A 72,089-nucleotide genomic window follows, 5' to 3' on the forward strand; every position below is an offset into this window, starting at 1 on the left:
TCAGATGACGCTGCAGGCAGGGAGAGACAGGAGACAGGCATCAGGACACTGTACAATTGACTCACACACATAACAGTTGTACAAGAGTGGCATTGTCATACTCCAGACCTGGCATCACAATCCCCAACACACTTGTCTCCTCAACGCACACACATGAGTCATTCAACAGCCATATTGCTACAGCCCGCTACATACATTCACATACAGCAGCATGAGCAGACAAAGGTGAGCCACACATCACATGATACACACGGACTCAAATACACATGCACACATGCAAAGCACACATCCAAGCATGTGTACCACTCCGCAAACTGTCAGTCATGAGATGAACATCCATGTCACATTTGCAATTCACTCTCCAACATGACAGTGTCACCTGCATCCATGTAGCAACACTGTTGCACCCTTCACAACTACACACACGCACACGCTGCAGACTAATGCACATGGAATCAACATCCATGTGTCACACCACAAGCATGCCAACTCACATGCACAGTCAAACACATGTGCCCACACACAAGCATTTGCACTGCAAGCACACACACACACACATGCACCATCCTTGTCTCACACATCACAGGCACACATGTGCTTGTCTCACAGCCCTGCACACACACATTTATACATGGCCACACAAAGACATGTGCAATATGCACACTCCTGGCACACCACCACACACACAGCTTACAATCAGTATGCATGTACACTCACCGCTCGACTCCAGACGGGTCTGCCTCCCAAGGACCTGGACATGGAGCGCTGGGGATATGCGTTCCAGGACCCAAAGTTCATCTTGCGACAAGTGGCCCCGCCGCCCCTTGGCATCCACTGCCTTCACGAGGCGCCGGGCCTTGTTCAGGGTCCTGGACCTGTAGTCCTCCCAGCGCTTCTTGACTTGATGGAATTCTCGGACTGCCACCCCCTCTGCGTTGATGGCAGTCACAATGTCCGTCCAGATCCTGGTCCGTCCTTCCTTGTCGAGGCGCATCCGTCCGTAGAGGGCATCATACTGCCCCAGGACTCGCTCCACCAGGACACCAACTTTGGTGGCACTGAAGCTGGTGCCCCTCTGCCTCCCTGGCCGGGGGTTGCCAGTCGTGCCAGATGTTGTGCTCCCTGACATGGCAACCCCAGAGGCAGGAGTAGGTGGCCAACTGGGTCCTGGGGCTGGGCTGTGGAGCGATGGTACGGCTGTCGGGAGTCTTTGGTTCCAGCAGGGGTGGTCACAGCAACTGCACCCCTGGCTGATGTGCAGGCAGCAAACAGCAGGGCACGTGGGCAGCAGGCAGTCAGGCAGCAGCAGATGGCAGGTGGGAGCGTGCTCGGGGCTCTGGGGGGCAGGATTCCGGCCTTAGGGGCAGGAGCGTGGTCTTCCGTGTGTGAACGCGTGGCCAGCTTGATACGGAGTGAATTGGCACGTGAAAATCATGCACGTCTGCGTGGAATCCGAGGAAAGGCCGCGTAAGCACGTCAGCACGCGTACGCGATTTCATTGGTCCAAAGGGCCAGGCGCGTAAGCGCGCCTATGACGCACGGCCGTTTCCCAACCCGCATGATTGGTCCAAAGGGCCAGGCGCGTAAGCGCGCCTATGACGCACGGGTGTTTCCCAACCCACGTGAAAAAAATAAACCTCCCGCGCGAGCGCGTCAGCACGCGTACCCGATCTCATTGGTCCAAAGGGCCAGGCGCGTAAGCGCGCCTATGACGCACGGGTGTTTCCCAACCCACGTGAAAAAAATACACGTGCCGCGCGAGCGCGTCAGCACGCGTACCCGATTTCATTGGTCCAAAGGGCCAGGCGCGTAAGCGCGCCTATGACGCACGGGTGTTTCCCAACCCACGTGAAAAAAATACACGTGCCGCGCGAGCGCGTCAGCACACGTACCCGATTTCATTGGTCCAAAGGGCCAGGCGCGTAAGCGCGCCTATGACGCACGGGTGTTTCCCAACCCACGTGAAAAAAATACACGTGCCGCGCGAGCGCGTCAGCACGCGTACCCGATTTCATTGGTCCAAAGGCACACAGCGAGTAATCGCATATTCAACTGCGCGCGTGAAAAACGCCCGGTTACCATTTACATCTGAATACAATTACAATATTAATAACGTACATTTAACCTGGTAAACCTCGAGCATGTAGTCACACACGCTCGGCCACGACACGTGCAAAATTACAACAGGCAATACGGAAAGACGTACGCCTGCAGGAAGCAGGCGTACGTGACCCGGCACGTCTAAATATTCACGTGAAAACATCCTACAAGCTCAGTGCAAAGATGAACATACCCTTCCTAGCAGCAGTGGCTGTGGGTTACCAAAGGAGGAGGAGGAGGAGAGTCAGGGCCAGAATTTTCTCACCCAGAACCAGCCTATTCGGGATGCCTGATGACCAGGTGTATGGGAGGTACAGGTTTCCAGCACACATCATACTGGACCTGGTCAGTGAGTGGGAGGATGACCTCACATCACCCACCCTGTGCTCCCAAGCACTCAGCCCCCTGCAGAAGGTCCTGAATGTACTGCACTTCTTGGGCACTGGATCTTTTCAGCGGACAAGTGCCATAGTGGGTGGTGTGTCACAGGCCACGCAGTCACGCTGTCTACACCAGGTCTTGAACATCATCACTGCACGGCCATCAGTCCGCAGGCACATATATCTCCCCAGGACTCCTGCAGAAAGGCGGGCGTGCATCCAGGAATTCTATGGTGTGGCGCAATTCCCCAAAGTGCTTGGTGCAATTGACTGCACCCATGTGGCTCTACGTCCCCCCAGGGCAACAGAGCACATCTATAGAAACCGCAAGCACTGTCATTCCATCAACGTGCAAGTTGTATGCAATGCCAAGGGAATCATCACATCAGTATATGCCAACTATCCCGGGTCCACCCACGACAGCTTCATCTACAGAATGTCTACCCTAAGCCGGGACCTAGAGGCTGGCCGGCATGGAGATACATGGCTGCTTGGTGAGCATGAATGCCACTGCACATGCATGCATGTCAGATACAGGGTCATGTCACAACACCACTAATGATACCCATCACCACCTCCGCAGGGGACAGTGCCTACCCTATCAGCCACCACATGATGACCCCAATCCGGAACCCCACCACGCCACCCGAGGTAAGGTACAACACAGCCCACATTGCAACACGGGGCATAGTGGAGCGCACATTCGGAGTGCTGAAGTCACGCTTTCGCTCCCTTGACCGTTCTGGCGGGCAGCTGTTATATGCTCCCCCACTAGTGTGCAGGATCATAGTGGCAGCATGTGTCCTGCACAACGTTGCAACACGCCGGGGCCTGCCCGTGGACATGGTGGTGCCCCCACATCCACAACCACATGCACGGCCGCTGCGCATGGGAGGGGAAAGGGCACGGGGGGAGGCAGCCCGTACGCAACTGGTGGCCAACTTCTTCACCTAGGAATCACAGTGCTGGCTAGTGCACACTGCTCTGGCACATACCATCTGACGATCAATGATGACACTACCTGACAATGTCACAAAATTTCTTGGCAATAAACTGTCAGAAACACATCAGCCTAAGATTGTTAACATGGAAGTGTCACTATGTGTGCACCCCTACCTACACATACACCAGCAATGCATAACTATGAAAAGACACAACTCCATTCATCAAAAATGCATTGGCACAGGCGAATTGCTACATTACAACATTGCCATGTCACCCAATCCCTTCACAGTCCCGCCACAGAGGACACCATGTCATGGTATGTGAGAGCAAACAAACTGACCCTCACAACATGACACCGGTGTCACAAATAGCAGTGCCCCAAATGGAACATAGCCGCACTTGAACAGCTAACCGTGATGGAGGCACTACTACACACCTGTGTAAGAGTCATTTCAATCAAATTACACACCAACCCACCCTGAAGCCCACCAAAACAAGACACAATGCAAGTAATCAATGGTAGTCTCAATACCTGATTGTGCTGGTATGTCCTCACCGTCCAGATGTACAGTGATGGCACCACGCAAAAGTGTCACTGCACATCTACCGACATGTAGTCTGACTCCAGAGAGTATGCCCGTGTGAAGAACTGTGTGAAATACCTGCAAAACATGAGTAACATATGTAAGTTGAGGCACATATCAAACCATCATGCATAGTTAGGTGCAACAACAATGTACACCATGAATGTCTACACAGTATTGACTATGGACTGCCCAACAGCTCATGGAAGTCCAATGTCACCGTGTAATTTGCTGTCACTTGGGCACACCCTTTGCAAGCCCATGGAAACGGAAGCAGGAGGGGTGTGGATGCCAGATACCCAAGCATCGAAACCAAACTCAGGACAAGCCTGCATGTGCCCAGCCACAATACAGTGTATGCCCGGGTACCCACACAAGGCAACACACTTGAAAAATAGAAATATGATAAGAAAAAATGGCCATGAAAGGGCCGGCGGGGAGGGGGGGGGCACCTATGAGGTCCGAGGACAGGATGCACGCCACAATCCACCTGTGTGGATCATGGGAAGTAAAAACACCCCATAGGCTCGTGGCCCACACGGCTACTCTGTTGTGGGAGATGAGTCGCTATCGCTCTGGCCAGACCCTGCAGCTGACTCAGGAGGTGGGGGAGCTGCCTCAGAAGATGGTGTGACAATGGGAGGCAGCCCACGCAAAGCCCGAGTTTGCTCCTCCATGGCTGCAAGCAGGCGGGTCTGGAAGGTCTGGTTCTGGATTATGATCATGCGGAGGTCCCCATGCAGTAACTTCCGGGATGACCTGACCTCCGCACGAGTTGCCTGCATCTCGGCCGAGAGCGTCCGTGTCAGACGCTCCAGCTGCTCCTCTGTCCTTCTATGGGATGAAGCCTCAAGCTCTGACAGGGTCGACCTGAGGTGATGGAATTCTTCCCTCAGGCCTTCCCTGTGGCGCTGGGACTCCATGGAAAGTGATTCCCGCAGAGTCGCCAGTCCTGCCCGCCTGTCCATGTTGGACGCCAACATGTCCTCCCTGTGTGCCTGGCAGATGGACTCTGTAGCCTGCTCCAGTCGCTCCATCAGCCTTTCTGGGGGGACAATGGAAGTGGCCACCCTATCCATGGCCTGTGCAATCATCTCGGATGATGCTGCCTGTTGGGTGGCCATACCGTAGATGGATTGCTCCCAAGCGGTATTGCCAGGTGGCATACGGCCACCACGTTGGCGGGCACCACACCTGCCTGGGGCAAGGCGGACTGCGCCTTGCTGTGCCGGCAAAGCCTCAGGCTGCAGGACTGCATTCCCTCTCTGATCTGCAGCCCCAGGAACAGGATCAGAGATTGTGTGGTGTGGCCCTGCATCCGTAACCACCGGAGGCTGAGCTGCCGACACTGACATCCCCGTTGAGGGCAATAACCCGGCTGCAGGTGGGTCGGACAGAGGAGATTCTCTCCCAAGAACACTCACCTGCGACTGCACATAGGTGTCATCCTCCGAGTCTACACCTGAATACTGCTCGGGGGAGGAACCCCCAGAGACACCCCTCGACAGCACGACCTGCAGCATTTGTGGATTTTCACCCACAAACACACCACGTCCCTCACTTGTGGAAGGTCGGCCCGGGTTGCCCTCCTGGGACGGCTCCACCACCACATCCCCAGCATCAACAAGTGCGTCGTCCCCTGCAAAGACATGAAAGAGAGAAATGGAAACAGGCATTAGCACCATGGCATACAACAAGGGCTGATGAACAACAGAGCCAGTAGTTCAATGACACATGTCCCACATGACTGGGAAACCTCCTATGCATTCACCATCACTGGGTCTGGAGGGGAGGCTCAGGGCACACAATGATGACACAGAGAATGGAGAGCAACGCCTGCTCCCCATGCTGCCTAGCACTGGCATCACACATTGGCCGGTGATTGCCATGTCAAATGCACATGCCATCACACACATGGCATGTGACATAGCCACCAAGTGAAGAGGGAGAGGAGGGCAACTATTTTGGATTTTGGCCACTCTGGTCCTGACATTGCTTCATCACATCAAGAAGTTAACATGTTGGACATGGATCTGCTAGTCCCAATTGGCCACGATGCACAGTGCCTTGTCAACATTAACAAAATGCAGTAAACAATGAGATTCCACCTCCCCATCACCTGTAATGGATTCATATAGCATTCGTGAAGCACCTGTACAGAAATGTATGAAGGAACAGCGGAGCACTGAGGGGTGGTGGGGCAGAAGGGGATGCCATTCAACAATCCTACTGGTGCTGGTGTCATTCATGTAACGCAAGTGCAGAGGTGGGTGGCACAATGAAGTGCAAGGGGAAGTTGCGGCTGGTAGTGCTGTACAAGGTAAGTAGGACTTAACGTCGAGGGCAGATGGTGGTAGGCGCAGACAAGTGCTGGGGGGGTGGCCTATAGTTGAGTTGAGTTGAGTTTATTATTCATATCGCGCGCCAGACCCGAGGGTAACCGGGCGCGTTGTTCAAGGATACTTTAAACTTTACAGGTTACATATGATTACAAATAGTGATTATACATAGTAGAAATTACATAATGCAGGCCATGGTATATACATGTAACATAATATAAGCAGGAAATATGCAGTAGGGAGAAAGAGGATATATATAGGGGTACAGAGACAGTCATGCAGTGCTGTGGGCTCGGAGGGGACAGGGGAGGTACACACTGCATCTGGCTTGGCAAGGTCCTTGCAGATTTCAATGTGTCCTGCAGAGTTGTCAGATGCCGCAGATATGTGCCCTTGGATTGGGGCTCTCATCTTGGTGAGAAGGGTGAGACGCTATTGCCTTTGGAGCAGGTGGCAGGCCAGTTTGCCAGAGGATGAGCATGATGCAGGCCATTTCCTCTCTGCCACCCGGCACCTGTGTTTTGGGTTCACAAGATGCGAGTCATGCCAGGAGTCAGCATTGGCATGGGGCTTCAGGCGGATTGTCATGACCGTGGCAAAGACATCCAGTGTACCTGACATAGAGTGGAGCATGGAGTGGGCCCTGTCAGGATGGGAGTGAGCCTAAGGGGGAGCTGGATGGGGGGGAGATTTTGGCAGCATAAGCCTCGACTGACACACACTTCATGGGTTGGAATACCAAGAAGGTGTGTGACAGTGGTGAGGGTGGCTTTGCCTGTGGGGTGGTGAGGGTGAGGTGGGAGGAGAGGAGAAAGTGATCACTCCAGGAGAGAGGAGTGCAGAGAGGGATGGAGAGGGGAAGGTCAGATGAGATCAGAGCATCAAGAGTGTGCCCTGCAGAATGAGTAGGGACAGACGGGAGTTTAGAGGGTGATAGGGAGTTGCTGAGGTCACGGAAAAGTCACGTGGGGGGACAACAAGCATGCAGGTGGATGCGTACATCACCAAGGAAGAGGATTTCAGTGTCTGGGGACATGAGTGAGGAGGAGAGGTGAGGCCACTCAGAAAGGAAGTAGTACATTTGACCATTTTTCCGATACACAGTACGCACAGTTTGTGAATGTCGAGGTGAGATGGAGAGAGACGTCACACAAGCCATTCCAGAGGGGAGTAGGTCTACGTAGGAGTGACAGTGGCAGGAATACCCTCAGGGAAGGCAAGGGCACACCCCCCCCCTGCACAGTAGTGCCGGGCCAAGGAGAGGATCTCCTGAACGTCAGGTAGGAGTGTGTCAAAGATGCAGACAGAGCTGGCCGTCAGACATGTTTCCATGAGACCAAGGATGTCAAGGTGCATTACCTCATGTAAGTGACATATATTGGAGGAATGCCTGATGCAGCGGCAGAGTAAGGAGTGTAAATGTGGAGGAGGTTGACAGCCTTGTAGGACTTATGGGGAGTGCTACAGATCAGAGGTGCAGCTTGTGTAGGAGTTGGAGTGGGAGGCGGAGAAGGATCATGGGAGGGTGCAGGGAGGCAGTGCAGGATAGATGAGGAGAGAGGAGGGGGGACAGCAGGAGAGGAAAGGAAGTTGATGAGATGTGGGTAGCATTTGTCAAGGAGAATAAGGTTGGCCTGAGGTCCTTGGACTGAGATGCTCCCATTACCATACTCATCAATTGTGGCCTCTGAGGATTGGAAGGAGGCCAAGAGTACACCCCAACGGGTCACACCATTGATGGTGGAAGAGGAGCAAGGAGAGAGGACTGGGACCATGTGAAGGGTCCATGGGACAGGCAAAGGCATGTATGAGCAGATGTCAGTGAGAGTTAACCTTGAGTAGGCTCAGATGTACTTGTCAGCAATAGGGTGGGTCGCATTGGAGGGCAGGGTGCCCTCATTTGACTGTTTGCAAGCAGGTGTCGTGAGTAGGGCACGATGGTCTGAACAGTAGAAGTCAGGGAAGATAGACCATGAAGAGCAGCATGGAGTGTGAGGAAATGGGGCTTGAAACCAGACGGAACAAGAGCACACAGGTAGGAGGTGGGTGTCAAGGCAAAATCCAGAGTATGACAGCATGTTGAGTGCCATGTATATACAGAGGACGCATTAGCATGTGGTATCATTGCATGTCAGGCATGTGACGATGGAACTTGAATGGCTGGGGGAAAGTGTAGGAATGGTATGTAAGACATAAGATGAATAGACAGGGGAGAATGAGCAACAATGTCGTGACAAAATGACAATTCAAGGGGAACTTCCATGGTGTAGGGCCATATGTGCACTGTTGGCAGTAGGGATAGTGGTGTGGGCACATGGTGTTGCACTGAACATACTGGATGAGGCACATGGGTGACACTATCAACTCTGCCACACACCCCCTTGACAGGCACCCAACATGAAGGCTTCGCACACACACCATGCACATTGATATAACACACATGCATGTGCACTCACCGGATGATGCCTCGTAATCAGGGAGATCTCCCACACCTTGGAGTTGTCCCTCGGTGACGTAGGATCCAGCTACGGACTCGTGTGGTGTGAGTTCTATTTCCTGTGCTGGGGACCCACCTCCAGTCACCAAGGTTGCGGCATGACTTGAGGCCAGCTTATCCTTTGCCCTGCGCTTAAGGTCATTCCAGCGCTTCTGGCAATCACTAGCTGTGCGCCTCACTACTCCAAGGGCACTTATTTTGTCAGCAATGGTCTGCCAGTGTGCCTGGCGTCTGGCATGTGTGGTCTTGGACCCTGCAACGATGACCATTTCCCTATCATGGTCTGACACATACTGAACAAGTGCATTCAGTTCGGCGTCTGTGAAGCTGGGCTTCCTTGATGGGCCGGACTGTGCAGCCGTGCCTGGGGCATCAGCCTGTGCCGGACGTGCACTCTTCCTCTTCCGCTTGGAAGGGGGTGGGGATCCAGAGTGTCCTACGCCGCTGTGGACACTAGGGGCAGGAGCCGTGGTGGACTCAGTACTGGGTGTGTGGGATTGCACACTCAGCATGGGAGTAGGTGCAGGCATTGGGGGTAGAGGGATAGGGTCAGGCCTGATCTGAGGTGCATGAACTAGGACCGACACAGTCTTGGCAGGGTGTATGAGAGGTGGGGTGGATGGAGCCACACCCTGGCCACGGGGGGCAGCAGATGACCTATCTGGCATAGATGCGCGTGTCCTGATGACACCAATGTGCACCGGTGCACGTGCAGTGGACCTGCTGACCTGGATGTCAGCGATGGAGTCACCCTCGGACAGGTCTGGTGCCACAATGGGCTGGTCCAACAAGGGCTGATCAGGGTTGGTATCAGCCACATGACCCTCAACCTGGGGGGGGGAGGGGGGGGCATGGGTGTCCCTGACTGGTCCTCCAGACTGGGGGGGACAGGGGCACCCTGCAAGTCACAACCACGTCCCCTAGTGGATCCTCCACGGCCACCACGTGTGGCTCGGCTACCTTTGCCACCCTTACGGCTTGCACGCCTCCCAACCATGGCACTGATGTTATTGTGCGTATGGGAGTGGGTGTGCACAATTGTCCTGGGCAATTGGGTGTCAAAGGGGTTGGGTACCAGATGGTATTCGTACCCTAGTGCAGTGGCAAGGCTATATGACACCCCTGGGGAAAGATGACGGGTCACGCAACGCACAGGCACCCCAAAAAAGTTAAGGAACGTGCACGATACCCCTCCTAGACCACGTGTGCGTATGATAAACCCTGCACTACGCTGTGGCATCCAGTAACACAGTAATGAACGTATGCGTGTCACACGCAGCCTAGATTGACCTCTGAAGAGGTACGTGACACACGGGGCAAGCACAGATGATAGATGCGTGCGCAACTCACCGTCTGCCAGGGAGAAATGCGTCAAAAAGACGAGCGTGTGCACGTTGGCAATATCCCCGCCTAAAAAAAGAATGGGACGCTGTCTGAGGAGACAGGACAACAGTAGAAGGGAACGCTGTGTGAGGAAACAGGCCCAGGAAAAAGAGCAAAAGAGAAAAAGCTGTCAGAGGTAACAGGGAGTACGACCTTTGAACGCCGTGAAGTAAATCGCGTGTCAACTGACAAGAAGTACAGAATACACCAACTCGCTCTCCACGAAAAGCACGTACAAGGAAATGGCGTTCTACATGTACCTTTTATGCAGGCCCACAGGTCCTGCGTCACTTCCACGTGTAGGCGCTGAAGGGCCAGCCTCCAATCACACGCATTGACACTGGCTTGTGTTTCTTTCACGCGTGTTGGGAAACGGCCGTGCGTTATAGACGCGCTTACGCGCCTGGCCCTTTGGACCAATCTCGCGCGGCACGTGTTTATTTTTCACGTGGGTTGGGAAACACCCGTGCGTCATAGGCGCGCTTACGCGCCTGGCCCTTTGGACCAATGAAATCGGGTACGCGTGCTGACGCGCTCGCGCGGCACGTGTTTATTTTTCACGTGGGTTGGGAAACACCCGTGCGTCATAGGCGCGCTTACGCGCCTGGCCCTTTGGACCAATGAAATCGCGTACGCGTGCTGACGTGCTTACGCGCTGAGGGCCTTTCCTCGGATTCCACGCAGACGTGCATGATTTTCACGTGCCAATTCACTCCGTATCAAGCTGGCCACGTGTTCACACACGGAAGACCACGCTCCTGCCCAGAAGGCCGAGTTACTGCCCCCCAGTGCCCCGAGCAGCCTCCCACGTGCCATCTGCTGCTGCCTGCCTGCCTGCCTGCTGCCACCGTGCCCTGCCATTTGGTCCCTGCACATCAGCCATCTGCAGGCGTACAGTTGCTGTGTCCACCCCTGCTGGAACTGAAGACTCCCGACTGGAAGAACACCACTCCACAGCCCAGCCCCAGGACCAAGTTGCCCACCCACTCCTGCCTCTGGGGTTGCCATGTCGGGCACTGAAACATCTGGCACCACTGGCAACCCCCAGCCAGAGAGGCAGAGGGGCCCCAGCTTCAGTGTCACCGAGGTTGGGGTCCTGGTGGAGCGAGTCCTGGGGCAGTATGATGCCCTCTTCGGAAGTAGCCGCGCCAACTATGAAGGACGGACTCGGATCTGGGACGACATCGTGACTGCCATCAACGCAGAGGGGGTGGCAGTCCGCGACAACCGACATGTCAGGAAGCGTTGGGAGGACTGCAGGTCCAGGACCCTCTCAAAGGCCCGGTGCCTCGTGGAGGGGGGCCGGGGCCACATGAGTTCGATCCAAATGAGGGTCCTGGCACGCATACACCCAGCGCTCCACTCCCAGGTCCTTGAGAGGGAGACCCGTCTGGAGTTGAGCGGTAAGTGTGCAGGCATTGCTGTGTGAGACAGTGCATGTTGCAGTGTGCTGGTTGTGTGATGCTGTATGTGTGGAATGGGCCTTGTAGACATGTATGTGTGCAGTGTTGTCATGGCGATGCATGTGCGACCAGTAATTTGTGGATCACATGGTTGTTGTATGTGTTGCTATGCAACCTGAGGAGGCCTATGCAGATTGGACACATGTGAGCATGCAAGTGTATGTTCGTGGACATGGGTGTGGGTGAGGGATGGATGCTGATGCCAGGTACATGTATGGTGTCGAGGTCGGTGTGCTTGACCTGCATGTCTGTGACTTTTGAATGGCATGGATGCATGACACATGTCTGTGACACTGTACAGATTCACTGATGCTGCCTAATCATCCTTGTATCCACTGTGTTTGTGATGTACGAGGCCACATGGATGTGACAGAGGTGAAGTGTGTGTGTGTGATTTGCATGACCAATGATGCATGTGTGTTCCATGACATCGTACTTTAGAAGAGTGCAGTGGACATGTATGTTGATGTGCATGCCATGGACCATGGGTGTTGCGTGTGTGTATTGCCTGACCCATGTGTTGTGGAGGGACATGATAGAAGTGTACTTTACCATTGCCAGTCATCTGATATTGCTTCCTGTGTAGGGGACCATTGTACAGTGCCCTGATGCTTGTGTTCTATGTCTCCCTCTATGCAGCGGCTAGTGATGGAGAGGGCGGAGACGGCGCTGTGGAGGTAGACGGCGGGGATGCCCCCACGGCTGCGGCGGAAGGGGTGGGTGAGCCCCCACAGGGGCCAGCTACAGCGGAAGAGGGCAAGGAGCCATCCAGGTTGGTGGTTTCTACAGAGGAGGAGGCGGCCGAGACTGAGGCACACCTGAGGCCTGGTGGGGGCATCCCTGCTGGTGCAAGTGGTGCAGTCCAGGGCCAGGGGCAGGAGGCAGCACAGGTCGCCGTGGAGGTGCCTGTGCATGTCGCTGTCCCTGACCCTGTGAGTGCACCACCATGCACCAGCATGGATGCCCCGTCCCAGGCCCGTCCGCAGGTGGAGGGGGTGTCTATGTCATCTGACTCCCCTCCACCTGCGGACGAGGGGACCCGTGGGCGCATGGAAAAGGTCCTGATTGGGGTCGCGTTGCGCACGGGGGTCATTCGTGATGACGTGCATGCTTCCCGGGAGGAGCACGCACATCATCACGAAGAGCACCGTGCCGACGTGGCCCAGTTGGGATCTGCCATTGGCGCGGGTTTTCTGCAGGTGATGGCCAATGTGTCGGGCATCTCCTCCTCTGTGGAAAGTATGCGCCGGTCGTTCTCCTTGCCGTCTTCCGGCCCAGTTGACACCAGGGCCCCCTGTGGACCTGCCCCGACCAATGCAGCCGGCTCAGTGGGGATCCCATCCCTGCCACAGTCGGGAGTCGGTGGTCCAGCTGGTGTGGACACCATGGCAACTGGACCCCTGCAGGTGGAGGATGTGCCGGCATCATCAGGCAGGGCACGTGCACGACGGCGTCGGTGGATACCATCAGCCTGGATGCCGTCGTGCTGGCAGAGGCAGTGGCTGCAGAGGCAGCGGCAGCGACGTGGGAGGCGTCATGGCTCGGGGCCATCAACATCGGAGGGGCAGCCATCGGCTGGAGGGCAGGAGGACCCTGGACAGAATGTGTCTTCCGTGTGGCAGCGGTTAGGCCACGCAATAGATGCGGAGAGGCGGCGGGCAGAAGAGGGGCGGCTCGCTATGGTCAGGGCAGTGGACTCCATGCAGAGGGCCCTGAGGCGTGCCGAGTGCCTCGAGGAGATCCGCAGGGGCTTGGAGGTGGACACTGCATCAGCCCTGCGGGCCCTCGGGGCCATTGAGGAGGAACGCCTCGGGGAGATAGAAAGGGAGTTCGATGATGCTCTGGCCCATAACATCTCTCAGTGAGCCGCAGGACTGGCCCGCCGCCTTTGTATATAGTTATGTAGATAGTAGGTTTCCTTTATTTTTATTTATTATTTGGGTTGATTGGACAATGGCCCACGTTTTTTGTATATAGTTCGCATTAGTTAGGTTTTGGGTAGGTTTCATTTTATGGTTTTTAGGGATATTGGACCCGGACAATCATCTTTGTACATAGTTTGTGGATGTTTTCGATTTTATTATTTGGACCATGGGGCAATGTGTTTGTTTTTGATTTCCATTTTGATTGACTTTGCACCCGTTCTTTTGGATTTCACCTTTCATTAGAATTTTTTTTTTTTTTCCTGTTACTTTGTGTATTCATTTAGGTGTTTCTTTTTTTTTCCTTCTTACATTTTAATACATTGTTCTTTTGATTCTATTGTGTGGACTTCTCTCATTGGTTTGTTGACTGTCACAATCTGGGTTTTCACAGTCATGTGTTGCCATTGTGTGAGTCTGACGGACTTGGACTCATGCGCATACTGCTCATTGGTTATGTATCATGTAATGGGTATTTGATTTTTGAATGGATGTGTACCTTGGATGTGTGTATGGACTGGGGTGACATGGGGTGGGATGTGGTTGCCCATGGGATCCTGGGATCTGTATTGTGATTTCCTATTTGTAGGGGAACATCTGTGTGGGCCTGGTGGAGGGTGCCCCACAGTGCTGGGGGGTGGGTGTGGTGGGAGGCATGAGTGGGACATAAGTGGGGGCCTGCTGGCAGGTGCCCCACAGTGCTGGGGGGTGGGGGTGGTGGGAGGCATGAGTGGGACATGAGTGGGGGCCTGCTGGCAGGTGCCCCACAGTGCTGGGGGGTGGGTGTGGTGGGAGGCATGAGTGGGACATGAGTGGGGGCCTGCTGGCAGGTGCCCCACAGTGCTGGGGGGTGGGTGTGGTGGGAGGCATGAGTGGGACATGAGTGGGGGCCTGCTGGCAGGTGCCCCACAGTGCTGGGGGGTGGGTGTGGTGGGAGGCATGAGTGGGACATAAGTGGGGGCCTGCTGGCAGGTGCCCCACAGTGCTGGGGGGTGGGTGTGGTGGGAGGCATGAGTGGGACATAAGTGGGGGCCTGCTGGCAGGTGCCCCACAGTGCTGGGGGGTGGGGGTGGTGGGAGGCATGAGTGGGACATGGGTGGGGGCCTGGTGGAGGGTGCCCCATGACTGCTGGGGGGTGGGTGTGGTGGGAGGCATGAGTGGGACATGAGTGGGGGCCTGCTGGCAGGTGCCCCACAGTGCTGGGGGGTGGGTGTGGTGGGAGGCATGAGTGGGACATGAGTGGGGGCCTGCTGGCAGGTGCCCCACAGTGCTGGGGGGTGGGTGTGGTGGGAGGCATGAGTGGGACATAAGTGGGGGCCTGCTGGCAGGTGCCCCACAGTGCTGGGGGGTGGGTGTGGTGGGAGGCATGAGTGGGACATAAGTGGGGGCCTGGTGGAGGGTGCCCCATGACTGCTGGGGGGTGGGTGTGGTGGGAGGCATGAGTGGGACATGAGTGGGGGCCTGCTGGCAGGTGCCCCACAGTGCTGGGGGGTGGGTGTGGTGGGAGGCATGAGTGGGACCTGGGCGGGGGCCTGCTGGCAGGTGCCCCACAGTGCTGGGGGATGGGTGTGGTGGGAGGCATGAGTGGGACATAAGTGGGGGCCTGCTGGCAGGTGCCCCACAGTGCTGGGGGGTGGGTGTGGTGGGAGGCATGAGTGGGACATAAGTGGGGGCCTGCTGGCAGGTGCCCCACAGTGCTGGGGGGTGGGTGTGGTGGGAGGCATGAGTGGGACATAAGTGGGGGCCTGCTGGCAGGTGCCCCACAGTGCTGAGGGGTGGGGGTGGTGGGAGGCATGAGTGGGACATGGGTGGGGGCCTGGTGGAGGGTGCCCCATGACTGCTGGGGGGTGGGTGTGGTGGGAGGCATGAGTGGGACATAAGTGGGGGCCTGCTGGCAGGTGCCCCACAGTGCTGGGGGGTGGGTGTGGTGGGAGGCATGAGTGGGACATGAGTGGGGGCCTGCTGGCAGGTACCCCACAGTGCTGGGGGGTGGGTGTGGTGGGAGGCATGAGTGGGACATAAGTGGGGGCCTGCTGGCAGGTGCCCCACAGTGCTGGGGGGTGGGTGTGGTGGGAGGCATGAGTGGGACATAAGTGGGGGCCTGCTGGCAGGTGCCCCACAGTGCTGGGGGGTGGGTATGGTGGGAGGCATGAGTGGGACATAAGTGGGGGCCTGCTGGCAGGTGCCCCACAGTGCTGGGGGGTGGGGGTGGTGGGAGGCATGAGTGGGACATGAGTGGGGGCCTGCTGGCAGGTGCCCCATGACTGCTGGGGGGTGGGAGTCATGAGCAGGTGTGCAGGGTAATCACCTGTGGTGTGGACTGCATGCAGGGGACGTGGAGGCTGTACAGGGAAGACCTGTGAAGACCCAACGATCGGAGTAGCGTGTTCAAATATCCACGCCCCCCTGAAATGGACGTAGCCTAGCTTTTCGCGTGTGAAACTTCCCGCGCACCCCTGTAATGGACGTACCCTGGCTTTTCGCGTGTGGGACTTCCCGCGCACCCCTGCAATTCCCGTAGCCTAGCTTTTCGCGTGTGAAACTTCTCGCGCACCCCTGTAATGGACGTAGCCTGGCTTTTCGCGTGTGGGACTTCCCGCGCACCCCTGGTATTCCCGTAGCCTAGCTTTTCGCGTGTGAAACTTCCCGCGCACCCCTGTAATGGACGTAGCCTGGCTTTTCGCGTGTGGGACTTCCCGCGCACCCCTGCAATTCCCGTAGCCTAGCTTTTCGCGTGTGAAACTTCCCGTGCACCCCTGTAATGGACGTACCCTGGCTTTTCGCGTGTGGGACTTCCAGCGCACCCCTGCAATTCCCGTAGCCTAGCTTTTCGCGTGTGAAACTTCCCGCGCACCCCTGTAATGGACGTACCATGGCTTTTCGCGTGTGGGACTTCCCGCGCACCCCTGGAATTCCCGTAGCCTAGCTTTTCGCGTGTGAAACTTCCCGCGAACCCCTGTAATGGACGTACCCTGGCTTTTCGCGTGTGAAACTTCCCGCGCACCCCTGAAATGGACGTAGCCTGGGATTTGACGTGTGACACTTCCCGCGCACCCTAGAAAATCGCATGGGCCGCTTGCCGTGATGGTCCAGGGTTAGCGTAGCCCCTTGCGCTGGTTTGTGATTTTTATGAGATTTCCCAGCGCAAGGGGCGTTCCTGGGGGCGTAACTGGCGCTGCAGCGAGTCGCTGCGCCACTGTGCGCCACGGCTGCCTGGGGAAGCTAAAATCCATGAATACGCTGTGCGCCGGATTCGGTTTTGGCGCACGCGGCTGGCGCAGACTATCGCACGCGCACGCTGTGCTCGAGCCGCGTGCGCTACTTGTGCGCTGAATTCTATTAATTACCCTGAATATTTTCATTGTGAAAAGAGGACATGCCAAAATCTCTTAGAAAGGCACAAACAGCCTTATTGACATTGTGCCTTGCTTTCTCCATTTGTGGACCAAATGAAGAAGAACGAAGCCACATTTGTCTCTGCGCAATCCGTGAAAAAGTTACGTGAGAATTTGGAAACATGTCCATTACCTTCCCAAGTCCTTCTTTCATTGCAAATTGCAAATAAATTCCAGACACATGTCCTAAACTGTTCCCTCCACAATGAATTACAATTATGTCTGGATGTTGCTCTGTCTCCAAAGTAGCACAGACAAGTAGCAAGTTCCATGTACTCCATGCCAGTGCACTTCCACATGTGGGAATCCAAGATCTACAGCTACTCCACAGCTTTCTGCATGCATTTTCAACCAATGTATCCACGAGTCTCCCAAAATCCAAACAATCTGTTTTCTGAAACACACAGCCATAGCTATATGTTCTTCGCTCAGCAAAAAGAGTATCTGAGAAACTCTCTCCTGGCACAACACACCCACTAAACTTTCCTGACCAAACCCTTTCTCTGCTCATTCTCATTTGCATGGCCGCCCAACCCAAAATCCCCGGATGTAACACCCGATGTCCGCAGACTACCGCCATGTCCGCGGACATATCGTAACATGGACAGTCCTTCTACCATTTCCATTTCACTTTCTGTGCCATTCCCTCATTGGATATAGCTAAGAAGTCACATAACCATCCACCAATTACACCCAAGACCTTTACATCTAACTGCATCATCATATATCAGCACTTCAAATGTACTGTTAATCTCTCTGAGTACAAGTGTCATATCATTGGAAAGCACCTTCTACTAGAAATACTGTACAAGTTCCATGATTTCTACTTGCATCTGCATGCATATCCATATGCATGAACACAAACTACAGGTATGCATATTTTCTGTATAGTTCATGTACAATTCTTATAGATTTATATAAACAGATTTACTGACTTTTAGCTTGTATAATCTATAAAATGAATTTACTGTCATGTTTTCCATACAACAATACTTGTACAAAAAAAATGTTATTAATTTTTTTACTTATATTCATATAGTGCGCAAGCGACCCATGGCATTGAGGCGCTGTTACTTACAAGAGATTAGTTACAGAAATAGTGGTATTCAGTTGTACATTATGAATTCCACAAGGCATAGAAACTATATTTTGATTGGTACAGTTAGTCATTACAATACAGTTTATGCATTAAGAACATATGATATGTATTCAACTGGTGCGACGCATTTTATGTGAATAAGATAGTGTTCATGGTTTTGAGGAAGTGCTGAGGGTCAATGTCAATTAAAAAAAATCAATGTCTAAATTAAAAACAGTGCTATATACAAACAAAATTACTAATTTGTTTCCTTTACAATTGCAGTGAAGACCATTCTCCTGAAAAGAAGCAGCCAAATTTGAAGTACAAAGAACAACTATGAAGAAACCTGCTCATTTCAGAAAAAAAGTAAGTTGAATACCATCATATTATTTGTATTAGTATTAAAACACACTGTAAGGTTTATTCATGCTATTTCTGTGCCTAAAAATAGAGATTTTGCACCATTCTGTCTACAAATCCCCATTTCTTAAACAGAGATTTACAGGCAGAATGGCGCACATTTTCCTATTTTTTGACACACAAATGACCCACCTCAGCCCCTAGAATGTTGATATTATAGAAAAAGCAACTGTTTTAATTGTATACCATTCGATTTACTATTTGTAGTTCTCCACACCACTTGCTTACTTTCTGCTGTCATCTGAACCCCAGTTTAGTAGCACATAAATTCAAGAATACCCATCCCAACTAGTTGTAGTTGCCCAATGCACAATCACACACCATTACATACATCTTTATCATCTTTCTCAGGCACTCATGCACACAGCACACATACATTAAGAACACCCCAACCCATTTTTTTCAACAGACCCTAAAGAATGCCTAGCAAAAATCAAGTCCGTAGAAAGCAACAAGAAGCAGAGCAAATGAAAATAGAAGTGTCCAAAACAAGCACCCATCTCTAGCAGAATTTGTAACAAAGGTTAAAACAAAACAGCTAATACAGTCATTTAGCGAAACAAAACAAGCTTCATTTACAGAAACTTTACATCCTCTATCAAAATGTAAAACGAACCACAAAACAATTAACAAAAAATCAGCTACCACTACAGATAAAACTACTCCTATAAATCTTGATATAGTGCAAAGTAAGCATACCAGAAAAAGTATTTTAGCAAAAATGTTCCGTCACAGAGTCCTTCAAAATCTTATAAAAACAGGAGAGAAATCAGGCTCAACTCTTAAAACCTATCGTAGGAAATTTATCTTAGAAGAGTTGATAGACAGTGCATTTCTTCTCAAAAGAAAGTTATTTATTTTAGTGATAAACAAAATGAAACCACTAACAAAACTAATGGCTAAATTACAAAAAAGACTTCTCAATAAACAAAATGTTAACAGAAATAACTTCTTAAGTATCTGTGGAGGTGAGTGGAGTCACACTACGAGCACAGAACCATAATTTAATGAAGAAGCATACAAACAAAAGCAAACAAATACAATTGCCATACATAGCAGTGGACGAGGTTATGAAAAAGTTAATAATACCATAATGGAACAAGAAATACTGCTTACAAAAATATCCCCAGAAAACTTAGAATTACCTCTCCATTCAACTGAATCAGAACGTCTAGTATACAAATGGCCATGCACGACAATGTGTAACATTCCCAAAAAATCATTCAAGTCTTCACGCCAATTCCTCAATCAATATGTGAAAGGCAAAGACAAAATCAAAATTAAACTACTGCAAAATATGGATATCTGTCCAGTGCGCAAGTGCGTAGGACTAGAAGGACATTCATTGGCCTGCATTTCTGGACCTACTTGCAAAACCACCTTCCATTATATCAAAATGATATCAACACATCATTCAACTATAAGAAATCTAGTCTAGAAACTGTACTATGCTAAACGTCCAGCTTTAGCACTAGCCAATTTAAATAACATTCTTCTACATGGTACGGCAAAAGAACTACTTGAAGAAATTGACTACATCCAGAAAAAATATTTTGGAAGTGAAAGCCACTTACAGAATGAAATTGCTTTAAAGCAAATTAGCAACAATTCTATGCATAGCAACCTTCTACTACACACATACAAAAAAGAAATACTGAAATTTAAAAGTACATCTGCTGAAGTACCAAACCATGTGTGTGTATGTTGCCGTAGAACGGTTTATAAAAGTAACACAAAAACTGTAGACCTAACATACAAAATAGAAGACAATGAAGATTCTGAATGGTTTGAATTAGCTCTCTACCTTATAGCAGAAAACAAATACGAAATAACTGACCCCTTAATACTTTGCAGTTACTGCACTACAAAACCTGACAACAACCAAACTCCTTTGCGTGCTATCACAAATAATTTGGAATTATTTCCACTACCAAACCCCCTACAACAACTCAATTTATATGAGAGCATCATAATCCAAACAGTGCACCCCTTTCAGGCAATAATACGCCTTCAACCAAAAACAGCAAAATAACCTACCTTTGAATTAGTGAAAGGTATTCAGGGAAAAGTAGTGTATTTACCATTAGATCTAAAACAAAATGTGCACACTCTAGGAGTGCAACGTCCAATGGAGCAATCTTTAATTATCTTAATAAATGGTGTACCTACAAAAGACAAAACAAATTGGCAATAACTGGTAGATTTACATAAAGTTAGACAAGCCTTGCAATATCTAAAAGACAATAATGAATATTACAAAGAAATTAATATTGAAGAAAATTTGAAGAATACCACTGAAATAATTCAAGAGACACAAGAAGCTGGTCAATTTGAGCTCCTAGACCATGCTACAATATCCAATACTTTAGACCATTATACAATTCACCCCTTGCACTCTAATGACACTGTAGAAGATGCACTAGAATTGTACCAAATGTATCAAACAAAAGGATCACCAATCAGCATATGGGAAAAAAGTATAGAAGCACATGCTTTACCTACTGGCTAAGGTGGAATGTACGATGATAGACCTATTCAAATAACAGCATCATAATACTGCTCATTACGGACGTATTCTGAAGATCCCAGATTTAGACAAAATGTGGAATACATATTCCACCTACTCTTTGGAAGTGAACTAGCAACTTTATGTTACGGAGTTGCACACACATTAAAATCAGGATCCCACTTTCAAAATATGTCAGGTACACAATTATTACAAAAAGTGCAACAAAAATATGAGGTTTTCCAATCAAATATTACTGGTTTCGACGTCATGGAGATGTACGTTGTATGATAAGAAACCTTGGCCCACCCACTTGGTTTGTTACATTAATTTGTGCAGAATATGCATGGGAAGATTTACATGATTTCCTACGCATATCAAACAAAAACAAAACAAACATAGCTATACTAACACCTGGAGAACTTTGTTCTCTAGATCCTGTTAATGTTTCAAGATATTTTCACCATCGCTTCATTGCTATGCTACACTTTATTTGTAATAAAACTACTCCTCCCCTCGGAGAAGTGCAACACTTCTTATGGACAAAAGAATACCAAGCCAGAGGAGCACCACATATCCACATGCTTTTATGGATTAAAGATGCTCCTAAATTTGCTCAAGACAGTGATGCCACTCTTTTACAGTTTATTGAAAAATATATCACTTGCGAAATTCCACACACAAGCAACAAATAGTGATCTTCATTCACAAATTTTACAATTTCAAAGACACAAATGTGGCAAATATTGTCGTCACAAATACAAAAACAAAGGGAAATACTACACCAAATGCCGCTTTGGTTTCCCTAGACCAGTTACAAAAACAGGTCAAGTGAACAACTTCATGTCTTCAGTTAGACATAGGGGGTCATTACGACCCTGGCGTTGAGGGTTTAATGGCACCGTAAAAGGTGTCGGCGCCGTTAAACACTTAACGCCTGATTACGAGGTCCCTTTGCGGGACCCGACCTTAACGGCTGGTGCTGGTCTAGACCAGCCGTTAAAGTAGGGACCCACAAAGGGACCTTGGTGCTAAGTGCGGTACCGCAATTTGCGGTACCGTACTTAGCGCCTTCCCCAGTCCCATTGAGCCCTATGGGGCGAAAATGGGAATGGGAAAGGGCCATGGTACAATGGGGAATTACCGCCCCGCCAACCTTGGAATGGGGTGGTAATTCCCCATTGAACCATGGTGGACCCGTTACAACACCAGCACCAACCATGTTGCTAATAGCGCCATGGTTTAGCGCCGGTGTTGAAATGAGGGCCATAGTGTTAAAGGTAAATCACCTAAAAATATATATTACATAAAAAGAACAGAAGAAGAAAAATATATCAATGATTACAATGCAATCATTGCCCACTTATGGAACGCAAACATAGATGTGCAGTACATTGCAGACAATTCCACTGCAGTTGCACGATATGTTACAGCTACCTTAACAAAAGCAGAAAAAACAGAGCTCCACGACCTCTGGAATGACCTGTCATCATACAAAACACTGTCTCAGAAATTATACAGCTTGGGCATAAAAATGCTCACCCATAGAGAATGTGGCTCCTATGAAGCAGCAGATCGTTTAACTGGTACTGCTCTGTATGGAAAATCTGAAAATATAGTATGGCTAAGTCTTGGTCCTGCTAAATCTAGAAAAAGAGTTCTAAAATAATACGAAGATATAGAAACAATAGCCAAACGTGATCCCAACAACCAAGACATTTTAAAAAACAATTTACTGGACACATACTACCCAAACAGAAGTACCACGTTGGAAACCATGTGTCTATACCACATAGCCCAAAACTTCACATACAAAAATAATATAAAACCTGATGAAAAAAAAGGTAAATACAGAGTGACAAATTGTGAAGGCAGCTTAGTAAAACTCACCAAACGAAATTTAATTAATCATATCAAATTGTCATTAAAGACTCCTCAACATAAAGAACTATATTACATGCCCCTGCTACAACTCTTTAAACCATGGAGAAAAGAAGAAGAAATACTAGATAACTATGACTCATATGAAGACGCTACCAAAGCAAATGAAAGCACTATAACTGATGTAAACTTTACACAATACAAAACAATGTTGCACAATGAACAGCAACACGAAAAAGAACTCCAGGCCCAACTAGATAAGGACACTCCTAACAGTAGTCAACCATCTGCAATAGGAAGCGAGGAACCACTGGGAGAGCCACTAATAACAAATGAGGCAGAATTAGCTATGACAGAAGTAGAAAACTCCATGGGCCTCATTACGAGTCAGACAGTAACTGAGGCGGTAAAACCGCCTGGTTACTGCCGGACTCGTATTACCATTCCGCCTCCGTGATTCCCGGAATTACCGAGGCATTACAACCTCGGTTACCCGGGAATCACGGAGGCCGAATGGTGTTAATCCCCAGTCCTATAGGACTCAATGGGAATGGGGATCATGGAAACACCGGCAGCATCTCGTAATGCTGCCGGTGTTTCCTCGTCCGCCTGCAGGCGGGCGGTGTTAAACCCGCCAGGTCAGACCTGGTGGGAACATCACCTCCCGCCTGCAGGAGTTGTGATCACCCGGCATGGAAACAACAGTGGCGGCGGGTTTACCGCCACCGTTGTTTCCACACTGGGCGATTTGTAATGAGGTCCGATGTGTCAGTATGAAGATAAAGAAGACTTAACTATACTACAATCAAAACTAAACAATGAACAACGTAGCATTTTTCAAGAAGTTACAAAATAAATTGCACATGGTGTACAACATGAAAACAAAGAATGCACCTGCCAAAATTACAAACCTATACTACTGTACGTCAGTGATGAAGCTGGTTCTGGCAAAACATTCTTAATCAAAATCATCAGTAAGTTCCTTCAACAATTGACAAACAACAAACTGTCAGCTGTTGTCACTTCCCCCACACGTTTAGCCGCCTACAACATAGGTGGTGTCACTTTACACCGATTACTACTCCTACCAGTAGAACACCAAAACAAATTAGACTATTACAAACTTTCTACAGAAGCTGCAATGGAACTACACAGAGTATTAAAACAAATGAAAATACTACTAATAGATGAAGTGAACATGGTCTCCAACCTAATGTTGGCTTTGATACACATCAGACTTCAAGAGGTACTCAAAACAAACTACGAAGAGCTCTTTTCAGGAAAACAAATTATTGTTTTCGGAGATCTTCTTCAATTGTCACCAGTGAAAGGTGAGTCTATTTTTAAAACATTAGGACACAAACTCTGCCATAAAACTGTTGGCAGCATTGGAAATGTCAACCTTTGGCAACATTTCCAATACAGAGAATTAACACAAAATATCCGGCAATCTGCAGATCTCACTTATGCCAACATCTTAAAAAGTATTAGAGTTGGTATACTATCTCAGGAAGCACAAGCAATATTGAAAACCCGGCACATTCATGCACTTTATAGCGATAATGTATGTGCTACAGATGTTATGGAACAATTAGCCCACAAAAATGTCAATTGTATGGCCTTAATGCCAACTCTTGCAAGCTGTTTCAAATTCAATGAAACAATGTTAAATGAAGAAATGCAACCAATAATGGAAATTAGCGCCACAGACAAACTAGACGTACATGGTATGACACTATCGTTGTGTGAGCAAGCCACAACAAGACTAAATAGTTTAGAAAACTCAATCTCCAACACAGCTGGGTTGGAAAAAATATTAAAATTATCCTTACATTGCAGAGTAATGCTTAAACGTAACCTTGACGCGGACCAAGGACTAGTTAATGGAGCACTAGGTACAGTTGTTGGCTTTCAAACATACCCACGTGACAACAACACTCAGTTTGTCAATATTCTCTTTGACAAACTTTCAAAAGTAAAAAGGATAGGACGCTCAACAGCTCCATTCCTTCTGTTCAAAGTCATGTATGTACACAGAGAACAATTTTCTCTAACTCTTGCATACGCAGTCACCATTCAAGAATCACAAGGTTTTACCCTAGACAAAGCATTAGTAGACATTGGTAACACAGTCTTTAAAGAAGGCATGAGCTACGCAGCACTATCACGCTTACGTACACTTGATGGTCTATTTCTAGTCAACTTTGATGCAAGTAAAGTAAACGCTGATATTCCTTGCATTGCATCGTTCACTATACACCCCCCATCTAAAAACATATCATGTTCCACAAAAAGTAAAAAGTTGTAGAAGAAAACTAAATCAAACAGAAATACAACAGGATATCACTGCAAATCCTCCAAAGAGAGTAACATAAACAAATACCTCATCAAGTACCACAAGCAAAGAAGAACCAATTAGGGAAAGTAAACCAGGTACTTCGTCAAAGAAGGAAGACAAACTCAAAATAAATCACTCAGATACAGAATTGCTTGGTCCATTTAAACTCTCAAATATAATTGGTGTAAGTTGCTATGCAAATGTAGCAATGAATATTCTATTTCAATTACCACCAATTGTTGACAACATATACTTACACAGTACAGACCAATTGTGTTTGCAAATGTTAGTACTTCATAGAAATGCAACAAACAATCCTAATAACACATATACAGGGTAATTCATAGAAATTCGCACAAAAGTGGCGCACGCGGCTGGCGCACAGTGTTCCCGTGCGAATGTCTGCGCCAGCTGCGTGCGCTAAAATCGATTTTCGCGCACAGCGTATTCATGGATTTTAGCCTCCAAAAGCAGCCGTGGCGCAGAGTGGCGCAGCGACCCTGCATCAATGCCAGTTACGCCCCCAAAAACGCCCTCGCGCAAGGAAAAGCCATCAAAATCCCCAATCCAGCGCAAAGGGCTGCGCCAACCCTGGACCAGTTTATCGGACTGCCAAACAGCAAACGCCAAGTGGGGAACGTGTATTACTGGTTACGCGGTAACTTCCACACGCGAAAGGGCCTGTGTGAGTGGGGTACGTGTATAACTGTTGTTCGCGTGAATTTTTACATGTGACTGGCCTGGGTATGTGTATTCCAGGGGTGCGTGGGAAGTCTTACATGCGATTGGGCCTGGGTACGTGTATTTCAGGGGCTCGCGGGTAGTTTCCCACATGATTGGGCCAGGGGGAGTGGGGTACGTGTATTTCAGGGGTGCGCGGGTAGTTTCACACGCGATTGGCCTGGGTACGTGTATTTCAGGGGTGCGCGGGAAGTTTCACATGCGATTTGGCCTGGGTATGTGTATTTCAGGGGTGCGCGGGTAGTTTCACACGCGATTGGCCTGGGTACGTGTATTTCAGGGGTGCGGGTAGTTTCACACGCGATTGGCCTGGGTACCTGTATTTCAGGGGTGCGCGGGAAGTTCCACACGCGATTCCAGCAGGGTACATGTATTTCAGGGGTGCACGGGAAGTTTCACACGCGATTTCTGCAGGGTACGTGTATTTCAGGGGTGCACAGGAAGTTTCACATGCGATTCCAGCAGGGTACGTGTATTTCAGGCGTGCGCGGGAGGTTTTACACGAGATTTCAGCAGGGTACGTGTATTTCAGGGGTGCGCGGATAGTTTCACACGCGATTGGCCTGAGTACGTGTATTTTAGGGGTGCGCAGGTAGTTTCACACGCGATTGGCCTGGATACGTGTATTTCAGGGGTGCGCGGGAAGTTTCACACGCGATTCCAGCAGGGTATGTGTATTTCAGGGGTGCGCGGGAAGTTTCACATGCAATTTCAGCAGGGTACGTGTATTTCAGGGGGGCACGGGAAGTTTCACACACGATTTCAGCAGGGTAGGTGTATTTCAGTGGTGCACGGGAGGTTTTACACGCGATTTCAGCAGGGTACATGTATTTCAGGGGTGCGCTGGAAGTTTTACATGCGATTGGGCCTGGGGGTCGGGGTATGTGTATTTCAGGGGCTCGCAGGTAGTTTGACACGCGATTTGGCCTGGGTACGTGTATTTCAGGGGTGTGCGGGAAGTTTGACACCGATTTGGCCTGGGTATGTATATTTCAGGGGTGCGCGGGTAGTTTCACATGCGATTGGCCTGGGTACGTGCATTTCAGGTGTGCACGGGTAGTTTCACACGCGATTGGCCTGGGTACGTGTATTTCAGGGGTGCGCGGGAAGTTTCACACATGATTGGCCTGGGTACGTGTATTTCAGGGGTGCGCAGGAAGTTTCACACGTGATTCCAGCAGGGTACATGTATTTCAGGGGTGCGTGGGAAGTTTCACACACGATTCCAGCAGGTTACGTGTATTTCAGAGGTGCGCGGGAAGTTTTACATGCGATTTCAGCAGGGTACGTGTATTTCAGGGGTGCGCGCGAAGTTTTACACGCGATTGGGCCTGGGGGAGCGGGGTACGTGTATTTCAGGGGCTCACGTGTAGTTTCATACGTGATTGGCCTGGGTACGTGTATTTCAGGGGTGCGTGGGAAGTTTTAGACGCGATTTCAGCAGGGTACGTGTTTTTCAGGGGTGCGCAAGAGGTTTTACACGCGATTATGCTGTCAGAGTGGAGAATGCATATTTTTGGGGGTGTGCGGGGAGTCCTACACGTGAATTCGCAGTGTGGGTCCTCCCATGTGTCCCCTCTACCCCCTGCACGGCCCCAGCAGGCAGCACACACCACAGGGGACTACCCTGCACCCCTGGTCATGTCCCCCAGCACCCCCACCCCCCAGCATTGACAGGCACCTGCCAGCAGGCTCCGACACATGTCCCCCAGCCAACACGTTATCACAATCTAGATCCCTGGCTCTTATGGTCACCCAAATCCCACCCCACGCCACCCCAGTCCAAACACCCAACCAAGCTTTACATTCATCCCCATTACATGATAGATCCCAAATAAGCAGTATGCGCATGAGTACAAGTCTTTCCGACCCACACAATGGCAACACATGACCGAGAAAACCCACATTGTGACATGCATGAAACCAATGAGAGAAGACCACACATTGAAGTAAGAACCAAAAATGTATTCAAGTCAAAATGAAGGAAATGAAATCAAAACACACAATAATGCCCATAATAATCAAAATGCAGCATGTCCCAAAAATGATAAATAAATAAAATGCAAATCCAAAATAATCCAAATGAAAATGTGTCCAAAGTCACCGTCCAAGAAAGCAAATCCAAAGGGAAAGAAAAGCGAAATATCCATTGCTCCATGGTGAAGAAAAAAAAAATATGAAGGAGAAAAATCCACTGTAAAACAATGTACAAATAGCAAATCCAGGGTCCATGAGCCCAACGACATAAATGAAACCTACAATGAAACCTACCTAATTACTAACTACATACAAAAATGTGGGGCATAGTCCATGCGCCCCAAATGAAAGAAAAAAGAAATGAAAATTAACACTAATGAACTATATACAATGGCGGCGGGCAAGTCCAACAGCTAACTTGTTGATGTCATGGGCCAGGGCTTCATCAAACTCCTGTTCAATGTCTTAGAGGCGGGCCTGTTCTCTGGCCCCGAGGTCTCGCAGTGATAACCCCATGTCCACCTCCAAGTCCCTGCGAATTCCCTCGAGGCACTCAGCCCGCCTCAGTGCCCTGCGCATGGAGTTCTCCGCCCTGACCATTGTGAGCCGTGCCTCCTCCGCCCGCGACCGCTCCGCACCTATCTGCTGGCCCAACCGCTGCCACACGGAAGACACTCCCATTCCAGGGTCCTTCTGCCCTCCGGCCGATGCCTGCCCCTCTGATGTAGATGGCCCCGAGCCAAGGTGCCTCCCACGTTGAGCCTGCCGCTGCCTCCGGGGTCCCCTTGTCCGCAGGTAGAGGAGTGTCAGATGACATGGACATCCCCCCTACCTGCGGACGGGCCTGGGATGGGGCATCCCTGCTGGTGCATGGTGGTGCAGTCACAGTGTCAGGGACAGTGACATGCACAGGCCCCTCCACGGTGACCTGTGCTGCCTCCTGCCCCTGGACTGCACCACTTGCACCAGTGGTACCACCCCCACCAGGCCCATGTGCAGCTCAGTAGCGGCCTCCTCCTCCTCTGCGGAAACCACCAACCTGGATGGCTCCACAGTCTTCCGCCGTTGTAAGCCCCTGTGGGGACTCACCCACCCCTTCCGCTGCAGCCGTGGGGGCATCCCCGCCGCTTTGCTCCACAGCGCCGTCTCCGCCCTCTTCTTCACTTGCCGCTGTGTAGAGGGAGACATACAACACAAGCATCAGGGTACTGTACAATGGTCCCCTAGACAGGAAGCAATGGCAGATGAGTGGCACTGTCAAACATCACTTCCATCATATTCCTCCACAAGACATGGGTCAGTGCAGGCAAAACACATACAGTAACAGGCATGGTGCATGCTATGGACATTAGCATACATGTCCAAGGGACTCTTGAAACATACAATGTTGGTTTGAAACTCACATGCATCATGGGTCATGCCTATCACATGCACACACTTCACCGTAGTTTCATCCATCTGGCCTCGTACACCCCAGACATAGTGGATACAAGGATGACTAGGCTGCATCAGTGAATCTGAACATTGTCCCAGACATGTGTCATGCATCCATGGCATTCACAAGTCACAGACACGCAGGTCAGACACACAGACATGGACACCATACATGTACATGGCATCAGCACCCGTCCCTCACCCCCACCCATGTCCAGGAACAGAGACTGGCATGCTCTCATGTGTCCATTCCGCATAGAGCTCCCCATGTTGCATTTAAACACATGCACCAACCATGTGGTTCACACATTACTGGTCTCACATGCATGACCATGATGTCCCTGCACACATACATACGTACATGGCCTATGCCACACATACAGGCAAGTATCAGACAAACAGCACACTGCAACATGCCCTGTCTCACACAGCAATGCTTGGCCACTTACCGCTCAACTCCAGACGGGTCTGCCTCTCAAGGATCTGGGCGTGGAGCGCTGGGCGTACACATTCCAGGACCCTCAGCTGGATGGTATTCATGCGGCCCTGGCCCCCCTCCACGAGGCGCCGGGCCTTTAAGAGGGTCCTGGACCTCAAGTCCTCCCAGCGCTTCTTGACTTGCTTGAAGTTGCAGGTTGCCACCCCCTCCGCGTTGATGGCAACCACAAAGTCGTCCCAGATCCTGACCCGTCCTTCCTTGTTGGCGTGTGATGATCTGAAGAGGGCATCATAATGCCCCAGGAAAAGCTCCACCAGGACACTAACTTCCTTCTGACTGAAGCTGGTGGCCCTCTGCCCCTCTGGCTGGGGGTCGCCAGTGGTCTCAGATGGTGTTTGCTCCGACATGGCGACCCCTGAGGCAGGCGTGGGTGGGCAACTGGGTCCTGGGGCTGGGCTGTGGAGCGATGGTATACCAGTCGGCAGTCTTCTGTTCCAGCAGGGGTGGACACAGCAACTGGACCCCTGCAGATGGCAGATGTGCAGGCACAAAATGGCAGGGCACGATGGCAGCAGGCAGGCAGCAGCAGATGGCTTGTGGGAGGCTGGTCGGGGCTCTGGGGGGCAGTAATTCGGCCTTTTGGGCAGGAGCGTGGTCTTCCGTGTGTTTTCGCGTGGCCAGCTTGATACGGAGTGATTTGGCTCGTGAAATTCTTGCATGTCAGCGTGTAATTCGAGGAAAGTCCCTTAGCGCCTAGGCGCATCAGCACGCATACGCAATTTCATTGGACCAAAGGCCCTCAGCGCGTAAGCACGTCTGTGACGTATCGCGCACGGGCCTGTACGTGCTTTTCGTGAGGAGCGGTGCGTGTGTTTTCCAGGCGTTGTGGTTCACACGCTATTACTTCACATCGGGTGGGTGTTGGTTACGCAATCTTCTACAAGCAAGGCAGACGGTGAGTGGTTCCCCGCTCGCCCAGGCCCAATCGCATGTGAAACTTCACACGCACCCCAGAAATACACGTACCCAGGCCAATTGCGTGTGAAACTTCACGCACACCCCTGAAATACACGTACCCAAGACAATCGCGTGAAACTTCACGCGCACCTCTGAAATACACGTACCCAGGCCAATCGCATGTGAGACTTCACGCAAACCCCTGTAATACACGTACCCCGCTCCCCCAGGGCATATAGCATGTAGAACTTCCCACGCACCCCCGAAATACACGCACACGCTATTTTTCACACAGCGGATGTCAGTGTTTGTCGCGTACCCCTTTGCACGTCATTTGTCCTAGAGGCCCACAGTATGGGACATTCTACATAGCTGTATATACCTGCTTTTTGTGGGCGCACATTTTGGCGCACATTTTTTTAATGCACAGGGACGCGACCGCCTGCCTTCGTGTGGCGGACGTGTTTAGGCCTGTGCGCGTCTTTGCCCGTGCGCTATTTTGCCCTATTCGATTCCATGAATACTTGTTGTAGGCGAGCGTGTGGGCGTTCCGCGTACTTGCCTCCTGTACTTCCCCTGTGACGCCCACATTTTTACGAGTTGTTCCCCATTCCACTTGTCTCGCCCTGTGTTCCGCCTACTTTTGTTATGTGCACCGTGCCATGTTCGCTTTTGCTGTGGCCTTAGCGCACGCCGTTAGATGACCTGTGCGCCGGCGTGCGCCGCGCACTTTTTCAGCGCACATCCCAGATTTTACTTGCGCGCAGACTTCAATGAATAGATGTGCTCTGGTTTCCCTGCGATATTCGCACTTGCACTGCGATTTTCGCTCTTTCACTGCGAATCGCACATTTTCGCACACTTGTGCCAATATTTTCAGCGCACATTAATTCCATTAATCGGCCTGATAGTGTTTATGGAATAAGACAACAATTGGACTACTGTGCTGGAATGGTGAAATTCACTATAAACTCACAGGAAGATCCACAAGAATTTCTAATGTACTTACTACAAGTACTGGAAAACAAAAACATACCTATAAATGAAATCTTCCAGATTTCATACATGTGGAAACATACATGCACTCTCTGCAACAATGTGACAAAAGAACAAATCCCCAATGAGCACTTCGTGTATGTATCAATACCTAATTGTGAATCCATTCCATTTCAGCAACTTGTACAAAATGCAAACCATGGTAGCTTATGTACTACCTGGAATTCGGATAATCGCTCCACCTTACTAATACAAACACATAGTAAATACGTAATAAATGCTTTTACGTTACAATGCAGATGGTACCAAAAACAACTGCAAGCTGACTGGATTCACACATGGTCGGGTATCACTTGGTAAGAAAACCTTCACAACAATAGGTATAATCTACCACACAAGCGACACAACCAATGCAGGTCACTATACTGCATATATAAAAATAAAATGTGGATGGTTCAAATGTAATGATAGTACCATTACTCTAAAGCAGAGATTACCTGCAAATCTTACAAACGCTTATTTAATCTTCTTAAAACCAAAATGTATTAACTAAACTGTACTTAAACCTTAACTAAACTTCTATTAAAAAACTATAAACTGTTAGAATATGCCAACAGGTATCTAACTGCCCCAAGATTCTATAACAAGTAAACAGATAAATGAATACTACTAAATTATATAAAAAAATATATAGTTATAATACGCCAACTGGTATCTAACTGCCTCAAGATTCTACAACAAATAAACAGATAAATGAATACCACTAAATTACATCAAACAATAAACAGTTAGAATACGCCAACTGGTATCTAACTACCCCAAGATTTTCAATAACCAAACAGATAAAGCAATACCACATTATAACAAAAAATAGACAGTTAGAATACCCCAAAAAGTATCTAACTGCTCCAAAAATCTGCAACAAGCCAATATATAAATCATTAACCAGAAACAACAAGTGAACACTGAAAACAAACAAACAAATAGACTGTAGCATAACAAAAAAAGGTTGTTTTTTTAATCCAACATGGATTTTTTTTCTCCCACAGACCTAATGATTTGAGCAACAAACACAGAAACTGAGCAAATTGCACAGTACACTGGTTTGTAATCTACTAAATATGAGGGTAAAAAAAAAAGTTGATTATTCAATGTTATAAATCACTACAAAATATCAATACTAACATGATCTTTTCTTTTATCACAGAAATGAACAAGAAATACATATACTTCAGTTACTAAACCAAACAGTAAGTATATTATAATAAGTACAACCATCGCAGCAAATCACACCCATAGTGACTTATAATTTCGGTGCTTATAAATTTGGTGTTGTCCATGCACCCAAGCCTATACGGCCTCCCCACAACTACCACAGCATATCACACCCATAGTGGCTTACAACTTTGTTGCTTATAAATTTCTTCTTGGGTCCCAAAGTTATAAGCCACTATGGGTGTAATATGCTGCGGTGGTTGTGGCCAGGGCATAGAGTCTTGGGGCATGGCCATATGGCCATAGAGTCTTGGGGGCATGGCCATACGGCCATGCCGCCAAGACTCTATGCCCTGGCCACAACCACCGCAGCATATCACACCCATAGAGTCAAATATTTTTACTATGCCATATGGGCACTGTTAATGTTCTCGGACATGATGAGTGTTCTTAGAACACTTTCCACTTGCCAGCGAACAATACGGATAGCGTCCTCAGGGCACTCCCATTTCGTTTATTTATGTCATGATCTCTGCTTCCAAAAGGTCAGGGTTTTCCCAACTCCCTTGGAAGCAGATCCATAACCCAGGTTCCGAGTGCCAACCAGTCCCAATTGGGACCTTTTGGACCCAGTCCTGGCGCCAGTGGCACCAGGCTCATAAATATGCCCAGTCCCAGCGCTGGAAGCGCCGGGCTCATAATGCTTGGGTGGACTTACCTGCAGCAGACCATGCTGCTTACTTGCCTGCCAGTTGAGCCTCTGATCCTCTTCTGTTTGGAACTACTTTTCCTGTTGGGTGGGGCAGGAGCCACTCCCTAGATTCAGAACACTGGAACTCTTCACTACAGGAGGCTATTTAAACCACACCCGATGGATGAATCTTGCTTTGCGTTATTCTGCATCCTCTGCAGCAGAACGCTCATCGTGTCTTCTGCATCTGATCCTGGGCCTAAGGAAAAAGGCTTACCATCCTGAATCCAGTCTTCAGCAACACCTATAAAGACAAGAAAGAACAGGTTAGCATTACGGTCTTCAGTGACAGCTCTTCACTTACCTGGTCCATCGGCTGTCACCAACGCCTCGCGCTGCATTCCGGCATCTGAAAGACAAAGGCTTACCTACTCTTTGTGCGCTCCGGAGGTCTTCACACTGCATTCCGGCATCTGAAAGACAAAAGCTTACCAACTCTTCGCACGCTCCGGAGGCCTTCGGCGCTGCATCCCGCATCTGAAAGACAAAACAAGGTGCGTTTAAAGACATTGGGGAACTGTAATACTCACGTGCCATTACTCCTTTCCACATCTAACCCAGTGGGTATTCCGGCACCCTGCAGCCGCTCCGAACTTGTACCTGCAAAATAAAAAGACAGTTAGAGCGCATCGTGAAGCAGGCAGCAAGCGCTTACTTACGTGCTTCCAGGCGCTTCTATTCATCACACGGGCTCCATCTTCAACTCACTTCAGCCCGTCATCCGCCATCGCCGGAACCCTGCAAAACAAGAAACATCATTACTAAAGACTTTAAAGACATTAGAATTACTCGAAACTTACCGTTCGTGCAGTAAAAGACGGATAGCAGTCCTCTGAAGTCAAGAGGCCTGCTCCCCTTATCCAGTGAAGAAACTGGTTACAGCACCCTGCCCCGAGGCAGATGGAGAGCACGGCGTTCACTTACCTAAGGTGAGAGCGTTAACCTTTGGGGTTCTACAGGAGAAGAGAAAGGGAAGAAGAGAGAGACATTCAATAACCCAGTTCCTTAATCCCATATTTTCTATCTGCAGACATCTTACCCTTCGAGTCAGACATACAGTGCACAGAGGTCCAGCCCAAAGAGCCAGCCGTGTGTTACACATCACCTTTGAAGATACGGTATACGCCCAGTCAAGACGGGCGCCTCTACGGGAATCCAGTGAGCGTTACAATTTACGAACATTTCAGGACACCACGAGTGTTCTTAGAACAGTTTCAGCTTGCTTGCGAACAGTATGAACAGTCATACCGTCCTCAGGACACCCCCATTTTGTTTATTGATGAACATCAACCATCCTCAGGACACCCCCATTTTGTTTATTGATGAACATCCCAGGACACATGATGAATTCTTAGAACAGTTTCAACTTGCCTGCGAATGAAACGGACAGACATACCGTCCTCAGGACACCCCCATTTCGTCCATTTATGAACATTTCAGGACACTGCAGGTCTTCTTAGAACAGTTTCAACATGCCTGCGAACAAAACAGACAGGCATACCGTCCTCATTACACCCCCAATTTGTTTATTTATGAACATCCCAGGACACATCATGTGTTATTAGAACAATTTCAACTTGCCAGCTAACAATACGGACAGCGTCCTCACGACACTCCCATTTCGTTTATTTACGAAAATTTCAGGACACTGCGAGTGTTCTTAGAAGAGTTTCAGCTTGCTTGCGAACAGTACGAACAGTCATACCGTCCTTAGGACACCCCCATTTTGTTTATTGACGAACATCCACTGTCCTCAGGACATCCCCATTTTGTTTATTGACGAACATCCCAGGACACATGATGAATTATTAGAACAGTTTCAACTTGCCTGCGAACGAAACAGACAGACATACCGTCCTCAGGACGCCCCCATTTCGTCCATTATCGAACATTTCAGGACACCGCAGGTCTTCTTAGAACAGTTTCAACTTGCCTGAGAACAAAGCAGACAGGCATACCGTCCTCAGGACACCCCCATTTTGTTTATTTACGAACATCCCAGGACACATCATGTGTTATTAGAACAATTTCAACTTGCCAGCGAACATTACGGACAGCATCCTCAGGACACTCCCATCTCGTTTATTTACGAACATTTAAGGACACCGCGAGTGTTCTTAGAACTGTTTCAGCTTGCTTGCGAACAGTACAAAAAGTCATACCGTCCTCAGGACACCCCCATTTTGTTTACTGATGAACATCCTCCGTCCTCAGGACACCCCCATTTTGTTTATTGATGAACATCCCAGGACACATGATGAATTCTTAGAACAGTTTCAACTTGCCTGCGAACGAAACAGACAGACATACCGTCCTCAGGACACCCCCATTTCATCCATTTATGAACATTTCAGGACACTGCAGGTCTTCTTAGAACAGTTTCAACTTGCCTGCAAACAAAACAGACAGGCATACCGTCCTCAGGACACCCCCATTTTGTTTATTTACGAACATCCCAGGACACATCATGTGTTATTAGAACAATTTCAACTTGCCAGCGAACAATACGGACAGTGTTCTCAGGACACTCCCATTTTGTTTATTTACGAACATTTCAGGACACCGCGAGTGTTCTTAGAACTATTTCAGCTTGCTTGCAAACAGTACGAACAGTCATACCGTCCTCAGGACACCCCCGTTTTGTTTATTGACAAACATCCACCGTCCTCAGGACACCCCCATTTTGTTTATTGACGAACATCCCAGGACACATGATGAATTCTTAGAACAGTTTCAACTTGCCTGCGAACGAAACGGACAGACATTCCGTCCTTAGGACACCCTCATTTCATCCATTTACGAACATTGCAGGACACTGCAGGTCTTCTTAGAACAGTTTCAACTTGCCTGCGAACAAAACGGACAGGCATACCGTCCTCAGGACACCCCCATTTTGTTTATTTACAAACATCCCAGGACACATCATGTGTTATTAGAACAATGTCAACTTGCCAGCGAACAATGCAGACAGCGTCCTCAGGACACTCCCATTTCGTTTATTTACAAACATTTCAGGACACTGCGAGCGTTCTTAGGACAGTTTCAGCTTGCTTGCGAACAATACGGACAGATGTAGCGTCCTCAGAACACCTCCATTTCATTTATTTAGAACATTTCAGGACATCCGTGTTGTCCGCGGACAAATCAAACACAACAAGGAGATCTACCACCTAAATAAATACAACATTTAACCCATCTCTTACTCCTCCACCCTCCCCAAACAGTCTTACACACCAACACACTCTACTAAATAGCATTTCTCCGCGAATTTTAGATGTCGAGCGTTCCCGAAAATCGGACGCACTTCACGCTCTTCGCCGCACAATCAGCGAACAGGTTGCATGTCCGTGGACATGACACGATCCAGTTGGCCAATCAGGACACTGTCCGCGAAGCGAACAGGGAAGTGTGTCCGCGGACCGAACATAGATATCACTAATTTTTTTGACCAATTTTTTGCTCATTTTATAAAAAAACTACTGGATGGATTTTCACCAAATTTACAAAAGCATGCTTTCAGGACCAAGCCGCTGCTCCTGGTCCAAATTTGGTGAAAATCCGTCCAGCGGTTTGGGCTGTAAGCATGAGCAAGGTTTTTTCCCCATTCAGTCTATGGGAAAAAAAAAGGTTTTGGGACCACCTTATAAATTTGCCCACCCTGGACCAAACTTTGCAAATAAAATTCAGAGTGACCCATATACTTTATTTGCAACGTTTGGTGAGGATTCGTCCAGGGAGAGCGAAGTAATATGCCACCCAAAAAGGGCTCTTCCTATGGAAACAGCAACTTAACCACAACTAATATATATATGGTACAGAGTTGATGGATATACTTAAGTGCACTCCTCATAGGAAGATTACTTTTAGGTGGCTTATAGGTTTGACACAGTTCAATGAATCTGCACAACACATTCCCAAATAATGTAGGCCATAATGTGATTTTCTTTCTGTAAATTGATCAAGGAGGGGGGGGCAAAGTTATAGGAAGGGGTTAGCAACTTGTTTGAAAAGTCTTTTACTAGCATTGGACCCATTTCTGTTATACCTACAGACTGAACCAGTGGTGGGACTTGCAGCAAATTGGCATGAAAAGGGGGTGGCTGATCCTAAAAGTGTGCTTTAACAAATATGGTCTTGATCTGTTCAGTGGTTTGTCTAAAATATGCCCAAATGTTGGTCCAAAAAAATCTGTGCTATCTGGGTAATTTCCACAGGTCGTATTTCTGTGTGTTCAGTCTTCAGACTTTCTTTAACAAGCCCATGTGTTAGTTATGTCCATAAAATTGACATTCCAGCATGAGGACAAATACACATAAAAACTATATATATAAACATGACATCACCCATTGGTGAAACCAGTCATGGTCATGCTTATGGGAAAAGTAAGACACCCACTGGATCATGAACAGAATATAATTGAAAGTGAGAGGATTAGAGAGGGGATGGACAATTGAGAGAGAGTTATATAGGATGGTAAAAAGGAAAAACGTGTGAAAGATGAATAACATGTATGGGCATAAATGTGTTAAAGCAAATATTATACAACAGAATAATCAACTGATCCCTTAGTTAGGGGCACTGACAAGATCTCACAAAAGCTGCACTCACCTCATGTGTGAAATGTTGTAAACGATCAGTACAAGTTACTTAAGAGCTGTATATAGGGTCAAATGCCCTGAACCTGAAAAAAACACAAATGAATGAGGCCTAATGTGATCACTGTCACATTGTAACTGCTGCCCATGTCGCAGAAATACTTTATGTTCCAAACATAATATGAAAGGAAACCAATAGCAGTCTTTTGTGTAAGCGGATCTGCTGTCCAAGAATTGCCGACCCAAAAGGCTCTATCATGAGTGATAGTTGTTTATTAATGCAGTGACAACGTTTGGGAGTGCACGAATTGAGTGTTACACAGTCTTTATAACGAGAAATAAATAACACATGGAATTTATAACTGAAAATACATAAGGAAAAAAATAACGGAAATATATATGAGGGTGGGGTAAAGGGTTAAATCTTGTGGGGACGCGGTTGGGGTCGGATTTTAGCCAGGGGAAAAAGAGTTTTGTAGTTATTTTTGTTTCATTATATTTTCATTCATTATTAATTGATTTGTTAATTAGACATGTAACCAGATTGAGTATTACAATTACATTGCCCTTTTCATTCATATTACTCATGCGAAAATTGTATTCTATTGGCTGGTGCATGGATGGCTTGCCCTCCCTTAGCCATGGACAACTTTTATGAGTGTATAATAACAAGGAGCTGCCGTTGCTTAGCAACGGCATTACCCAAAGTATGACAATCGTAAGTATGATGAGATAGCTTTGCAGAAGCTGGATGCAGTCTCAAAAACGAAGAAGAGGATGTTAAGGGAGCACACCTACCTGCGCTCATTTCACTGTGTGCCCCGGTAGGTGCGGGATCACATTGCCTGAAGGCATGCCACAGACCGTTTGGATTTCAGATGCTTCCTGTTAGTCTTTATATTAGCAGATGTACTTGTGACGTTATGCGCACGTACGTAACAACATTGCTCCATGGCGGGCGTTGAATCAATGCCATATGAGGTAATGGGCCCTGTCTACACTGATAATAAAATGTTGCCACAAAAGATTTGTATCTATAATCATTGGTATCTCCATAGTGCTCTCCACATAAAATGTGCATAGGTTGAATTAACACTACATACTGAAAGACGCAATTTTGGAAGCACATTTCTGAATTGTTTTAGTTATACCTTTATCCATAATTGTACATTTAGATTTTAATTAAAGGCTGAGTGATGTGTGCTTGATATTGAGGATGTGAGTTGAGCACTTTGAGTCTATTAGGTAAACAACCCCCATATCATCGGTGAGGCAAACAATTCAATTAGTAATCAGTCTGTAATTAATCAAAAACATGTATTGGAAAAACGTATCTTTGGTCTGCTAAACAGAGAAAAATGAAAGAAACGTATCAGGCTATGCAGCTTAATCTTTAAGTGACTAATCATATCAATTGCAATTATTGTGTGTGAATGACAGATTGAAGGGGGTTGGAGATGGGAAGGATTATAAAGTAAAAGAAAAAGAGATACAGAAGAAAAAATATAAGAAAATATATAAAATAAGGGAACAAATTAGTTAAAAAGTAATGCATATCGATTGTGAACCAATACAGTTTGTTACATCATTCACCACCACATGAGTGGGTCCTTTAGAGTTATCTCAAAAGAGACTTGAATTGGGGATAAATCCCTAAATCCCTTATTTTCGTCTACAGTTCAAACATCATGTACTGAGCTTCATGATTAATTAGTTCCTTGCTGCAACTACCTTCCCAGTTATGTTGTTAAATATATTAAATAATGTAGTTTGTCATTGTAATGCCTGATATCTAACTTGTAAACGTAGCACATTTCTATAGACCGAGATTGTATGGTACACGAGACATTATTTTGTAAGTTTATAAACCTAGAGCTCCTTCTAAGACTTCTCACCAGGTTAATTAGAACAAGGGAGACTCTGTTGCCTTTGTCTGTTGCCTTTGTCATGCATCAAACATTTTGTAAGACTCAGTTACCCCAACCCACAAGCCAGTGGCTCCTTCATTAGGCCATAAAGAGCTTGGGAGCATAATTCTCCTCACAGACACGGTCCTAGTCAACAAATTGTATCAGGCCACCAATGTTAATATGTATAGATAACACCCTCTGGCTGCAGAACTAAACTATCTCAGCCAGTTGGGCCCAAATGCCCCTTAACTCACCTGAGATAACGGAGCTTAGATCTCCTCGTGGCAGCGATCCTTGTAAGATACGCAGCTGCCATTTTGGATTTAAATAAATACAAAAGCGGCAGCAGCAGGCCCCGCCACTAAGTGATCATACCATGTTGGGGGTTCACCCACTTGGGATTTCCTTCGTAAGAATTGTTTTACTTGAGCCAAAAACCAAAGCAACATTGGTGAATAGACAGAATAGAGTGTGCTCTTAGTTTACTTAAGTGTAGATCTCACATTATACAAAAAAGGACTTTGGTTAAAGTCCCAATTGCATTTGTGGAATACAATGTGAGATTAGTAATTAGACAGTAGAATGTGTGCTTTGGATTGATGAAATGTGGACGCCTTATTGTCCAATCATTAATGTTGGACCTTCAAATGTAGTCCTAGATGTCAAAAGATAATTACCAAAGCATCTCTTGGGACATATGTATTTTTAAAGAAGTAATTGTATTATTATAAAAATGAACTCATTTCATGGTCAAGGTTTAAGCCGTCGTCAGTTGCCCTGAAATGGCAGATTAGTCTGTCTTCTATTTGTTTAAGGAGTTGTTCCTTGTTTCCCCCTCTTTTGCTCATCGTAATTCTTTTTAAACCAATGAATCTAATCTTGTGTTTGTTCTGCATCTGATGGTACCTTTGCCAGTGAACTGCCAAAGGAAATCTCGGGTCTTTGCTATTAATAGTGAGATATTAGGCCTCATTGCGGGTCGGGCGGTCCGGAATTAACAGTGGCGGTAAACCCGTCGCCACAGTTAATTCCAGACCGCCCGATCCTGACCCCTGCAGGCGGACGTGGAAACACCAGCACCATCACAAGAGGGTGCCGGTGTTTCCACTTCCCAATTCCCATTGAGTCCCATGGGACTCAATGGGAATGGGGATTAACACCATTCCGCCTCCGAGACTCCCGGGACACCAGGGCTGTAATGCCCTGGTAATAACGGGAGTCACGGAGGCGGAATGGTAATACGAGTCCGGCAGTAACCAGGCGGTTTTACCGCCGCGGTTACCGCCGGACTCGTAATGAGGCCCATTTTCTATTATCCTAGTTTTGAGTGTTCTAATAGTGCTGCCAATATATATTTTGTCACAAACACAGATTATTGCATACAACACGTACAACGTTTTACAATTAATTAAGCCAGTGATAGACAACAATATGCCCTTCGAATCCTTGCGTTTGTCTGTTGTGTCATGTGCGTATTTGCAGAAAATAAAAAATTGCACATTAATGGAAACCACATCTGTTCTGGTTCAGCCAAGTGACATTTCCTTCCGTCATAGAGCTTGATGGAAATGATGGACTGAGTTTATTTTTTTATATTTGAGCTTGCTTGAATACAATCGTCGGCTTCTCTTCCAAGTGATCCGCCAGATCTTTGTCTAGTAGTAACAAATGCCAATCCTTTTTAAATATTTTGCGAATCTTAAAATGATTTTGACAGTATTTTATGAATTTGACTTCCATGGTTTGTATATCATGATCTTTCTTTTTTCTTTGTGTCAGAGTGTCCTCTCTATCCATTAATTTGGCTTTGTTTAATTCCACCTGTACACTGTTGCTTGTATAACCTCTCTTATAAACTCTGTTTGTTAACAAATCACATTCACTTTCAAATATTCTTTGGTCTTTGCAGTTTCTTCTCGCCCGAATAAATTCACCAACCGGTATGTTGCATATCACTATATTATGATGACAGCTTGTCACATACAAGGTTCAGTTAACCTCAGTCGGTTTCCTAAAGGTACGAGTGTGTAATTCATTGCCGGATACATGTATTTTAACATCCAGAAAACTGATCTCGTTTGCATCATATGTCCCAGTAAATAGAATGCCAAAGTTATTGATATTGATTTCATTGATGAATTCATTTAACTGCTGGGCATTTCCCTTCCAAATCAGCAGAACATCATCTATGTACCTAGCCCATAATATTACATGGTTTCAGTACTTTGAGTTTTTATATGTTACTGTATCCTCCAAAAGCCCCCTGAAGAGATTAGCCAATGCTGGTGCATATTTAGTACCCATTTCCACACCCTGTACTTGTTGACAATGGATGTCATTGAAGATGAATTTATTGTGTAGCAATGTTGCATCTAGCATTTCCATTGGCATATTTCTGTGATGATAGTGTGAGGCAGAGCTGCCCTTCAATATGTATTCCATAGTTTTGAGTGCCAGTTCATGCCTCATTGAGGTGTTGATCGCCCAAACATCAAGTGTGGCCAGCACACATTCATTGTCCCATCCGTGTACCTTAACGATATTGAGCACACTGGTTGTATCCTTCAAATAGGACTTTGGCTTACATAAGGTCTAAGCATGGTATCAATATACTCTGATAATCGTTCAGTCGCCCACCCAATGCCACTTCGAATGGGTCTGGCCTCTGGTATATTTTCAAAAGCCTTATGAATTTTAGGCAAAAAGTACAAAGTAGGAAGAGTTGGTTCCTTGACCCCATATATATGGTCACCACATATGAAGTCGTCACAGCCTTTTCCCAGCGACAGTATGTATGGCGACCATATATATGGGGATAATATTACTGGATACCTTCTCTAGCACAGCAACCTGGAGACACATGTTGGGGCTGACCTGTCCTACTTAGTGTGACATTTGCACAAAAAAAGAGAGATTGCTGAAATATTTTCATTAAATTATAGCTACTGATGTTGCTATGCACAGCCAGCCAGACCATATCTGTTCAGCATTCTATGCTATTGGAGAAGGTAAATTACTTTATGCAAACCTGGCTTGATCCCACCACAAAAAAGAAGTCCAGTCTTTCTAAGTCACATGCAATCTTCAAAAGACCCCATGCAACCACAGACATGTTTCGGACATGTCGGGGTATCATCAGAGAAGTGAAGCTTAGGTCCTTAGACACAACAAGCAAGGAGTGGTAGCTGGACACTCTTGAATTAATTATAATACCTGTCCTTTCCCTGGACGACTTTCAGAGGTGCTGTTTTTCAGCCTGCCATTCCACTACATAGGGGGGAATCTCATGTGCAAAACAGGCTTTGCCCACCTCAAAAGGGGCAGCCTAGCAGAAACTGTTCCACCACATCCCTCTTGCATGCGACTTCAAGCACCTCTAGAGATGTTTTATTGTCATCTGACAGCCTCAGTGAAGTGTTTCTTCAATATCTAGGCACAGCAAGCTCGGGATCCATGTTTCGACCTGCCTGTACCAGTCGGGGTGATATTTGCAAACTAAAGAGTGATGTCTGGAAGTTACTGAATGAATCATGAGCTCTGGTATTGTTACCCATCACACAACTGTTGTTCAGTCTGCCATGCGAATTTAGAAGGTGAAAGACCATATGCAAATCAGGCTTCTTTGCAAACCAAAAGGAGCAGTCTAGTTTGAACTGCTAGGAGCCATCTCTTCTATATAAGATGATAAGTAATCATAGCCATGATTCAGCCTAAATTGGGCTTCACCTGTGAATTGTAGTTTGGGTTTTAAGCGCAGTAAACTTGGGACCCACATTTTGACATTCTTGTCCCGCTCTAGCAGACATTGCCTCTGGGACCAGAGGACGTAGGTGCAAATTGCATCTACTGTAGGTGTGGGAAAAACAACACAAAGTTTTAAGGAGCAGAATGTAGGAAGCTCCATATGTTCAGCACCATGCACATATACCGATGACCCTGAGAATAGTAAAGAGGTGAAGAACAATTTAAATATCATCCTCTATCTGAGGTCCATCTTCAACACATGATTCTGCATACCACTCATACAGAGGAAGACACGTGAATGGATACAGTGACGGGAGGTGTAGACAAGGCAAATATGTCACATGCCATCTGAGTGCAATGTATTTAAAACACAGCATGCATATCTGAAAATCAAAATGTCAGTGTGTGGCAGCAACAACAACAAGATGACCAGCACAACCTTCAAGTCCAGATGCCCATTGGAAACACCTTGTTGTACTTGTCTCATTGTTCTACACCTCTGTCAGTCCTCCAGCATCAGTCAATGCGTCACCCTCAGTCTCTCCCCGGGCCATTTCTGTCCATAGCTGGGTTGCACTCCAGCATGTCACAAAAGGACATCATCACCCCCAAGACGGTGCACAGCACTTCCATCACCCACTAGATCCACCATATCCACATCCTCACTCAGGCGAGGTGTCAGCCTTTACCTCGATGTTCTGTGCATTGTCTCCCACTAAAACTCTTTCCACATCCACCTCTCCACTGTACAAAGACTGCATCATCTGAAAGAGATCTAGTATTTCTTTGTTTGGATCCATCTCCAAACTCTTGCATACATCACTGATGGGATGGGGTGAACAGCAAATGAAACCTGGGGGCCTAAGGAGGTCTAAGTGAAAGGGCCTCATTACAAGTACTCCGGTCCGGAATTAACACTGCCGGTAAAACCATACCGGCACTGTTTCCATGTCCGCCCAATCATGACCCGCGGCCCCGGTAATAGCACCACCCTCAACCGCCACTGCAGAAATAGGGGTCCCGTTAAGTCCGTCTGCACGGAAACCCCTCCGTTACCGTCAACATGAAACACTGTGAGCATCACAACTAGCGCGGACACGGAAATACCGGCAAAAAAATGGCGCAAATACCGTGATCACGGTGGCAGAACCGCCGCCACCGCGATCATGGCTTTATACACTGCCTGCTGAACTGAATCAGGGCACAGGTGCACCAAATCAGCCCAGCTGGACCCAGCAGGCCACTGGGAGCCTACAGAAGGGCCACACCCAGCCCAACACAACACAGAACCATGCAGGCAGCAGGTCTAGTAGCACTGGGACTGGGCCTACTCAATCAACAGGCATCACTGCACATGGTGGCAGTAATGGCGCAGAGGAGGCGGCGTAGGCGGAGGAGGTTCAGGCGGCAACCAGCCAACCCTGCAGCTATGGCAAACCACATTGCCCAGCCAGCCCGACCCCGCCGCCAGCCAGCAATACCACGCATCGGGGCCTCACCCTGGAACCTCACCCCAGGACAGGTCCACACGCTATACCGGCTGGACCGTGCAACAATCCTGCACATCACCGCCATGATTGAGGACAACATCAGCAGCCAAATTGACACCCCCACCCCCACCCCCCCCTCTTGAAGGTTGTCTCACTACTGCATTTCCTTGGCACTGGCACCTATTAACACACGGTTGGTGAGCTGCACGGCATATCACAACCCTGTTTCTCAAAAATCCTGGTACAGGTACTGGATGCCCTGTTGCGCCATGTGTCATACATAGCCCTACCCCGCACCCTCCGCGAGGTCATTGCCACCAAGTTGGCCTTCCATGCCATAGCAGGCATGCCAAATTGCATAGGCGCAGTTGACTGCACCCACGTTGAGCTGACAGTACCACGTGCAATTGAGGCGGTGTTCCGCAACAGGAAACAGTATCACTCTTTCAATGTCCAGATGGTTTGTGATGCCATGCAACTGAATACACACTGCTGCGCACGTTTCCCAGGCTCATCACATGACTCAATAGTACTGCGGAATTCCACGTTTCCACGGTGCATGGAACGCTATGCGGACAAAGCACATGGCTATTGGGTGAGTACAGCTGACGATGCTACAACCCTGTCGAAGTGGTGAGTGTGTGTCCATGTCAATGAGCATTGTGAGTGTGCCGCTGTGACCGCACATGCATCACCCCCCTTCCATCTACCAAATACACAGCGGATGCCAAACATCATGAAGGAAGACATGACAGGGCACCACAATGTGCCCGTGCACACGCTGGCACAGCCAATCCCGTCACTGTCCCTTGAACATTGTGCCACTGCAGACACCCACCCTCAATTGAAACACTGCCTCAAAAGGCACGAGAGGCGTGTAAATGAGACGACGTGTATTTACTACTTCCGTACAGTGGAGTCACTCTGCCATGTGTGGACAGCACTGCACCATGACATGCACACAATCAAATGTCACCCGCAGGGCACAGTAAGTTAATGTGCAGGCCCATATCCAGTTAGCGACATACATCGTGATGCCCAAAACATACCTCCATACACTGCATGGTACATATGCATGAATGAATGATGATACAAGAATGCACAGCAGCAGATGAGGACATGATGCCACAAACACTGACATGTTCCCCCATCTACATCTCATGTAGGTGATGCGGGATATGCACTCACGCCATGGATGATGACACCTGTACAGAGACCAAGGAACAGGCTTGAAGAGGCATACAATAGGGCACATATCCACACATGATTGAGAGGACATTTGGACTGCTGAAGGCCCGTTTCCGCTTTCTGAGCAGATCTGGCGGATCACTGCTGTACAGCCCAGTGAAGACGGGTAAAATCACGCTCGTATGTGCCATGCTGCACAATATATGCCTGCGCAGGAACATCCCAATGCCACCAGACGCAGATGAGGAAGATGGGGATGGGGATGGGGATGGGGATGGAGATGGGGATGGGGATGGAGATGGGGATGGGGATGGCACCGCCTCCCCCTAGGGGTCCACATGATGGCCATGATGGCCAGAGAGCACGGGATGCCCTGATTCGCATTTACTTTTGAGTCATAGCACATTCACAGAAATGCACGAACATGGTGACGACAATGAATTAATAGTTGCACTGCAAAATAAATGATCAATGTCCACACATGTATGTCTTGATTCGAAATGGTGATGTATTGATGTAATAACAACAGGGAAGGAGGTGCATTGGTTAGGGAAGCTGTACACCCGGGGCCACCCACCACCCAAATGTGCCCACCCCCACACAGGCCCCATTGTTCAAACCCCCAAAACTACCTACCCCACCACCCAAACATGCCCACCCCCACCCAGGCCCCATTGTTCAAACCCCCAAAACTACCTACCCCACCACCCAAACGTGCCCACCCCCACCTAGGCCCCATTGTTCAAACCCCCAAAACTACCTACCCCACCACCCAAACGTGCCTACCCCTCTCACACCCTTGTAGTCCACATGTGTCCTGCACCGCCCCACACACATGCCATCACTTCCGTGTGCGCTTCTGTGCCTGTGCAACCTTGCCCGAGGGACCCGTTAGCCTACTCGAGCGCCTCCTTGGACTGGCAGTAGTGGAGCTGGATGGGGTGGTTGTGTTTGATTGCGTAGAATCTGGGATTGAGGGCATCCATGCCAGATTTGCCTGTTGGCCAACCAACATGGCCTCTACAAGCCTGGAGGTGTGGTCGTTGCCCTCCCGCACATGGCGTGCAAGGGTTACTATAGTGCTCGCAAAGCGTCTGATGGACCTCGACAGGCGACGCACTGAGGCGCTGTAGCTCTCCCTCTGCAGCCTGGATTCCTCTAGCTGCCTCTCCACCAGCTGGGTGAGGGTAGCCTGCTGGTCCTCCATCCGCTGCATGCGGGCATTCAGTCGGCCATGGATGGGGTGGGCGACCTCATGGGACTCCCCAGTGATGTGGGGCTGAACTCCAGCTCATGGAAGGAGCCCAGGTCTTCCAATGTGGGCATCTCCCCATGTGGCCCCGTTTCCGAGTGCTCTTGCGGGGCACTGTTATCACTGCAGGCCGCCCCCTCTGCAGTGCTGCTGCCTTCGGTGTTGTGTTGGGTGGCCATGATAGGTTCCCGTGGCACCTGTCTAGACACAGGCAGTGTGGAGATGGTGGGGATGTCGGTGGTGGTGGTGGGCGGCACATCTGTAGTGGCTGGTAATGTGGCCAGAGGTACAGAACTGCCGGCAGCATCCTCCTGTGTGGTGGCGTGGGCTTGTGTACTTGCCGGTGCAGATTGGCTGGCCTGTTGTGCAGTATCACTGTCACTTGAAACGGCTGTGGGGACACAAAGGGCATGCACTTAGTGTTGTTGTGGTGGCAGATGGGTGCATCACATGCGTCATTAAGATTGTACATTGAATAGTGTTGGTCACATGCATCTGATTGCTGGTGTATGCATTCTGTGATATTGGTTGCCATACGGATCATGATGGGTCCTTTGGCCCACACATGCACTGCCGGGGGGGGGGGGGTTGTTAATGGGTCCTTTGGCCCACACATGCACTGCCTGGGGTGGGGGTTGTTAATGGGTCCTTTGGCCCACACATGCACTGCCTAGGGGGGGTTGTTAATGGGTCCTTTGGCCCACACATGCACTGCCTGGGGGGGGGGTTGTTAATGGGTCCTTTGGCCCACACATGCACTGCCTGGGTGGGGGTTGTTAATGGGTCCTTTGGCCCATACATGCACTGCCTGGGGGGCGGTTGTTAATGGGTCCTTTGGCCCACACATGCACTGCCTGGGGGGGGGGTTGTTAATGGGTCCTTTGGCCCACACATGCACTTTGGCCCACACATGCACTGCCTGGGGGGGTTGTTAATGGGTCCTTTGGCCCAATACGCACAACTGCATATTTTCATGTGGGCACTTACCGGCATCTGCAGGTCTGATCCCATGGATTCCCTCTAGGTGGAGGACGCTGCTGCAACGCTCCTCCCATGCTTGCAGCCTCAGTGGGGAAGGGGGTCCTCCGCCTGCCCCACTGCTGCGTTGGCGGTGCGTGGAAATGAGGTTGCGTACCCTCAGCTTCAGGTCGTCCCACCGCTTGTGGCAGTCCTTCACGCTCCTCGCTGTCATACCCACAGCGGTGCACTTGCGTGCAGCTTCGACCCACACCTCCTTCCTCCGCTGCTGTGTGGCACGCCGTTGGTCGGCGCTGAACAGCATCTCCGCATTGTCCACAATGTGCTCCACCAAGACGGTTAGCTCCGCCTCGCTGAAGCGCTGCCTCTGAGCAGGAATCCTGGCAGACATGCTTGTGGTCTCTTTTGGCTCCTCAGAGTTATGATTGTGCTTGTGCTGGCTCTGGATGGCAATGGATTGTGCTTTTATATGATGGCCGCCTCTCTGTTTCCTGTTTTGGCAATCATGGTATTTCCGGTTCCGTGTCTGTGGCGGCGGACACGGGTTTTGCGCCACTTGTGGCTGCGTTATTTCCATTTCCGTGGGGTTTTCCGTGACGGTGGTAACAACGTTTCCGGGTCCGTGTGGTGCACGCGACCGACAGCGTGTAATCGGACGGTTTTTCCGCAACCTTGCGGACACGGAAACGTTTTTACCGCCGTCACGGATTTTGCACGGTCCCGGACTGGCAGGTTGTAAAAGTCTTTCACAGCGTTTTTTTTTTTTTAATTTAATGTTTTGGGTAGAAGACTTTCGCAAATGTTTCTCAAAAGATGTTGAAAACGTTTTTTCACAAAGTTTTACATAAAGGTTTCATGCACCATTTTGCAGATAGATGCATACGGGTATCACAAAGGTGTTCATACGAAGCTCAGAAAGGTTTCACAAAGTGTATCCCAAAGGGGAGTGAACACATAGAGGAGAGGGGTGCTTCACAAAGTTGCACAATTATAATTAAAATGTTACAAAACAGTGAATCAGATGTGTGAAAGAAACAACAATAGTCGGAAAAGGCTAAGATGACGAGGTTTCCTGTTCACTCATAGCGTGGATCAGCCCTGCCCACAGAGCGAGCTCGGCCACACATCCCCAGTGACTTTAGCCTTCTAACTGGGCAGCTACATCACTCAGATGAGTTGTCGACCCTGATTATCCTGATGAACTCGCTCCCATCAGACAAAGATGAGGGCACGCTCATGCATGATTTAATAGCACAAATGAGGCTCACATGATCTCACAACTTGGCTCCTCCCCAAGTGCGTATTTCCGGTCGATCCCTGAGTTTGGCGATAGTGGAGTTCGTGCAAGGCAGAATCTAAGCATCCAGAAACAGGATGGCGCGTGTGTCAGTAGCAGGGCAACTGATGACACCACCTGGCAACCTGACTCGATATGACAGCAATACCCAGACACGGTCCTTGCGATATGATAGTAATAATGTGCAACGATTGCAACACCAGCATTAAACAAGAGAACATTTGACACTATCGTGGCAATACCTACCCAATAACGCTGATGGCAGTGCCTCGTCAGACAATGGCAAAACCTGCGAAATGGGCAGCTGATGTCAACATTAGCTCCTAAAACAAAATCCCAAACTGTGTCCTTTCTCCGTGTTTCTTTTGTATGAATTGTAAGAAATGTGTGCCACAGCCCCACGAGACAGATACGGAGAATATCAATCGCTTTACATTCAGGGCAGGAACAAAGAGGGATGCTGTTTCCTAATTGCAGTTTCTGAAATGCTGACATATATCATTCTTAATTCTCGTTTATCCAACACTCTCACAGACCCTGGGCCCCAATTCCTTTTAGCTCAAGTCTGATATTTTTCTCTCATTTTTACTATAATACAATTCTTCCAATGTCCCCTTTTTGAACATGAACGAAATTATGCTAATGTGTCTGCTACATGCGCTCTTTCCTTTCTCCTTCCTCCTTTCCTATGGATTTTCACATGACACCAAGTTCAAAGGCCCATTGTTTTAATCTTGTGTGAGAACAGCAGCTCTTTCCACATCTTTCTACATCCGGGCCTCCAGCAGGGGGCTGGGACTTCAGTGGACTTTACACCCACTTACTGCAGCAGCAGCGGCTTTCCCAGGGCTCTGAGAATATGAGGACAGAGAACACACATCCGGGGGTTCTGTATCGGCTCGGCATGCACGCGAGGATGTGCAGGGCCCTCTATGAGTTTAAGGTGCTTGTCATCAGGCCTTCTAGGTTCAATTCCTTTCGTGACAACTTGACCCATTTTGATTTCAGTCATTTCGAATTCCGACGAATTCAGCACACTATACTCAGTAATTCAACTTCTTTAAAAAAAAAAGATAAGATGCCAGAGATCTAGAAGCATCTTTATTTGCAATATGTGTTGTATCCTTAGCGTTTGGGTTTTCACTAAACTTAGGACAAGCAATTAGTTCCAAAGAATGGGATCCGCATAGAGAGTATTAGTTTCTAATGGAGTGCAGTGCATATAGAACATATACATTGCACTATCGTTTAATGGAAGTATTGAGTTACGTGTCGGATGGGGTACATTTGCATTCTCTTTGTGAGTAAACGGGCTTGTATAGGACGACATTGCAATCCTAGTGAATGGGCACATGTGAGCAGAACAGAATGGCGGCAGCAATCTTCTAATTTAAACCAAGAGACATTGATTTCCCCAGAACTGCACAATGTTGCTCCTGAAGGAAAGTGGAAGTGTAGCCATGGGGCCATATTATGCATACTTTGCAAAGGTGACAGTACAATTGTGTACACAATTAGCACTAGGGTACAACTTGCCCTACTTCAAAAACACACATACTATTTCAATACATTTTTTCACTGGGGAATTGATCTCCCTAATTAGCCATGGTATTAGGACTAGGCATTGCCCTGCGCAAAAAAGGCATCAAAATGTTGTTGTGTGTACTAGGGCAATGTAATACCTTGCACATTTCCCTTTGCAAGATCGCTACTTTTCAAAGTCAGCAAAGGAAACACTGGGTCAATTCTCCATGCTCTGTGATTTGATTAATATGTAAGCTCAGTAATCTGTCCTGTCTTGTAAAAAACCTCAGTATGCAAGGTCTACCATGTGTTTGTCATGTCTGGTAGGTGCCCAGACAGTCTTTCATCTTTCAGTGCCATGCTAGGACAGAGCTGCCAAGCGATTCCCTGCATGTGGCATGAGTCAGGCCTCATCATGTGGAAACAGAACTGAAATCTAGAGATGAGGGAGAGAAAGCGAATTATCAAACAATATCAATAAAGGTTATTAGAGAACAAAGGAAGGTGTTATAATGTGCTGTATGCTGAAACTAAGTACAGTAGATTTAGCATTCTACAGAAGAAGGTTTGAGTTACCGTGGGTTCATATGTCTGAAGGACAGCAGGTCCAGAAATTGACAAAACATTCATCTGTGTTTATTAAGTTATAACCATTAATTAAGCACACGTTATACCGCAAGAGGTTTCTTGGCACTGGCCTATTAACCCATAACATTAAAGGATCTTAACAAACAGTTTCTTCACCAAATGCCTATCTGTAAAGGAACGTCTTACTCTATTTTCTAAAGGTGGTTAAATATGGAGCGTGATGCAAAAACAATGGTAAGTCATTGCATAATTTCAGTTCCAGTTCCAGGTCATGAGAGGGCACACATGTATTTCGTTTCGTAGCTAAGAGTTCTGGTGTGGTGGTGCACAGGCTATGCAATAAAAGTATCTTGCAACACCAATCTTTTTTTGACCAGAAGCCAGTGAGGACAAGCCAAAAATGTGGAGATATGAGAATACTCCTTTGCGCCAAAAATAAAATGGTCTGCAGGATTCTGGATTATTTGACGTCAATGTCAGGCAGCCCAACCACACAAATTGTTCATAAAGCATGCTAGCTTTAACTAATGTGGTGGCTGCAGAAATGCAGGCTGCAAAAATCAGAAAAATGTAAATGTGGTGAAGCACTTTTAAATAATAGAAGCAAGAGGATAAATGGGCTTCAAATGAAAGCTTACTTTCAAATTTGTCTCCCGAATGTTTAACTACCAAACTCAGTCTAGAACATGTCCCATATCAAATTGCTCCAACTCTCCTCCTTAATCCGAGAACCATCACGTCTGTTTGTTATCATTAATCCAGAAATACATATAACTCATCCATATAACTATATCTGACATTCTCAAAATAATTAGGAGGCAAATTCACAATCACCATTGAGCCTGATGAGAAGTTGGGTATCGTCTGCATAGGATAAACAAGAGAACCCCAAAGATGCTATCAGTACAGCTAGCAGTTGCACCCACATACTTAAAGCTTTTGTAACAGAGAGGAACTCTCAGGGACTTCACAATGTAATTCATGGTTTTGCTTTTTGTCGCAGTTTATTACGTGGTCAACTCAACTCAGGGAGTTCCTTTCCCCACAATGAATGTGGCGCACAATAAACACTATCAGTGTGTTAAGGTTCAATTTGGTAAGGCCTCCAGCCCATCTCGCACCCAAACCCAACAATTACCCGGTGCCACAGTGGACTAGGAAGCAGGCCGGTGTGTAATAAGAATATATATTTATTAGTGTATTTAAAACAAATTTGACAAATAGACTAACATCAGCCACCAATACCGTGGCAACACAAGAACAAAACTGACTTCTGTAATGGCGCCAACACAGAGATAATATTGAGGTATGCAGTCACAATTTCCTGCAGCTTTCTTTTCAAATCACCCTCCAATACAGAAAAAGAACAATTCGAGACACACAGTGATCGCTGATATGGTTATAAAACGTTTTCTCCCAGCAGCCCCCACCCTCCAGACATCAATTAGACTTGACCCCTGTGAATGGAAGGCAAGTAGCAGAGAGTGAGAACACAATGGGAAAATCGTTTTGTGATTCTGATAAAGCACACTTTTTGGAATAAGCGATTAAAGGGGCAAAACAGTTTTTTTTAACTGATTACCACTGATGCAATATGAGGGAAAGAAAAGCAATGGGAACAGTGGTTTTGCCACTCCTAAAAAGAGCAGGCAGGGCTTTGTGGTTTTGGTCAGAGCACAATGGCAACAAAGGGGCAATTTCGTTTTGCACCCTGCACACTCACGTAGAAACAGGGTTTTGGGATTAATTATTTTGGCAAATGTCTATACCAGCTCAAAACACACTGGGAAGAGCTTGTTGATTTCGAATGCCAACAAAACAAATACTGTGATCTCTATAGGGGAATGAATGCATTTACTTTGATTAAATATGCTAAGGATCTACACAGACACACATGATATTTTTTTATGGAGAAATAACTAAAACAATGCTAGAAAAATGCAGGGCCTACACAATCCATGGCTTTTGGGTAGTTTTACTTACTGGTCCGTCTCCAATGCAAGATTTGGGGCCTCTCTTCTTGGATGTTTCTCTTAAGAGTTCAGCAGCAGGTTACCTCTTGGAATAAGTGGAAAAAGCCCAGTTCTTACAGGGCGAATGGGATCACTAACGTGTCATGATTCACAGAAAAGGGATTGGTTGGTTTATTCTACCCGCCTGCACCTGTGTGCTAATAGGACAAGGAGATGAGGGGTGTGAGTTAGGAAAGCTGTGGAAGGAGAAAGCTTTGCCATCCCAAACTGACATGTGGGCTCGTCCTGTTTCCACTCTAAAAAATCTATCAACACCTGTGGTGTCCCCCAGGGGTCTAACCTCTCGCCCTGGCTTTTCAACCAATACCTGGCAACTCTCGCCTACTGCATCTCCATTTTCTGCTAAACTTTCCAGTGCTTTGCTGATGACACCCAACTCATTTTCAGGCTTCCTTCAGTCTCCCCCTCTCCCTCCGTCATCTCGGATTGTCTATTCGCCATTCAAAATTGATGTGCCGCCAACGATCTTTGCTTAAATGCCAACAAGACCGAGATCCTCCTTATTGGTACACCATCTCCATCCTTCCCTCTCACTCTCTGGCCGGCCTCCCTTGGTCCTCCTCCTACCCCTACTTGTTTGGCTAAGAACATCAGGGTTATCTTTGACTCCACACTTTCCTTCTCCTCACAAATCTTTGACGTCTCCAAAAAGTCAAACATCTTATTGAACCTCCTCAGAGGTACTCTGCCTTTCCTCTCCTTCCCTCAAAAACTCACTGTCTCCCAAACTTAAGTTCTCTCCAGACTTGATTACTGTAACAGCCTCTTTCTGAATCTACCTGCCTCCACTCTCCATCCTCTACAACTAATCCAGAACAGGACTGCAAGACTTGTGCTTGGCCTCAAGCCCTTGGATCGTATCTCTCCAGCCCTGACATCCCTTCATTGGCTCCCAGTGGATGCAAGGATTAAATTTAAAACCCTCTGCATTGTGCACAAGGCTTTCTGGGTCCAAAATACCTTCAACGATCCCTCTTTAAATACCTCCCCCTCTCGATCCCTTTGCTCCTCTACCTCTAACTCCCTCAGGGTTAGTCATTTTGCAAAAAAATAGCTGGGGGTAGACCTCTTTCTTCAGCTGCCTCCTCCCTCTGGAACAGCCTCCTGGCCACCTTGAAAGTTGAGGAAAACCATCTCCAGTTCTGGAAGCACCTCAAGACCTTCCTCTTTGCCTCTGCCTTTTCCCCTCTTCTCCCCTGTTGTTCTTTTTCTTTTCTTGGCATCGTACACCTGGCCACCCTCTGTTACTTGGGCCCAGGTACCTGCTCACCTTGCCACCCTCCTGCACTGCCTCTGCGCCACCTCTTGCACTGGGGTTCTGTATCTGTACCCATACTGTCCCCTCCCACTTTTCTCCTGCACTTATCAGATATCCCTTATCTGACTAACTTTTACCTGCCACGTGCTGGCCGAACTAGAATGGTTTATGCCCTTATTTATGTATTTATTTATTTATTTATTTATTTATTTATTTATTTATTTATTTATTTATTTTTCTGTTCTCTCCTCTGTTCCGCACTCTTTCCCCCATCCCTTCCATGCTCTTCCCTGTTTTCCCTTTTCCATGCATTTGCGCTTTTTTAAATGTCACTGGGCCTAGTAAGATTGCTGTTTTCTTTTTGTTCTCCCTTGTTCCCCTCCCTTTTGCCTGGTCGCGCTCTGAAACACTTCTGTACAAGCGCAATATGAATAAAATATATCATATCATATCATAACACGGCAAGTACCTTAATTTTTCAAATGTTTACATGTATGGATATATTTTTAAGACTTCATTTTAAGGAAAATCAGATGATGCTAGTCTGAAGTAGGCACGCCCTTTATATGTAGAGATAGTTATTAGTGAGAAATATGTCACTTCATAGTTCCCACGTTAATTTTGTCCTTCGGCTTTACACCAACTTTCAAATCTCTCAGAATCAAGAGAAGGCCCAAATCAAATTTGAATTAATAACTTTAGTTATGTTTAGCACACAAAAATCATTTAGCATGGATCAAAGGGGGTTACTGTCACCTTTAATAAAAATCTGGAATGAGCATTGTGGAATATACGCTGCCCTTTTATGCAATAATATGTATTTTTCCATTAACTAAAGTCCAGCTTTTTACTTTGTTCTCTTAACCCTTAAGCATGTGAACAACCAGAGGCTGGCTCATGCTTATGTTCGCCTCTCCCTTCAAGACCTGTAATGGCCCTGATTGCAACTCTAATGGACATTTTATGGAAATTGTGACTTAAAGGTCACTTCTGCTGAAAGAACAGGCATGGCCTTATCTGTTTCCACTGTGGTTTCAATCTAGGCAGTGTATTCCTTTCTATATGTTTAAGCAATGGCCCAGATTGATGGTTTACAACTAGACCTCCAACCTCTGGGCCAGCAGAGGAAAGGTCTTTGAGGTTAAGTTTCATTTTACGAGAAATGACCAGCTGCATGTAACATTCTGCAAAATGGCTTTTAAACTCACACACAATGCATTTTAAGTGACATTTTATAAGACACCTGGGACTTATATCCATGAGTAATGTACTTCTTCAATCTCACATTTGCAAAAGACATGAGTATCACTTCTGCAATGTCCATATGTATAGGGCAGTTATATGAAAAAAACATGTTCAAACTCTGAACGTTTAGTGATCACTTCTCTCAGCATACTGTCATTTGGATGAGGAAAAAGGAAGTTCTTTTATTTCTTGTAAATGCAAGAAGCTTGGTTTCAATTAAGAATTTGGGTCACAGTCTCATGTTGCATTAAGATATTGTACACGCTGCTATCTGTCTCTTTAAGTAAACATGCAGCTATCGATTTATGTGGTAAAACAGCATTTTCAGCCACATGTCTTTCTTTTCCTTGCTGAAATGCAGACATGCATTGTGCATATATTTGCACTTTTGGGATTTAAGCCCACTTTCTTTCCTTTGAGATTTAGGCCTGTTTTTGTTTCAATAAGCCTCTTGTCTGCCATCACCATTTCTGTGCTGTCCTTATACTTCAATGGGATTTCAAAAATCACTCTGGCCTCTTTATTTCTGGCATTTAAGGGCTATATTTCACCCCACACTTTCAGAACAGGGAAATTGAGTTTGCTGTCAAGCTACCAAACAAAGAATGACACCAATATAAAAGAGTATGACTAATTCCTGCATCCTTAATGTGATGGTGCAGCACTTGGTGGTCCACAGAGGCAATGGGGACATAGATATCCAAAAGGACCATCACAATCAGCTCACCCTTATCGAGCACTATCATTCCATGATCCTGCTGTTTCCATTTCATAATGAGGTCTAAATCATGCTTGCCCTGAATGAAGAAATTCAATTGTAACAATTAGTTTCAGAAGCTGGGTGGCAACAGTTGCCACTAAGACCTTTAAAGCAGCTGGTAAAATTGAAACCAGGTGACAATTGGCTGAGATATTAAGATCCAGTAATTTTTTGAGAAGAGGAGAAAAACACAATTTTCCGTGAAAAAGTTAAAAATCTGGAACAAAGTGGTAGCAAGAATGTTACTGGATTGTTGAAGCAGTTTAGTAGGACAGGTGTACTCTGTCCCCATTTGGGCATGGCTAGATAGGGCTGCATGCTTGTCCTCTTTGGGAAATAAAGAAATAAAGATACAGACAAGCTAGTGGTGTGAACAATATTCTATTTAATATCTTTATGTTGTGTGTTATCTTACCCGACTATGCCATCCAGTCCACCATGGGCTGGATGGAATGAAGAAAATAAAACAATGGACAGTTTTCCACGACAACTGTTGGAAAAATGGTGGTGAAAAGGGAAGAGGCAAGGGGCCAAGACAAATACCTCCATGGGTGCCCATGGCCACGTATGGCCCCCCATGGTCTGACAACACACCCATTAACATGCAGCATGTGCAGGGTGCGGGCCAGCATCAACCGGGGGCCCATAGTTCATGTCCCGTGAAGCCCAGGCACCCACATAGCCTGGTGAGCTGATGGACAGGTGCCAGACCGAATGGGCCTAACATCACAGAGTCCCAGGCCGTTTGTGCGGGGTAGCCCAGGAAGAAGTGCAGGGCCACCTGGAGCAAGTGTATATGCGGGTGACCCAGAATAGGCAACAGGCCTGTAATAGCTCAACCTGGGACCAGATGAATGAGGCCCAGAAAATAAGCCCTCCAGGGGCATGTCTTCCAGCGCAGCCCAGGAGGTGAAGAGAGTTCAATGGAAATCTGCTCTGCCCTCATCATCAGGGGGTGAAAGAAAGCCCTGGGCTACTGTATCCTTGTCGCCTGGGTTAAAGTGGCACTCCAGCATGCCAGCCAGAAGTCTGAGAAGCCAGTCGGGCCACCCCCTTGCACCACACAGGCACAGAGAGGAAAGGGGGTGCACCACAGAAAATGCACACTGGAGTTTGGAGGAGAATGGAGGCCGCCAGAAGAGATAATGCACTGTGGGGAGCGGTGGTGAGTGCTGCAGCCCACCAGGACATGGAGCCCTGGTGCACTATTCACTATGATGAATAATGTACCAGGGCTCGTATCCCACGGTATGTGACCACCAAAGAAAATTGTTTTATTTTTATGTGGGGTGCAAAGGTGATGTTGGTGGGCCCACAGGGCATGGGGGTCACCAAAGAAAGAAATACAGGTGCAGTCCATGCAGCGCTGAGGAGGTGCCCCATGTGCTTAATCCCATTTGGTTAATGAGGGACAAGCTCAGAGGAACAGTGAATGGGGCTGGGCCAGCCCCTGGGAGTCAGCAGGCCCTGCTCACATCACAGGAAAACTGAAGGTACTGTCATTGGCCCAGTATGTGGCTGACTGCAATAGTCACACCCAGACCGTGCATGCATATAGGTCTAAATGTATCTATTCATTTGTAGTGTTTGGAAAAAAGCTTGTATATTGCATATGCATTTGAATTCTTCTGCAGTTATGTGTGTGAGTATATAGGTGTAAGTATCTGTTTAGGGTGAGTTAGATTGTTATAGTGTTTAGGGGTATATGTTTGCAGGTAGCATTAGCGTTTATGATGTATTTTACTCTTTCGAGGGGAGGTCCAATTTAGACTCCCTTGGTGGTAAAAGGTCGAATAAGCGGTAGCCTTCCCAATTCTGCCTAGTGGAAGAAATCATTGTCTGAGGGCTGCTGCTCGTGGCTGTTCTCCACAGTAGGAGGTACCAGATAGGGGCATAAATTCCAACATAAGGGTCTACCTTTGACCCCTGCCTGGGATGGTGTGCTGACAGAGAAAGTCCCTCATAGAGAAGTCACACATGGGGAACAAATAACAGAAGTGGTGCAAGGTGCAGTATTTTAATTTAAAATAAAAAAACGGTCCCTGTTGAATCCCTTAAAAACGAACTTTGGTGCCTGTGTGGTATTGTACAGAATAATGTACAATCTCATGGCACAGTGCATCTCCTGTTCTAACATCTTCTAATGGCAGGTGTCGTGGCACCCCTTCCTGCACTGCTGTTCTGGGAGGATGGGGGTGGTTCCATTCTGGTCACCCCATGTTATGGGGTATGGGAGGTTCACCTTTGCTCCGAACATTGGCCAGAAAAGGTAGGATCTTCACATGCATCAAAAGAACGAGCTTTTAATTTAGATATCAGTTCTAATTGGCCTTGTAATGATAGTGGAACGGAAAACCTAAGTTCAGCAGAGGTATCTCCTTCAGAGATGTTCCAGAGTGCTGCTTTAAGCTGAAGAACGAAGCATTAGGGACAAGGGAAGCATGAACGTTCTCAATGTTGTTTATAAAAAGACGGGCCATTGTTTCCTTAAATCACTCAAAGAAACCTCAACCCTGGAAATAGCAGGACTTTAGGCGAGTGAGTTCATTTACATTGGGGATTATCTCTTTTGATGGGTTACAAGCAACCACGATCCTATTAGAATAATGAGAACACTTAGAAGTATACATATCATATTTATGTTTTCGCAACGCCTGATGGTAGAGAGTCATTTCTTCTCCATTTCCATTCATTTAATTTGCTTACGCTTTTATCTGTCACTAACTCTGGTGTAAACTGCTTTGCCCTTTCAGGGAGAGGCCGAACACTCACACTTATAGATAGTACCTCCTCGCCAAGGGCAGTGGTGACACAAGCATTAAGGGAGGTGAGTGTTGGCGTATGTGTTTGTGGTGCCGCATATAGGTCACGGTTGACTCAGCTCGTCTTGGAATGTATTAGATCCAATTTGGTTCAAGCCCTTACTGTATGAGGCAGAACGCTAGCATTTTCTCCTCTGTTTACCAGTCATCTTATATGAAACAGGATCAGTCCATGAAATTGAAAAAGCAGGAAAAGCTACCAGTCACTCCAGAGAACTAAACATAAGGTCCAACGTATTCCCAGCCTTAAGCCTAGGAGCTGTAACAGTTTGAGATGGGCTCCAGGGGAGAATATCTTCAAAGAGCGACTTAGTGGCTGGCATAGTGGGGCAATGCACCCACACATTCAAGTTGCCTAAGATATTCCTTTAAAAAGATTCAACAGAAGCTTTGATAGAGCATCACACAGTTTAGTTCCAGACAAGGAAACCTTAGGTGGACTATGGTAAATCAGCACCATGGGGATATATATTGAAAAAGATTCCACCAATTTCACCTCCAATATCGTATTAACCCCACCTCCAAACAGGGCATTCTAACTGGAGGGAGGGGTGAAATATAATCGTCACTCCCCCTCCTTTGCCCAACTATTGCATAGTAGGCAAATATCTCCATAACCATGTTCCGGGTTTGAAAACACTATCAGGATTGTTATTTGTAATATGTTCAAACAGCTCAAGTGTATGCATAATTAAGTATGTGAATGAGTATTAGTAAGGACAACTTTGAGATGATGCCCTCCGTTACCTACAGTTTTATGTAAATTAAGGTTACAATTGCCAATGAGCGATTGTGTATACGTACTGCAGCTTTTTTTTCCCATTTTGAGAATAAATCGGAGTCCATCAGTGATACACAGACCTGGAGCAGCAATGCTATCAAGTGCAGTCCTTTTATTAGGGCGATTTTAGTTCCAAGGTCTCCATAATATCCCCCTATAGTATTTCATTTAGCTTGACAGAAAATACACTTGATTGATAGTATCTATCTGCGGAAAAACATAGCATCTCACCAACTCGCCACTCGTCACAGATGCAGCACGTTGCGATTTTTCAGGCCATGTGACACGACTCTTGTACAACCACTAGAAACCCCATTAGATGTGGGCCCTCGTAGGCACGTTGGGTGTGTGCATGTTTTCAGCCCTCTGACTCAACTCTTACACGGCCCCCCTAAAGTACAAAGATCATTGTGGCAGCCCTCCTGAGCTTCTACATTAAATGAAATATGAACTACCAGGAATGTGTATATCTAAAATCACTTTGATTAATAATCAGGAGTGCCATCTATCCATTAGCACTCTAATCAATGCCGTAACCTGCCAATCCTATTAATCAATATAAAAGCTGAACATAAGGAAACATTAAGAACAACATTCAAATGTTGACAACATGTCTTTGAGTAAATTGTCTGACAATAACATCTTGCATTTAAACACCAAAACACAATCCTGTTTGTAAAGGGGCGGCACCAGTCCCTTGTTGGGGAGGGATTAAGCCCTCCCACGTTGAGGCGGTAGCATGCAAAAGACAGCACTCTTCCTTGACGCTTAGCCCAGGCATCGATTTAAAGAAGGTGCTACAGCAAGAACCTGTCAAATTGCTCACCAAGGAGAGCAGTGTGTTTGTGATTAAACAATCATCAACGTGGCATCAAACTTACAGTAGAAGAAGACAGAAGACTGCCTAGTCAATATACCCCCTATGAAGAAGCAAAGGCCTAACTGTTCGGCTCAACTTTTAGGTAGCCCACACCTCCAGTGATTACAGTCTCTCTGTGAAACGAAACATACTCTGAATTGGGATGAGAGATCCATGTTATGGATCAAAGGAGAGTATCAAGGTTATTCAGCCTTCTGGGCTCAGAGGAAGGGATAGGGTCGACAGCCCATTGGATAAATGGCCCTCATCAAGACCAGCTTTCAAATCTGTCACCAGCACTGCAAGTGTTGACCGTGACTCCAGGGTTGGCATCGGGCAGTCAATTGTCTAAGGTACTGATGAAACAGTGGCCCAAAGTTGCAAATGTCAATTCATTCCTTTTGCAACAGACTGTTTAAGTAGCACCCAAGAGGGAAGTTTTTTATACAATGTGATGCAAATTGTGCATTGTAAGCAATATATGTAAAGTAACACTGGTCAAAATGACTAGCTGCATTGTGAAGTAACTTATCAAACCGGCCCACACGGGCCACAAAAGTGGCCAACGTTGACCAGAAAAACGGGCCCACACTATCGCGTTGTGTTTTTTCTTCGGGCATTGCCCTATTGCCAGTCGGAGCCTGCCTGTCTCTGCCCCCGAGTATGTTCTCTATACATTGCCAGCTGTAACGCACAGCACACGTAACACCCCCCCCCCCTTCCCCTCCGAGTAACCAGAAATCGGATGTCCCGACCGAGCCGACCGAATCTAAGAATTGTACTACACAGCAGTGCTACAGCCCTTCCCGACCCATGGACTGCAATTGCCTCTTGCTGACGAAAGTGTATTTGATTGTTTTCCAGTTACTGTAGCTCTGTGATCTAAGAGCCAGTGTGCTTCCTCGCTTCCTTCCAAGAGAACCAAAACACATTTTGTCAAGAGCCTTTATGTGAACTTGTTTCTGCTGACGTCTGAACTCCCGCATGGCGCTTTCACACGAGCGGACTCCTGAGGCACTCCTCCGCCGCTGTGAGCACACGTGCACGATAGCGCCGCAGTTCTGGCTGCAGCTTTTAGGGAGCAGCAGCAGACCAAGGCTGTCTAAACAGAGCGCGTTTAGCCTCCTCACTCATCAAAACAAGCCCGCTCTCCGCGGGAGCTTTCATCAGACCATGGAAACCAGCTGCACAGGCTGTTTGTTCAAGTCCAAAGCTGGACCCAGAGGCACCACGCGGGCTCACCAAAGCAATGTGCAAGTGTAATAATGTTTCACAGTCTCGCGCTCCAACATGGTTTCCAGTGTAGGCTGGCACCAGCGAACGAGCGAGTTGGACGATCCATCAAGACAAGTTCAAAGGATAATGCTTGGTCATTTTGAAAGACAGCCTTGCCTGTCGAAACCTTCAATTAACAGCTGAGTGATTTGGTTTACTAACACATTAAATAACATTTGCAGTTTTCCCAGTTCACAAAAGCCAACACAAACAACCAAGGCCTAAAGTCAACATAAACCGGATTATTCTTTTTAACTGGCTTGCCAATTTATACACACACATAATCTACCTGCAAACATTGCACACGGTTTCCTCCCAATAGGACGCACGTAAGATTTGCAGAGAGATAAATGGGTGTTTGTTATGGGTAATTTGCAATTTCTTCAATTTTCATTCTGTTATATTTTTCAATGAAGGACCAACGCAAATATAATTTGATAGCTTAATTGAAATGTGTTTACAAGATAAACCAGCAAACAGGTTTAATTCGAACTTTATCAGAAACACAAAAGGAGCTTCCTTGAAAACAATCATCAGCAAAGTGAACAGTTTGGGGTTTTATGGAGGTGCCACAGGGACGCAAAGAAACCTACATTTCAGGGTAGGGGGGGCTAAGTGGTGATGGGAGTGGCCACATCAGAATATAGGTGGGGCAAACCTGGAGGCTCCGCCCCCACTGTTCCACCCCCCTCACCCCATGGTCTGGTGTGGGGACCGACTACTATCAAACAGTGTATTTTAAAGCGCAATATACAGAGAGGCGATGGAAGTCTTCATGAAAGTAGCAGCTTTAAAGTTTTACTTCATTTGTTCAAGTTCATTTTTCTGAACAAACACGGTAAAACTTTAACACTGCCAGTTTCGGGGAAAGTCTTCCCTCACCTCTCTGCCTAACAAACGGCAAGTACGCAAATCCAGGGGTGCACCTGGCTAAAATTTAGACAAGGGTTAATCCTTCAAATGTTAGGAGAGGTGCCAACTTCAGAGACAGTGGAGGAGTGTCAGGAATTTAACTTCATTACTTACTGTAATGAGACTATTCTAGTGCAGCTTCAATGTCATAATCAGTTAACTCTCTCCTTTCTGTCTGAAACACCCACGTCTTGCAGATCCTGAAGGTCCTAGAAAGTGTGAAAATGACAGATGGTGTGCAATGAAAGACTCAATATCGTAGCATAAAAGGACATTGCAGAGTGTGGGGCAGTACTCTGCACGGCCCAAGCAACTTCAGTGGCTGGGAGACACAGGGGAGAACATGTAATGTTGGTTCTACCACAGTTCATCCACTATACTAGAATATCTGTTGTACTGACTGGCTGGTGAGACTGTGTCTGACTGTCAAATAGAGTGTTATGAGACTGGGGGAGGGCCAGTGCAGCAATAATGCAATTCTATTTGGCAGTATTGGAGCCACTAGCAGAGGAGCACCAGGGTACACCAATGTGTCCCTACACTTATTAAAACTATCCTATTGTAAGTGTGTAAACGTAATCACTTATAAGCACTCCAATTTTTGCAGTTGTAGTCCGGGTGAGATTACATTATTTGCCCATGATTACACACTTACTCTAAACAGCAAAGCAGGGATCTTTCTATTTGGGCACGGCCACCTTCTTCCACGCTTTACTTAGAACTAATATTTAGGTTTTGGGTATCAAGACCTACGATAATACTGTGCTATAGAGTTTACTTGCAAAATACACACATTGCATAGTAAAGCATCATGACAACAGGTAAATCCTTATAGCAGCATGCTGGGCCAAAATATAAATCAGTCTACCTTTATTTTCCACATCCTGAATGGAAAACTATAAGATGCAAAAGGCAAAGTATCTATTTACCCACTGAATTTTCAGCGCTTTAAGACACACCTTAAAATAAATTGTGTCCTAAACACACTTAGGTTTGGAGATTCATCACAAACCCCCAGCGTTTTGTTATGTATTGTTTAAGAACATTCAACTAAGGACATCAAAACAAACGTTCCTTTTTAGCATACCAAGCTATTAGACGTTATGGGCATGAACACATTTTCAAAGGTTGCTTTATTGTGTTGCTCGCTTTAACTGTCACAGATTTGCAAGGTGACAGTTGGTCTTTCCGCTGGAAATTCACCATCTTGCATAAGAAAGTCTATGCTGCTGATGACAAAAGAAACGTGTTATGAGTTCATTATGGAACTGACTGCAGAGCCTGGGACGCAGCCTGTGTGTGTCCGGTGGGGTGTAACTCTGGGAAATGGGCATTGCTTGCCCATCCGAGCCAAACAGATAGTAGATTTGCCAAACGCCTTGAAGCATGTTCCTGATCCTTTGAACTGTTAAAGGGCACTGAAGCCCCACCCCTCTGTGGGATATATTGACCCACTCATCGGCATTGCCTTACATAACTGAGCTGCCTTTGCACAAGAAACAGTAACCAGGCTGCATTGGCTCCTGTGCGCACCGTGGCCTCAAAACTGCTTTTGGCAGCAACAACAGAAAAAATGGCTGCACCATTTTGCCTCACACACTTCGGGCAAAATGGAACAAGTGGGCACACTGAAAAATATGCCAGTGTGTTCTGAAACATATATGGAATTAAGTGAAAAGGAAAGCCTGCCATTGTGGCAAAAGCCAAAACCCCCTTCAAAATGAAACTGTTTTCATCCTTTCAAATGCTGCTTTGATGCCAATTTCATCTGCCATTCTGAAACCACTATGAGTAAAAAGGCCCAGTTAAAACCAACTCTCTGAGAAATCAAAAGCAACTTCATTTTCACTCGCACTGGAAACACACATTTATTTCTTGACAAAATGTATCCAGGTGCAGCAGTTCAAAGAGACTTTTTACCCTCTGAGCCAGGTCAAGGAGAATTGTATCTATACTTTAGATAATAGTCCTGCTGCAAGGAAAATTACTACAGCTGCCAAGACAGTGGCAATCTGAGGAGCTGCAAACCGAATTAAAGAAAGCAATTAAACAGTTTAAAATACACAGGCTGGAGTTGCAAGCTCTCAGAAACCTGTAATTCCAGTTGCCAGCTATGAAACTCATCCTAGGAAGGGATATACAACCCAAATTCAGGACACTTAGGTGTGAAGTATCAGCTTGAAAAAATTGAACGGGATAGGACAATGACAGTTCACATGCTCATCAGACATTCATCTTTGCTCCAGGCTGGGACAATAGCAGTCCTGGGGCACTCACCTGTCAAGTGTGAAGGGCAATAAAACCTTCAATTAAGAGCGAGCACCCCTCCATCCTGCTTGGAAGAAACAGCTAGTTGGTGTTAGCTGGAAAGAAATAAAATGACAGACAATGACTCCCATTTGGCTAAAGACTATTTTATAACAAACTTTAAAAAGTCTTATATCTCAGCTGTCAAAATTGGTAAAAATGATATATGTTATATTACCAGCAAAGTATCCATGCTGCAAATGTCAAATTTTGTACCTATATCCCTGGGGACAATTCCCATCTGTGTACAAACTGTGTCAGAAAGGCGACACAAGGTTGCACAGACTGGAGGATTGGACTAATTTGTGCTGCACAAAATATGTAACCTGTGTTTCTGATTTACTAAGAGGTAGCAACTGCATAAATATCTGATTTTGGCAAAATCGGATTTTCAGTAAAGGAACTGTGGGAGTTTCTAGATACAGTGAAAATCACCTCATAAACATGACATCACTTTTCTGATTTCCAACCAATTGTGAGCAAGGCCGAGACTATGCCCTTGCCCAATCCTATTGTTAGGGGCGTGGGTAGTGAATCCTGCCCCTGTCATATACTGTAATGATGTCATTTTGCATTATAAATATCGGCCCCTGACTAGTACTCAGGACACATTGATTCCTGGCTGATTCCTTATTCCTATGCCAGCACCCTGTTCCTGTCTGTTCCTGTCATCATCTTGCATCTATCCATCTAAACTCCAGATCCCAACCACAGAACCAAGCAATTGCTGATCGTGCTTCAGCTAGGCCACAATTTTTAAATAATCCCCATAATCAAGGGAAGTGCTGTGGTGTTTTGGGGGAAGCATCCTGAATTTACCTTGCTTGCTGCCACTCACTGTATCCTGCTACTGATGACCTATAAGTATCCAGTAACCAGAACTAGCAGTCCAGAAGAACTATCCTTTGGTATCCAGTCCCTGCCCAGCTGAATCTGCCGCGCTGAGTTTGTTCGGCTACCGTGTGTTAGACCAGATCCGTGTGGTGTGGTGATCCAGAGCGCTGACTGTCCAAAACACAAACTAAAAGTGGACTGTGAGTATCAATAGGAACCATAGAAACATAGTAAGCCTTGCCTTGTGTTGTTCCACCCCAATGTCTAAGTCATCTATCCTTATCCTGATAATTGTAATATTGTCATAATCATTCTTGCTACCCCGCTTTGATTTCTTGTGCTAGCACCAATATCTTTAATCATTTTTTCTTGTGAAATCCTAAACCCTTAGTCCTCCGGCGGATGCTCTGACTGGCTCAACCAGGGCGGGCGGGCAGGTGCTAGGGTTGGTTCCACGGATCAACTCCAGAGCTTACTGTGTCTCAAGCTGGTAGCCTAGCCTGAATGCCCTAGCGTAAAGTAAAACTGTCCTTGTCAAAATTGATTTTTGTTCCTTTTTCGCACCTTTATTTTTCCAAAAACGTACCTCATTCTATCTGGCATAACTCACTCAATTTAACAGCTTGAGACCTCATTTCACTTTCATATTGTACCTAGGATCCATAGCTACCCAAAAATTGCATCCAGATTTACAATATTTTACCCGTTTTTATCAAAAACCGTTTGGTAAATTTTAGGCGGGAATGAGCATATTTGCAAAGTTTTAACATGTTATTTTTACTATCAATTGTTTTAAAGCTTCCGTTCATTTTCAAATTGTATGCTTTTGCTCAGTCTATTGCTTATGATTGCTTGTAACTTTCCAGTGTTGCTCCTGTAGAGAAGTGTACTTATTTAAGGATTTTTGCACACATTCATTGTTTTATTCAGCCATTTCCGAGTGCCATTTAACATTGCAAGGGTTTCAAATCCATTTTTCTCTCTTGTATGAGGAGGGAAGATTGGATTCAAATTTTGTTTCTTATTCCTCATTCCTGATGATATGCTGCTTCATTATATCTATTTAGAATTGATTTGTGGGTTGATGAATATTGCAGGGGGAAATTCTAACTTGAGTGCTATCTTTTCCAAAATTCAAAAGTGTCTCTATTCTCTGGTGTTTTCTATCTGTGTTGCTAAAGGGTTCATTTAAGTGCATTGCCTACATTCCTATTGTTATTGTCACCACATTGGTGATTGCTGCCCCATATATTAAAAAGTGTATGGTTTTCTTGAATTTTAAATAAATAAATACATATTACCTTTACCTACCAGCCTGGTTCCTGGTCCACCGTGACCCGGGGTATTTGAAAAAGGATTGTGATATGAGTAGTGTATCTCTCAAACCTATTTATAACAAAATAAGCATTTCAGTTGTGCGCTTCATACTAGGCTGAGACCAGGGTGTATCGCCTGATTCAAATACTTAACACCTCTGCTAACATTTCGGTGGGACGCTTCAGCTTGGTCAGCTCAATGGCGTTGCGTGCCTGAGGTGCCACATAATGCATGGGTATGTGTGAACCTATAGTGTGTGGGTGCATGTTTATTGTGTGTGCACCTGAGCAAAGTGTGTGTATTGGAGCAGTGCGTGGACAGAAATATGGCTGTATGTTCTTGCCAGTCTCATTCAGTGGCGGGATATATGCGCAGTGTGAGGGTGTGCTTGACATTTGAGGTTTTATATCCAGTGAAATGATGCATGTACATTATTTTGTATTCATTTGGTAATTTGGCAGCAATTTTACTGAAATGCCTTACTTAGAACAAAAGTCCAGATGGCTAGGCAGTCGCTATTCAGGGTGTTCTGGCAGGTATACATGGTCATTGTATGGTTGAGAGCAAGCGAGATGTTGAAAGGCTAATGCAATGATGCATTGAAAGGGGAACATTGGTAGCAAGGTAATGCATATCTACAATATACCAATGCACATTTGTATAATGTCCAGGCAGGGTAGTCAGATGAGGAAATAATTGGGGTAGAGAGGGTTTGCCCCCTCTGAATCTAACATGTTTGGCTCGAGACTGGTCTTTATTAGTTCCATAGATTGCATTGTTTGATGGCCGGGGAGAAAATTGCAGTGGTGGGTTCCCTGAAGCCTGAAGGAGATGAAGCAAGAGGTGGCACAGGAGGTGTGAGACAGATACGCTGTAGTTGTGGTATACATGATTCAAGAGGTAGACTAAGGAGAGATGAGGTCAGCCGTGCAGTTTGGGGGCAAGGCCTAGAATTGACATGAAGATGAGGAGTAAGTATTGGAAAAGGGAGCAATTTTTTCATTGAAAGTCATTGAGAGTGTCAGAGGTAAATTGAGGTGGAAGGCATGATCTAGCTGCTTGAAGAAAATTATTGATCTAGCTTGATTGTAGAAAGTGTGCATAGTAATTTTAAGTATTTTAGTACTTTAGTACTTTAGGTGTAGTCAGGATGACCCAGGAGAAGTCTAGAGAAGTAGTCAAACTTATGGGGGATCAGAGTAGAGTTTAAATATTTGTCAGAGTGGTGTATAAGGTGCAGATGGATGTTCCTGATTTTTAGTAGATGATTCCTGGCCACTGTGCAGTGACTGTGTTTGAGGTTGCTGTCAAAGAAGAACCCATGGTTGCAGGCCTTGGGTGATGGAGTAAGGAGGTCAGGAGTATAGGAGACAGTAAAAAGGAGAGTGGAGTTGTCCTTGGGGTCTGAGTATAAGATGTCCTCTTACAGGAAGTAAGCATTAGGCAGAAGAGATAGCAGAGAGGCAGGCTCACCTGATGTTTGTGATGCGCTCTCGGATATCCAGGGAAAAGGAGGGAAAGGAAAAGATCTAGGTTGTATTGCCAAAAAGATCTGTGCCAAAGAGGTGATTACAGAATCCAAAAGATGAATTTGACTTTGCCAGTGAGGTGTATAGGGTGACAAGGTGTGTGTGATGGATTGATGTTTGAGGGATGCCCACTGGACGGTGGGCAGTAGACAATATTTTACAATTCCTGGAGATGGAAAGTAGTGGTCAGAGAGGTAGGAGACTAGTGAGTCAAATATTGTGTCTTTAAATCCAATTTAGGAAGGAGATTTGAGGAGTGAGTGAGGGTCCACTTTGCTGAAGGCATCACCAAGTTCAAGCAGAATGGGAATGTAGGAGATGTGGGAATGATGGGTGATGGTTAGAAATTTGGACTTGTGGTTCAGAAGACTCTCTGTGGTGGGGTTGAATGGGCTAGCAGGACACTGTATGTAAAACATTGAGCTTGCAAATGCAGTGTGATTGTGTACATGCACTGTGTGGATATATGTACAGAGTGTGGGTGCATGCACAGAGTTTGGGTGTGTGGAGGTATTTCCTTGGTACCCCCTGATTTACTCTTTTCACAATGTTGCTTGAAATGCTCACATTTACCTTTAAAACCTCATATTTTGCTTTATTAATGGCACACATATATACTTCACCTTCCATTTTCACAGTAAGGAGTTTGTGAAGGGTTTTGACCCATGTACGAGTTATTATGCTGCAACATTTGGGGCTGTGGGCTCAGAAAATCCAAGATGGCTGAAAAAGCCCACATTGCGCCAGAATCCAGGAAAACCCTGCAGTTTTTGCGCACACCAAAATGGTTGCCTAATCTGCCACCCACCAGTGCGAGCATGGTGGGCCAGAAGTGCCATGAGTGAAACGTGGTGCCAAAGGAAAAACAGCAGTGCCTGTTAGCTCAAAAAGCGCTTTGAAATCACCTTTGTTTCTCTGAAATGTAAGCTAAAAATGCCTATTTCAAACATTGCAAGATATTCAAAAATCTCACTGAACACCAGCAGACATTTGGCAGAATGAAGTTTTGTGTGCATACAAAATCTGGGAAAAGAAAGAGCCTAAAATAATGTTGATAATGAAACTGGCTGAGCTGTGGATGTCAGCAGCTGAAGTAAAATTGGACTTAAAGCCACTAAAATCGAAATGTTTAAAATAAATGAGTGACCTACTTTGAGTGTCACATAGGTTGCAACTGTTTAAAGGTCATAGTTTTGAACTTAGAATCAGCGTTCTAGCTGCATGTGTAGAAATTGTAAGTTTGATTTGAATGAAGAAAAACTGGGAACAAAAGTGACATTTGGCTGAAGCCTGGCTTGAAGAGAGTAAATTCTGCCCGGCAACTACCCCCGACAGGAGCTGAAACTTGCTCAGCAACTGCATTCACAGGCCTGGCTGCCTTCTGCTGTTCCCACCAAAGGGAGGTTACACCTCTCTGATTGAATCAGGGGAGGAGCACCTGGGAGCAGGGAAACAGAACAACAAGCCTTCCTTCGCTCAGACAAATGTTAAATTAGGGGGGGTCGTAAATGGCTTCCTCTTGAGAGAAACTGGGAGGGGCAGTGCCTCTGTGAGCAACTTGAGTTGGAGGAAGTGGACAAACCAGAAATTCCACTATGTGCTTTGGGAAACCACACCCCTCTGGGCCAGAGCATAATTTTAAAAAGATGGATAATTCATAGTACGGACTTGTCAAAATTTTAATTAATAACATTATTCTTGTGATTTTTCTGTGCACATTTTAAGAGGTGTTAGGACTCTGTGGTATGTTCTGGGGGTAGTAGCGGAAAATAAGGTATTACTCCGAATGTCTGTATGTTAAAAATCTGACACTTCATCATCTGATGCCCATATTCCTTGTGCATGTT

The sequence above is a fragment of the Ambystoma mexicanum genome, chromosome 6p, assembly GCF_040938575.1.
Source record: "Ambystoma mexicanum isolate Mex_15411 chromosome 6p, UKY_AmexF1_1, whole genome shotgun sequence".
Lineage (NCBI taxonomy): Eukaryota > Metazoa > Chordata > Amphibia > Caudata > Ambystomatidae > Ambystoma > Ambystoma mexicanum.